A 72,089-nucleotide genomic window follows, 5' to 3' on the forward strand; every position below is an offset into this window, starting at 1 on the left:
TGGGAGGTCTGAGGTCTTCTGCCAGCCTTCAGTAGGAGTTCTGTAGGAGTTGTTCCATGTGTGGATGTATTTCTGGTGTATCCGTGGGGAGGAAGGCGATCTCCGCGTCTTACTCTTCCGCCATCTTCAAGGTCCCCCCTCTGTATGTTTTTAAATCATTTGCTTCTTTGCTTACCTGAACTATGCACATAGAAAAATCTAGTACTTTCTTTATGAAGCCGACCACCTCAGAATATTCCAAGGATGCTGGGGCCTATTTATTTGATAGGGATTTCATGTTTTTTACAGTGTCAAAGAGAGTAGGAGGCAGAGGAGGAGGAGGAGGAAAAAGAAGAGGAGAGGAAGAGAACATGAGAAGCGGATCTGTTGTTTCTTGGAGCCCCAGAGTGTTCCCTTTAAAGACTAGTCATGAACATCCACGGTAAGGCTTCCCTGCTGCAGCTGTTGACTCTCTCTGTCCTTTCCCAGGACACAGCAGTGACCCAATTTGGGTAAAGGTTTGGAGCTCCTTAGCTCATACTTCATTGCTCAGCTCTTGTGTCCCAAAGCCCACCACTGTGTCAGCCTGACACCCTCTCTTCCCTGACCCTGACTCCTGAGTACTACCCTGGTCCATCCCAACACATCTTTTTTATGTCACATCACTGTGAGTAGGGGTTGTGGGTCTTGGATTATCCTTTCCCAAAGACCCTAGAATCCTTATGCAAGTTGTTCTGCTTCTCCACAATGACCAGCTTTTCATATCAGAAGTCTCCAGAAAATGCAGTCATGACAGAGTCAAGATTTTGTTACACTTTTTGGTCTTAGTAGGAATCTATTCACCCTACATTTGTATAACTACAAATCAGACATTTAGGAAACTGTTCCTTGAATAAACAAGGTCTGTTCCAAGGTGATTTGGTCACTATCCCTGGACATAAGAGAAGCTGGTATAGTTTTCCAATCTCTCTCTCAGTTGGTGCCCACGTCCTGTTACATAACGCATCGAGGTAGCTGGTATTATTTACGTCCACCTCATTGATACAGAAACTGAGATTCAGGAAGTTTAATGAGTTGTTCAAGGTCACACGCTGATATATCTGACATCTCAACATAGTCGTGTTAGCTAAAGGGCAGAGGCCTCAGCAGGGCAAGGAACTGTAAAGTACATTAGTAGTGGTATTGAGTTAGAGAGACTGTATCCTGGTATACTTTTGTATTAATGGAATTTTTAATGAATATGCATATGGATATGTTTTTACAGAATGTAGTTTTACAATAGTAGAATATAAAAAGAGAATGGAAGATTTGATCTGGAAACATTCTCTAAACTCTGAGAAATTATGACAATAAAGCAGTGGACTTGTCTAGAGTCTTTGAGTCAGCCTTTGCAGACAGAAAGATTAAGAGAAGGATCTCAGAGACTTTCTGAGAAAGTGAAACATTGAGTTCATGTGACATGAACTATAGCAAATGTTTAAAAGTGATCGGAGGATGCCACAAATATAGAGGGCACAGACTCACTGGAGAGTGCCGTCAACTGCCAGAATCAGTCTCCTTCCCAATCCCTCTAATATTGATGGTTTATTACTCAGATTTTACAGCAGAATTAGGTTTTTCTGTGAATCATTGAAACCAAAAGCCTTATATAAGTAAGGAGGAATTCTGCAGGCATTGATTACATCACCTTTTGAGATTGAGAGAGGGAAGGCAAGGCTTGGTCAAACCAAAACAAATCAAGGCTGCCCACAAAAGCAACCTACTAGGATGTGATGGGAGGGAGGCAGGGAAGGGTGGAGAGAGGCAGAGAAGGTGACAAAGTAGGCTGTGTATCCTTTCATTAGGTTAAAAATGAACCACATATGAAATACAAAAGAGCAAGGTCTATATCCAAGCCAATCAATAAAACTGTTCAGGAAGCCAAAAAAGTCAAGGACAGAAGTCCAGCCTGGAATGGGATGGCCAGAGATGTAACAAAAGACAGTTGGATTTGAAGGCTTGAGTTAAGAACTCACCAGGTGTTCAGCACATTATTCTTATCAGCTGCTTGGTGATACTCTTGGAGCTGGGAACATGATCTTTTTTTTGTTGCTGTTGTTGTATGCGGGCCTCTCACTGTTGTGGCCTCTCCCGTTGCGGAGCACAGGCTCCGGACGTGCAGGCTCAGCAGCCATGGCTCATGGGCCCAGCCGCTCGGCAGCATGTGGGATCTTCCCGGACCGGGGCACGAACCCGTGTCCCCTGCATCAGCAGGCGGACTCTCAACCACTGCACCACCAGGGAAGCCCTGGGAACATGATCTTAAAGGCACAAAACCATGGACACAGTCTGACTATACCCAGTTCGAATTCCTTTGTTCTGTCCTTTTTATCCTCCTAGACACCAGAGAAACTTCATCAACTCTCCAAACATGAGAACTGCCAAAAATTTAAAACAGATTAGAAAGGGCTTGACTTGAGTACCCAGATGAATCATCAAAGAGCATTCAACATCAAACTAGCCTCAGAGGAATTTCAAACTGTTGCTGAGACAAATGCCAGACGTTGCACTATGTTATGGAAGGAAATTATTCAATCAACAAATATTTATTGAGTACTTAGTGTGTGCCAGGCACTGTGTTTGACATTTTGTACAATGTGAAACAAAACAGACAAAATCCTTTACTAATAGTTTATAGTCTAGAAGTTCATACATTAAATGAATAAACCTATTAAGTTACAATAAATGTTATAAAAGAAAAGACAAGGATGTTCTGAATTTGTTTGGGATGATCTTATAAGGAGTGATTTTACAAGTTAAGACTTGGCATGGTGAAAAAAAGAGGAGTTACCCAATTCAAGGAATGGTATTCCAAGTAGAGGAAACAGACCAGGCAAAGACACTAGTCCAGAGAAGTGTTTGGTATATTTGAGGAACTCAAAGAAGTCCTCTTTGGCTGGAGGTCAGGAAGAATGGCATGAGATAAAGGTCTAGGAAGCCTGGAGCCAGATAATGTGGTGTTTATAGGCCATTTCTAATGGTTTTAAGAAGTGGAGTGAAGGAGATTTTATTTGTGTTTTATAAAGATCACTGTCTGCTGAATGGGAAAAAGCAAGACCAGAAGCCACCAGACCAATTATGGTTCCATGATGATGCATAAGTTGATGATGGCTTGGATTATGCTGAATGTAGTAGAGACAGAAAGAACTGAATTGATTTGAGATATGTCCTTAAGTTAAAATTGACATAATCCTTCCAGATTGCTGACAGGAAGAAAAAGAAGAGATAAAATAAAGGAGACTGAGAAATACCAACCAGAGAGATGAGAAAACTAATAGAGATTGATGTCATAGATATGAGAAAAATGCTTCAAAAACCAGGAATAGGGCTTCCCTGGTGGCGCAGTGGTTGAGAGTCCGCCTGCCAATGCAGGGGACACGGGTTCGTGCCCCGGTCCAGGAAGATCCCACATGCCGCGGAGCGGCTAGGCCCATGAGCCATGGCTGATGAGCCTGCACGTCCGGAGCCTGTGCTCCGCAATGGGAGAGGCAACAACAGTGAGAGGCCCGCGTACCAAAAAAAAACAAACCAGGAATAATCAGAAATTTAGAAAGATGAGACTTAAAAACCTTAATTGGGAGTTTGGGATTGACATATAAACACTGCTATATTTATTTATTTATTAAAATAAATTTATTTATTTAAATTTTTAGCTGTGTTGGGTCTTTGTTGCTGTGCACGGGCTTTCTCTAGTTGCAGGGAGCGGGGGCTACTCTTTGTTGTGGTGCACAGGCTTCTCATTGTGGTGGCTTCTCTTGTTGCAGAGCATGGGCTCTAGGCACATGGGCTTCAGTAGCTGTGGCTCATGGGCTTAGCTGCTATGGGGCATGTGGGATCTTCCCGGGCCAGGGATGGAACTCGTGTCCCCTGCGTTGGCAGGCGGATTCTTAACAACTGCGCCACCAGGGAAGCCCAACACTACTATATTTAAAATAGATAACCAGCAAGGACCTAATGTATAGCACTGCTCAATTTTCTGTGGTAACCTAAATGGGAAAAAAATTTGAAAAAGAATGGATATATGTATAACCGAATCACTTTGCTGTACACCTGAAACTAACACAACATTGTAAATCAACTATAATCCAACGTAAAGTAAAAATTAAAAAAAAAATCTATGGGATATGTCAAATGAGAGGTCATCCACGAATTTAGCCAGAGCAGGTTGTGGAGAGATAGTGGCAGAGGACAGCATCCCGACCAGAGTAACTGAAATGGCAAGAGAGCAAGTGAGGATAAGAGGAGAAATCAAAGCTTCTGAGAAGTTTGACTTCCTTTCCTAGATGAGTGTTCCTCATTTGATGTCTAGAGAGCTAAAGTGATGCGCTCTAGATTGCTGCATTGAGCAGAAGGGGATCAAACTGAACAGGCTTCAATCTCAGATTCTCTAGCCCATTGAAGAGGGCTCTCCTTGGAGTAACCACACAGTATTACACTGTCCAATACGGTAGTCACTAACTACATGTGGCTATTTACATTTAAGTTAATTAAAATAAAATAAAAGTTTAAAATTCAGTTGCTTAATTGTACTAGCTTGTATTTCAAGTGTTCAGTAGTTGTACATTTCTACATATTGAACAGCACAGATATAGAATATTTTCATCAGTATAGAAAGTTTAATTGAATAGCTCTGATATAATTTATCATTCAAATTTGGGCAATTTTGAAAGTGAATGGGGCGTTTATTCATAGTCACACCAGGACAACAGGCTTAAAATCATGACTATCTTGGGAAGACCAGGACAGTGGACACTTCCACATACGAACACCTCAGCCCGGTTGAACATTTTGAGAACTTTTCTTCTAATCTTTATCTCTTCATTGGCAAGAAAATGGTCTTAACATCTGCAGGCCTATAGGTAGGTGCGGCAGATAGCCTCTCAGATGTTCCCCAATAACCCTCACTCTCTAGTATTCATGACTCCTTGGGTGTGTGCTGGATCTATTGACTCTAACAAACAGAATGTGGCAAAAGTGATGGGATGTCATTTCCTAGGTCAGGTTACAAAAAGACCATGGCTTTCATCTTCAACATTCTCCCTTGCATTCTTGCTCTGAAGGAAGCCAGCTGCCACATTATAATATGGCTGTGGAGAAGCATATATGACAAGGAGCTGAGTGAGGTGGGTCTTTGGCCAACAAGAAACTGAGGCCCTCAGTCCAACAGCTAACAAAGAACTGAGGACTGTCAACACCAGGTGAGTGAGCTTGGAGCAGATCCTCCCCAATTCAAGCCTTAAGATAAGACTGCAACCTCTTGAGAGACCTTGAGACAGAGGCACCCATCTAAACCTCAACTGGATTCCTGACATGCAGGGACTGGGAGATAAATAAGTTGTGGGGTAATTTGTTATACAGCAATAGAGAACTAATATACCCGGGCTACTCAAAGTGTCATTTTAATAAAATTTTAAGGAGGTGGGTGTTGATGTGCAAGCATTTGATACGCAAGCATCTCCCCCAAACTCAATCCCTCTTTCTCTTCATTTGTATTTTTCTTCTACAATTTGAAAAGGCCAGAATGTAGCTTGATTGAACCACAATAAGCCTTCAGTTTATGCTTGCTAAGTGAAAACAATGAATAAAAGTAATACAAGGCAGGCAAGACTTTCCTCCTTCCACCCATATGTGGTCGATGGCCAATCTTTGAGGAGATTAGCTCTTTAGCATAAACCGCAAAAAAGGTCACAGGATTCTGTGGAAAGGTATTTAAAAAATTATGCCATTTGCAGCAACATGGATGGGACTAGAGATTATCATACTTAAGTGAAGTAAGCCCAACAGAGAAAGACAAATATCATATGATATCACTTATATGTAGAATCTGGAAAAAAAAAAGACACAAATGAACTTATTTAAAAAACAGAAATAGACCCACAGACATAGAAAACAAACTTATGGTTATCAAAGGGGAGGGGTGGGAAGGATAAATTAGGAGGATAGGATTAACATATACACAGTACTATTCATAAAGTAGATAACCAACAAGGACCTACTGTATAGCACAGGGAACTATACTCAATATTTTGTAATAACCTATAAGGGAATAGAATCTGAAAAAGAATAGATGTATATACATACATATGTATAACTGAATCACAGTGCTATGTACCTGAAACTAACATGACATTGTAAATCAACGATACTTCAATTAAAATTAATAATAGATAGACAACATAAAAAAGCAACCCGTTTTCTTGTGTTCTTTGTTTTCTTCTTTCTGTGACATCTATTTTGCTCTTGTTTCAGTTATTGTTCCATGCATATTGGAGGCCATGGGCAAATTGAATTATGAATATAGGTCTTTTACTCCAGTATCCTTCGGGTTCATTAAATGAGATTGTTAGTGAACAAGGCCACCTGTCTGAGTCTCAGAGCATCCATCACCAATATTAACACAGTAAACCTTGATGGAGTTCTGGTCTCATCTAAGAGCATCTCCGACAACTGTCATATATACATTTGCTCTGTGACCATGAGAGTAAGTCTGGGCTGTTTTTTAAGTGCTCCTTTGCTATTGTAACAAATTCCCAGAAAGTCTTAATTAAATCCATTAGAACAGAAGTTGCATAATTTCATTAACCCCAGGGGTAGTACTGGCAAAATTACTTCACGAAACCAATTTTTTAAAGGTAAAGCAATGTAAATAGTATGAAAATAAATTCTCAACCGAGATGTTGAGAAATCTGGAATTAATAGTAAGTAAGTCTACCCAGGGATCCCAAGCCCATTCAGTGTGACTAGCAGCAGGATTGAGGATAAAGGTAGACTTCAAGTACCATGAGTCTAAAGATAACCAGACATTCCAAGAGAGGAAAATAAAATGCCCCAAGAGAAGGAAAAACATTTATGATTCTACTGAGAAAAACAATCAGCCGTCATCTGATGCGATCAGGGCAATAAACACCTAGTCTAACAATGATGGCCTGAATCACCGTGGAAATTAACCACCTAGTTCTAATACTTCAGGGACAGCACAATTACCATAGCTGGCCTTATACAAATAACATTTCAAACAGAGGCTCACAAAATGATTTTGTTAAAAACCCCTTGGCATCTAAATTAAAGTCCCGGAGCTGCCTTCAATACTGTAAATGTAAGTGTCCCTTTGGAATACTCTTTTTCTGCTCCATGTGGATGAGGAAGCTCAGAGACTTAGAAAAGTCCTGGGGGAAGGAGGCATGGAAAGTCTCCAGGGATCCTAGAACCATTAAGGGGGAAATAATTTTTTAAAAATGGACAATTTAAGACATACATTCATGAACAGGAATAGAGAATTTATATAAAGTGTAGTAATATGACTCAAAAATAGTTTGATGGTTACGATCAATATATTAATTCAAGATGAGAGAGATTACCAAGAATGTTATGGGACCAGATGACACATCAAACTAATTTTCAGGTATAAAAGAAGAAGATGGGAAATTCACTCCAGAAGTGAGAAATGGGGACCTCCATGGATTTCTCTGGTTCACTGAAAGCTCCATATATTGAAAAAAGTTTTCTCTAGCACACACTAAAACACTCCTATTCCATCCTATTGTAGCTTATCCTGTATTACTTGGCTAAACTCTCTCTCCTCTCCGATTCAAATTTTACTCTTCCTTTAACTATCTTTTCAAGAACCAACATTTTCTGTAAATTCTAACCTTCCTCTTTCCTGCTTATGCTAGACTAATGGTCATTGAGTCCTTGAGTTCAAACAGCCGTGTTGGTTAGTGTACTCAAATGTGTAACTAACTTACTAATGGTGTGGGTGTACACATGTCTGCTTTTGTCCATTGCTTCTCAACTAAATCATAAGTTCCCAAGAGGGCAGGAAGTATGCTTTACACTTCTCTATGCCTGAGTTCTTCTCCATTATCTTATTCAAATGCTACAAACACACTTGGAATCCTGACCAGGATGGTTTGTCAATTGATGAAGCACCCCAGGGCAAAATGAGTTCCTTCTGAGAGAATCTCAATAATATAAAGGTTTGAGATGAATGTGATTTATAGTTGTGGCTTAAGTTCTAAAACCCAGTAAAGGTAACCCTATTCTGAGCTGCCAGTTTAGAATACTTAGGATATCGAGTTGCTCTTTAGAGCATAAAGTAGCTATGGGAAGAAATTGTGATGATTGGTAGCTTATAACCATTGGATGCAATTCTGAAAAAAGATAAACGTAGCTTTAATAAACATTGAGTGCTTACTATCTGCTGGGTTCTACTGCATTTCACCCGCAGAGACATCCTGCCAGGGTATTACTAGCCCTAATTCACTAATGAGGGAGATGGGCTCAGAGCAGTAATGGGAGTACAGAGTTCAGACAGAGTAGGTGGTAGAACACGGGTTGGAAAGCAGGACTCTTAACTTCAGCTGCATCAGATCAAAGCTCCCTCCTGGGTACTAATTTTTCCAAGAGCAATATTTTTTCATGTTTCCAAGTTGCAATAATGAAAAGAGGTATAAATTGAACTCTTGAGACTCTTTCTCATATCACACTGATCACTTGTAATATTGGTAGAAAAACAAGTATTTGATTGATATATTTAAAACAAAGAAAAAACAAACAAACTTAGAGACTCGGGAATTAAAGAAAGCACTATTCATTTCCCTATGTTGTCACTCAAATACATATAAATGAATATAATTTATGGTGAATAGAACCATTTGGAAGAGTCTTTCAAGGTCTTTCAAGGCTACTTGTAGTGGATACTTGTTTTGGCTTTTTTTTTGCCTGGTTTGCAGAAGAACCCCCTTTCTGGTTTTGGTGAGTCTCTGCTACATGACTCTGGGTGGGAGGTTGGGTCACTACTTTACTACAGAATGTATCCAGTTGCTCCCCATCCCATGGAGGCCAGATGGAAGGAAGGGCAGGTGACTAGGCTCAGCCAGTCTGATCCCCTCACCCAGAACTCTGAATGTCAAGTGGGTGATCTTGCTTAGAGAGAGCGTAGCCAGCAGAGTGGTGGGCACCTTGCGGTCTGCACTCGGTGGTGGCAGAGCTGTGCAGTGGCAGTGGTGACAAGGCTCTTCCCACATTATTTCCTATCTCCAGCCTCCCTCTCCTCCTTTCTCTTTCCCGATCCTGATTCTTTAGCTTCTCTTTTGAATTTGTTTAGCGGTACCCTTCCAAATCACAGTACTTAAATTAGCTCAAGTGGTTGTCTGTGGTTGTAACCAGTAGCATATTTATGAACTAGTCCAGTAGGAAATGATCTACCATACAAAACATAGTACTAATGGGCATGATTAAGTTACTCTTTGTATCTCTATTTTTTACTAGGGACATGTGAATAGTTTCCAAAACACACTGATTCACAACCCAAACACATTCCTTTAGGTGCTCAGGGTTAATGTCAAAATGGCTGAAATACTTGTTGTCTAGACTAACGTTTAGCCTGGAGTTGTTAGTTATGTCCAGGCTGGGGCGCAGCAGTGCAAGATGCACAAAATTGAGAGGTGGAGAGGTGTAGTAAAAAGAACACACAAGCCTTGAAGTCATTTCCATTGGCACTAAGAGCTGTGCAATCCCTACAATTACCCAGCTTCTCTAAGTTTTAGTATCCTTGTGTGGTCACAGAGGATGAGCGTATATACTCTTCTCGTTGTCATAAGAGTTCATGAGTCTAAAGCACCAGGTAGATATTGAATTAACATTGGCCAAGCCTTTTCATCGTCTATTACAACTGCTGTTAATTTCCTTATGTGGTGGGAAACGTCCATAAGCAAGAGATAATAAAAAATAGATGACTCAAAGAGATTTCTGTCAAAAGGAGAAAAATTATATATACATATGTATGTCTGTATGTGGCTACTGATTCATAGAGCTAATATTTATAATTTCGACTATTTAAGAGTACTCCCAGAAGTCCGTGACATAAAATATTTTATAGTGTTGAGAAAGCATATGTAAGTTTGAATTGTATTCTGCAAAGGTGGTGAAAAGGAGAAAATCACTTGGGTAGTGAGTAAACCCAGCTGACCTCTCAGCATCAGCATTTCAGTTCATCTTTGTTTTTTCCTACTAACTTTATAGTGTAACGCTCACAGGGTGATTCAACTACGGATTCTTAGTGGAAAAGACCTCTGAAAGAGAAGAGGTACGGGTAATGCAAGGCAAGAGAGAGCGAAGAGGTGCAAGAAAAAAGCGATCTGCTTTTTCTAAAAGAACAGATATCTGAAAGAGTTGAATCAGACTTCAGCAATGGCTTAGACCTGACGTGGTGAAGTCCCACGTATATTCTCCATCGGCAAACGCGCATAAGCCTCCATGTAACCATTTTAACACTTGCTTCAGCTAGCTCAACGTTGCTCCTCAAGTGAGAGAATATTAAAAGGCGGAGAGGTGATTTAACATTTTTATTCACATTTTACTGCTGTTTATGTTAGGAATCATTTGCTATGTAGTACTTGGGAACTTGTCAGTTGGTAAATTTCATGAATAGCAGATATTTTTCCCTCTGTGGGTGGAATTTAAAATCATGCTAAAGGGTCAGGGTTTTACAAGGAAAAAAAGAAGTCTAACTATATAATAATGAACTGATTATCTCCCACAGAATTTCAAGAACAGTGTTTTCAATGAGAATCATCAAATCACAGAGCCACAGAGGACTCCAACCTCTCTCTCTCGTTATTATTAGATGATAATTTTAAATTATTTTAAATTAGATGATAATTATTAGATGATAATTTTAAATTAACATTCCAAATTGTGTTTATAATTCCGTGGACCCTTATACACATACATTTTAGAAAGTTAGCTATTAACAGATCAGCAAATCACAATACAAATCATGAGCTGGGGGTAGGGGGTTGGGGATGGTGGAGGGGAGGCTGAAGGGTCATTCAGCTGATCACTGGAGGAAATTCTAGCATTTAGAATATATGGTTTGTTGGTAGCAAGAGAGTTAAGGCAGTGTGTTTCCTACCTGTGTCTTTTCACCATGGAAGGCTCAGGTCTATGAAGGAGTATTTGACAGAAAAATAAAACAAAAAGAGTTAGAAAACATCTCTAACTCTTACCTTACTGAATTTCAGTTCAAATTGACGGGAACCTCTTGAAAGTATAACTTTAGTTCTTAATGTAGGATTTCGTGTGATACTGTGTTTAGGGAATGTGCAACCATTATGCTGTCTCTTTTGATGAACAAAAACTGTTTCCTCCGTAGTCTCCACAATTAACATTATACTGCTTTATTTCCTCTCTCTGAAGGACACATTATTTTTAAAGGTTATTTATTGTGCAGATAGGTTTTTCTCTGTGATTCCTTCCTCTGGTGAGGTTACCCGGAATATCATCCTGCAGACATGCAGTAAAGCTCAGTAGCAGAGAAAATAATAGTGTCATTAACCTCCTTAACACCGGAGATAAATTAACACTAATAGGAGAGGTACCAGGGTAGCAATTGACTTGACAGAATGAAATTCACCAGCCTAAGGAGGTGGTAGTCGTGTCACTCTGCTGTACTCCACAGTGCTGCGCGGATTCAGTGGCTAGCCAGCTTCTTATTTCTGTTTTCTTGATGTTCAGGGCGGCACGCTGCACTGAATTAAAGTCTGGCTGACTGTGGTCTCCTCTTACACTCTGCTGCTGGCCTTGCTGATGGAAACCAGTGCCACCATTATTAAGTCTCCACGGATCAAATAACTTTTCTCGACTCATTTCGTGACAGGGTATCATGATAGCTTCATAGTAGATATACATGCCAGGACAAGAGTGAGCTCTGCCTCACTGGAAAACATTTTGTCAACATATCTAAATGATGTGCTGAGAGAGGAAACAGGCCAGAGTGGGCTTCTTAAGGGAAGCAAGCTAGGGAAAAAAAAAAAAAAGCGACAATCTAAAGATAGAAATAGGACTTCCCTGGTGGCACAGTGGTTAAGAATCCGCCTGCCAGTGCAGGGAACACGGGTGCCAGCCCTGGTCCTGGAAGATCCCACATGCTGCGGAACAACTAAGCCTGTGCGCCACAACTACTGAAGCCCGCGCCTAGGGCCCGTGCTCCGCAACAAGAGAAGCCACCGCAGTGAGAAGCCCACGCACCGCCACGAAGAGAAGCCCCGGCTCGCTGCAGCTAGAGAAATGCCTGCGCGCAGGAACAAAGACCCAACGCAGCCAAAAATAAAAGAAGTAAATTAAAAAAAAAAAAAAAAGAAATAAAAATTAAAATGATATTGGTTCTTTAGGGGTCCCTCGGGTCACCCTTGGCCAGCCATGCAAATGCATTTTAAGTTTTCGTTCGTTAACTGAACACTAAATGAATATGGCAATAATTAATATTTTTACTGCCTATTAATTCGGAAATTGTATCCTGTGTAAGCTACCTAGAAAGATGATGTATGAGGCGTGACTAAGTTGGAGCGCCACTGTGAACTGATTGTGGCCTCACAGGTGGAAATATAAATGTGTTCGCGTTTGGCTTCATTATTAGAGGTGCTTTTAATAAATTGACGGTTCTTGCAATTGTCTGTTTGTGCCTCTGGTGGACTGCAGTTACGCACGAGGGATGCCTTTTTTGCTGTTATCTAACATTGCCGGCAGGCTGAGACGGTGTGCAGTTCACGGTTCACAGAAGGGCTGCTTCTGAAGAGCCTTTGTCCGTGGCATGTGGAGTTTTTCAGGTTTGAGCATTCATCCCGTTGCCAAAACATCTGGTTCTGTTTTGGGGAAATATGTAGTTATTTTTCCATCCGGATTTAATTACTGCCCCTGGGGCATTAATGGGTGTCCTGCTGGCCTAATAGATTTTATCTGTGCGCCCTCATATCTATGAAGTGTAACTGACAAATCGGAACTCTGTTTTTTGCTGTGACTTTCGTAAAATGGCCACAACCTGAAGAAACGAGGATTAGCGGAATTCAGAGGACGAACAGATACCAGATTTGTGAGACAGGGATTCTAATTCGCAAAGAAGATAACTTTTGCTACTTAGTTTACCATTCATCGAGAAGGTCATCTCCTGTATTTCACAATTAATACCCTAAATAAGATAGATCTATTAATATCAACTTTAGAAGGATATATTTCAATGTTAAAACTACTGTAAACTCTAGGCTATTAAATGGGCAAGTTTGCTTTTTGTTTTTAAATCTTTCAAACAACAGGTGATGTAGGAAATAAGATGAAACAGGAGTTACTGTTTATTATCTTCTATACAGCAGGCACCGTACTTAATGCTTTAAGTGTCTAATCTCTTTTTAATCATTCCAGTAATGTGAGGTAGATATTATGATGGCCCATGTTATGGACAAGGGAATTGAGGCTCACTGAGACTCTAACTTGACCAAGGTCATACATTGAATAAGTGAGAGGTAGAACCAAGGTTTGAACACAAGTATGTTTGACTTTGAGTTCATTCTCATCTGTAATGCTAATAATATACCTTTATCATTCCTTAATCAAGCATCTGTTAAACACTTTCTAAGTTCTAGGCAGCCCCAGTACTTGGTGCTGGGGGCACAAAAGGGGAACAAATTGGGGCTGCCAGAGTTGTTGGCCTTGCCAGCAAGTCTCTAATGCATCAAATAAAGGCTAGACTAGCCTGGAACCACCACGCAACCCTGCCATGCTTTCCTCACGCTTAAAGCTTCATTGACGAAAGGGGCCATTCCATATGAACTATGGCCAATAATGCTGCTGAAATGCATGAAACAGGTATTTTAAAAAGTGCAAGAGAGTAGTAATTTATCACCACCTAATATCTAGTAGCAAGGCAGCATGTTATAGCGGTTGCGATCACCAATTTTGGAATCATTTGCATTTGAGTCTCTGCTCATACTTACCATCAGAAAGTCGTGTAAGCTTTTGGAGTCACACTTTTCTCATCTGTAAAATGGAGATAATGCTGTCTTTTTCATTGGGTTTCTTTGACCGCTAGAGGAGATAATATATCATACTTTGGCAGAGTGCTTAGCCCACAGCCATATATTTCAACCTGTACATTGACTCATCTTGGAAGCATAATAAAAGCTCCAGGGATGAGGCAGCCTAGCTCAGCATCTCACAATAGTTCCGTGTATCTTCCTACTGATCTGAGTTCTGTCTTCATCTTTATCTCTGTTTATTTCTGGATGTTCATCTCATGCTGTGGGTGTATCTCTTGGTTCCTGGGTTTTTTTTTTTTTTTGCCTGTCTTCTGGATATTACTGCTCATTTCTTTACTCAGTTCTCTCTTTGAAAGTATGCTACCATTTTGGATCCCCAACAGAGATCTTTGACTTGTTTTAATCTTGACCGTATCTTGTGCCCATGATAGCTGTGGCCTGCTGCTGCTGCTGCCCTAAAAGAACGAAATGTGGGTTATGTTGGATTGGAGCAGGGGATGTTTGGAAGTTGTCAAGTTGGCATTTGGATGTATTACCAACAAACAAGCCAGTCAGGAGAGTGCTAATTTTTGAAGAAGACATGTAAATATCTTGCTGGAAAAATGTTTTGAGTACATTGTACCAATGTCAAATATCACACACCAAAAATCGGGGGTTAGAGCTAAAGGGAATTCTCACAGAGTTGAGAAAAATGTTGCACAATGGAAAGAGTCCAAGGAGAGGTATGCAATCAGTCAGAGTTTGAAACTTGACCCAGGATAATTTACTATGTAACTTTGAGGAAATCACATTCTCTCTCTGAAGTTTTTTTTTTTTTTTTTTTCTGTGAGAGGATATATTACACCCCAACTCACAGATTATTGTGAAGATTAAATAATGAAAAATGGTTGATGTTTTTCCTAGTATGTAGTGGCTATGATACTCTTGCAGCATTCACCCAGGTTTCTTGCACGACAGCTGTATATGCAGTCCGGGTCCAGAACTTGTCAAGACTGAAGTCTGGGATTCACTTAAGGTAATTTTCACATTTTTTTTTTTTTTTTGCTATAAAAAATTTGACAAGTTCAGTAGCCTGCATAGAGTGATGGCTTCTGTGAAAAATTATGGGGGAAGATTCTGAGCCTTCCGTTCCCCTGTCCTGTAGAGCAGTGCTGTGTTATTTTATTTTTTTAATGAGTAGACTTTATATTTTAGAGCTGTTTTGGGTTTATAAAAAATTGGGCAGAAAATACAGAGAGTCTCCATATACTCTCTTTCCTCCTATACATAATTTCTCCTATTATTAACATCTCTATATTATTAACATCTTCCTCTATTATTAGCATTAGTGTGGTACGTTTGTTATAAACTGATGAACCAATATTGATACATATTAACTGAGATGCATAGTTTACAGTAGGGTTCACTCTTCCTGTTGTATAGTTCTAAGAATTTTGACAAATGTATAATATCATTTTTCAGGGTGGATGCAAATGCACCCACCATTACAGTATCATATAGAATAGTAGTACTGCTCTAAAAATTCCTGTGTTCCACCTATCTATCCCTCCCGTCTTTCCCTTAAACCTCTGGCAACCAATAATCTTTCACCGAGCAGTAAAACCTTTTCCAGACGATCAACTAGTTAGAATCATATAGTATACAGCCTTTTCACATTGGCTTCTTTCACTTAGCAATATGCATTTAAGGTTTCTCCATGGTTTTTGTATGGCTTGGTAGCTCATTTCTTTTTAACACTGAATAGTATACCATTGTATAGATATACCACAGTTTACCCATTTACTTATTGAAGGACATCTTAATGGTTTCCAGCTTTTGGTGATTATGAATAATGCTGCTGTGAATATTCATGTGTAAGTTTTTGTGTGAACATAAGTTTTCAACTCATTTTAATAAATACCTGGGAGAGCTGTTATTGGATTGTATCGTAAGACTATGGTTAGCTTTGAAAGAGATTGTCAAATTTTCTTCCAGAGTGACTGTACCATTTGCATTTCCACCAGCGGGGAATGAGACTTCCTGTTGCTCTACATCTTAGTCAGCACTTGGTGTTGCCAGTGTTTTGGGTTTTAGTCACTCTAATAGGTATATAGTTGTATCTAATTGCTGTTCTAATTTGCAATTCCCTAATGACATATGATGTTAAGCATATTTTTCACATACTTATTTGCCATCTGTTTACCTTCTTCAGGGAGGTGTCTGTTGAGACGTTTTGCTCATTTTTAAATTAGATTGTTTATTATCTTATTGTTGAGTTTTGAGTTCTTTGTGTATTTCATATAGCAATTCTTTATCAGAGATGCGTTTTTCAAATATTTTCTCCCTGTTCATGACTTATCTTTTCATTTTTTTAACAGTGTCTTTTACAGAGCAGACATTTTAAATTTTAATGAAGTCTAACTTATCAACTTATTCTTTCCTAGTACATGCTTTTGGTGTTGTATCTAAAGACCCGTCATTGAATCCAGAGTCACCTAGATTCACTCCTATTCTATCTTCTACATGTTTTATAGCTTTGTGTTTTACATTTAGGTCTATAACCTATTTCGAGTTAATTTCTGTTTACTTTTTAATGTTTAAATTTTAAAAGAATTTCACCACTAAAAGTGTTTGAGAGTCATTAAGATAGAGGAACTTTAGAAGAGCTGTCCCAAATACTGGTGATAAATTCCATCCTACTGAGTGGCTATTTTTTCTCTCAGATGTGAAGCTATATTTCAACACAAATGCAGTGGTTTTTTTCCATTGTGTTTATGAATGTTATTGGAGAAATAGTGTGAAAATGCTTAGATCTATTATATAACCCTAGTCCATTCTAAGGCCAGTTGGGAATGGGTGCCTCAATTAGTACACAAATCTATAATCACCAGTGTTACCATGCAATAATGTCCATAATCATCAGTAATATGAGCAAATCATTTCAGGATTTCAGGTGGTTTCTGTGAACTATTTTGGACAGTCAGAAATACTGAGAGGCTGTTAGAACCTCATACTTCTGTGGTTTCTCAGTGATTTTTTTTTTTTTTCTCAGTGATTTTAAAGGATAAGAACCTTGATATGATTCCCTTCACATCCTTTGTGTCTACCCTGATACAGAGCTCTGCATAATTTTAGACAGCACAGCCCCGAGGCTGATGGGAATCCTGGAGATGCACAGCTGACTGTGGTGGCACAGAGCACATGGTAGCATATTTTTAGGATTCAGAAAATACAGAAAAATCAGAATTACTTTTCCTTTGTTTGTTTGTTAACCTTGGTGAACTTTACAAACAATGCTTCTCAAGCTTTAATGTGTTATTGAGTCACTCGGGGATTTTGTTACAATGTGGATTCTGATTTGGTAACTCTGGGTTAGAGCCCTTCTGTGTTTCTCACCAGGGCTGACCAATCCACTAGGTACATTCCTAGGGGCTCAAGACAGTGTCTTAATTTCTTTAAAAATCTGAAGAAAACATTGAACTTTTAGGTTGAAGAAACATTTTCATATATAGTATTAATATATCCGTCTTTATATTAGCATAATCATAAAAATATATTTTTCAATTTTCATTATGGAGGAAGAGGTCCATGAAGACAAGGGTACCTATGGCCCACTGAAGCCATAACAAAGCCTTGTTTTTAACCAGCTCCTTAGATGATAGCCATGTAGCTGATCCAAGGACCACACTTTGAGAAACACAATTTTATCAGGTTCTCTTACAGGGGACGATGAGAGAAGTATCTGAAACTTATCATTTCTGGGCTTCTTTTCTTGTTAAATGAAGTCTGCATGTGCATGTAAGACTCTCACACCTGAACATTTCAAACGAGAATGCATTTTTGCCAGTATTCGTGGCATTGACTTTCTTGAAGATTGGTATATTTTCTCTTTTGGTTCTCTTTTGGTTGGGATCCCCACAATACTGCACCCGAGGGTATATGATCAACTAAATTGATTGCTATTGTTGGCTTTCCAGGTTTCCTTTCAACTGCAATTGTAGGCATTCTCTATGTTATTGGGAGATATGTTCAAAGCAGGTTGGAAGTGTTATTGCCGTTCACTCAGGATTTCTTCTTTCTCCATTAAGAGAGCAAAGCTGTTTCCCTCTCCTATTCCTATTAGCCCTTTCCTTGTCCTAAATGAAACAAATATTTATTAAGAATTTATTCTGCACCTTCCCATGGTCCCTGCCTCCAAATTGCTCGCTTACCTTTCTTTTACTCGAGCCCTAGAAACTTGAGGAAAAACAAAACAAGACAAAACAAACAAAAATACCCACTAACTGCCCAATCAACAAAGCAAACCAAAAAAGTCCCACCTATAGGAAAGCTTTCACCTGGATCACTTTTCCATTCTCTATGACAATGGTTCTCAAAATGTAGACCCCAGACCAGAAACATCAGGATCACCTGGGAAATCATTAGAAAAAAACACACCCTAGGACCCCACCCCAGACCTACCTAATCAGAAACTCTCGGGGTGGAGTACCAACCTGAGTTTTACCAGGCACAGTTGACTAATGTAAGGTAATGCTTGAGAATCACAACTCTAAAGCACTGGTTCTTAACCAAGCTGCAAAGTAGAATCACCTGAACTACAGATGCCTGGGCTCCCATCCAGACATTCTGACATTCTGACATTCTGATTCAACTTGTTTGTAGTGGGGCCTGAGCCTGGGTGTTTTTAAAGAGCTTCTCAGATGATTCTAATGTGTAGTCAAGGCTAAGAACCACTGTGCCATCTGTTTCTTCACGTTGAATTCTTCTATGGCAGGTGTGTGAGTGTGTACCTGTGTGTGTATATGTGTGTGTGTGTAACTCTATGTGAGCATGTCTAAGTCCTGAATCTGTGCCTAAGTAAGCCTTACTCTTAGAAAACTGTCACAGAAATTGTTCTAGAGAATGTTCTAGAATAATCTAGACGGTGGTCAATAAACGATGGCCGTGGGTCAAATCCAGTCCATGGGTTGTTTTTTGTGTGAGCTGTGAGCTAAGAATAATCTTTTTTTACATCTTTAAAGGGCTGTTAAAAAAGGAAAAAAGAGGGAAAAAAAGGAGCAGAGATTATATGTGGCCTGCTAAACCTAAATGTTTGCTATTTGGTCCTTCACCAAATATTTTGCTGATCCTGCTAGGAGGTGCAGCAGGCACATCTATAGAAGGGTTTATAAACTGGCTTTGAAAGAAAGGGCAAACTACAGTGTAAGACTAACTGAGCCTTAAATTACACAGCACACATTATAAACGCAACAGAAAATTTAAAAATCATAAGGGAGTTGGGGACTTCCCTGGTGGTGCGGTGGTTAAGAATCTACCTGCCAATGCAGGGGACATGGGTTCGAGCGCTGGTCCAGAAAGATCCCACATGCTGTGGAGAAGCAACTAAGCCCGTGTGCCACAACTACTGATCCTGTGCTCCAGAGCCTGCGAAAAACAACTACTGAGCCTGCGTGCCACAACTACGGAAGCCCACACGCCTAGAGCCTGTGCTCCACAACAAGAGAAGCTACCGCAATGAGAAGTCCGTGCACCACAACGAAGAGTAGACCCCGCTTGCCGCAACTAGAGAAAACCCACGCGCAGCAGTGAAGACCCAATGCAGCCAAAAAAAAAAAGAAAATAAATAAATAAGGCAGTTGGAACTCATCTAAGCTTTAAAGCATTTGGGTGGGTGGAGGAAGGAGGAAAGCCATTTCACATAGGGCCTTCAGGCAAGGGGGCATATAAGACTCCAGGAAACTCAAGTTTGAACACTGCCCTTTAATGCAGAACACAGTATTCCTAACATTATTGGACTCCTCCTGGTATATTCTTCATATAGAACGTTCTCTATCTTCCAGTGAATTACAGGGGTTTGCAGCCAGGTTTATACTTTATTTTAAAAGATGCATCTGGAACATTTCCTTAGGTGGTGCCAACTAAAGGTTCGCACTGGCCATCTACCTCTGCAAGGATTAAATCACAAGCTGCTGCAACTGCTGACCTTCGACACCCCCTGAAAGGAGTTCAGGGTAGAGACCAGGAATGAGGCACTCTGTGCTCTAGGAAAACTGGCAAGGACGGGTCTTCAGACAGTTAGATATTTTCAGGAGAAGATTTTATGAGCCCAATTCTTGCATCTCCTCGGATCTAGAAAAGCACTAAAATCCTTCACGGTGACGTCTGCTCCTTGTGACTAGCAGTAAACTTCTGCAAAAAATATGTGCCTGATTGCATGCGCTCCCCCTTCACCAAAAGCACATGTATATTGACCTCCCCACCTCCCACCTCTTCAGAGCAATTTCTCAGAGCTGTCTGAAATGCTGTCTCCTAGACTGTAGTCCTCATTTTGCTCCCAGTAAAACTTAACACACAACTCGCACGTTGTGCTTTTGTTTTTTCAGTTCAACAGTAGGTTGTCAGGAAATCTATGCCAAAGTCTGTTCGATGGCAAGTGGCTTCCTGAGAGAGTCCTTTTCTAAGGTAGACATATGTCTTCACTGTCCCACTCCCCCTTCACTCTTTCTCATTATTTCACTCTGGGTAGCATTGAGAACTTCTTTAACAGGACTTGCTTGTGTTCTTATCGTCTGGCTCTCCCTGCTGGAGTGTAAGACCTTGTCAGAACCTTGTCTATCTTATGCAATCCCATGTCACCAGCACAGAGTTACAGAGCTTGGTATAGAATAGGCATCGCACAAAATTTCCTTCATAACTGCTATTTTTTTAAAAAGGTAAAAAAAGTAAGCAAAAGGTTTCTAAGTTGAATATACTTGAGGATTAAGTTACCTAGGAAAACAGTTTTCTTAATTGCAGGACTTATCAGAACGCTTAGTATGCTAAAGTTCTAGCTTGATAGGAAAGACGTTATATGTATTATAATGTCAAGATTCCAAAATGTTTATGACTGCTTGTATTAGATGCAGATACTATAGGGCAGAATCATAAATGAAAGTCTGTGAGAAAATGGAACTGGCAAATTTCTGATCGACGCAGGCAGCTGTATGTTTATAGGACGTTACTTGGTATTCTCTTCACTGATATCCTTGGAGTTTATACAATTGATTGTGCATAATATAATCACGGAGATTTGTTACCACTGTAGTCGCCTGAATATTTTTACATTGTTTAAAGTGAGGAGTCAAACGATCTTCTAAGAATAATTCTTATCCCTGATTAAAAGGCCTCCCCGAATAGAACCTAGTTTATAGAGCCAAACACAGAGGACGAGTCCTCAGTTTATCCTAATACATATAAATATAATAAGCCATTGTAATTTGGGGTACCTTAATGTCTTGTGCTCTATTCTGATGGGAAATGTGAGGTCTCTGGTGTTATTTCATTTGAGCAAAGCTATTCATCCCAGATAATCCTATAGTCACTCAATTAGCCAAGCATCATTCTTACTTTTTAAATTAGTTGGAACTCTCTGGTGAAAATCAGACCAGGTTTTAAATCCATCCAATCATCCAACAAAAATTGGATTGTCCTCTGAGTTCAAGGTGCTGTGTCAGGCTCTCTGATAAATAGGAGGCACGTGAGAAATGGTTCTGGTTCCCTTAACTCCTATACTCTAGCAGACGAACTGGCCATACCCCAAGTTTACAAAGGGATCATGAAGCAAGAGACTCGAAACTTGGAAACCAGAAAAATAATTAATAACGCAGACGCTTATTACTCAAAAATTAGGAAAAGTGCAAGAAATTTTATCATCTTTGTTCTACTAATAGAATGTTTTCTATATCATGAAAAGAGAACTGGATACCGCCCTGGGCAGGCTCTGAGAAATTTTGTTGGAAAGCTTGATGAAAGGGCACTCTTAATATGCCTCCAGCAATGGAAAGTCATGTTATATGCCTCACATTTTACAGAAAGCAGGTACAGAAAAATTGAACTTGCTGTATATGATAATTTGGAAGCAACCATTCTATGAGGATTTCAGTTTTCTTTCAGCTGTGATAATTGACAATTGCTCCACAGTGGAGGAGTCACGTGGTTGATGAAATGACCAAAATAACTATGGATTGCTCATGTTTCGTTCCTGTTATATCAGCTATCAAAACAGAACAAGGTAATCTATTTCATAGTTGGCAGCTACGACTAGGGCCAAAATGCATTTTGATTGGGAAATATTAAACACAGTCTAAGTATTGAGCTCAATGGATCTAGTCCATTAACGATGTATTGAAATAGGATAACACAGCCTACGTTAAAGCATCCCCACATTTTAGTTTGCATATAGCTTCCAATCTCCAATGGGAATGGCAAGTGAGTTGCCCTTACCTTTTCTGTGCCTGTTTTTTTTTTTTTTTTCTCCCCAGTTTCCATGACTTTTAATAACAGAAATCTTTGCAAAGTGAACTTGAACTTCAAGAAGCACTATAGCGGGGGCTTCCCTGGTGGCGCAGTGGTTGAGAGTCCGCCTGCCGATGCAGGGGACACGGGTTCATGCCCCGGTCTGGGAAAATCCCACATGCCGCGGGGCGGCTGGGCCCGTGAGCCATGGCCGCTGAGCCTGCGCGTCCGGAGCCTGTGCTCCGCAACGGAAGAGGCCACAACAGCGAGAGGCCCGCGTACCGCAAAAAAAAAAAAAAAAAAGAAGCACTATAGCTTTTCTTCTGCTTATATTTCCTAAATGATTTTCCCCGTGATTAGTTCTATAGTCTTATAAACTTGTTATAATTGAATTTAGAAAAAAAAAGTACTGGAGAACACGAATGCCCTGGCAATAGGACTCCTGACGGTACAGGATTCTACCTAGGAAACTCTATCTGTACTTGATTTGCACTACTAGAGTGCCTTGGAAATGTTGAATCCTTAACTGAGCCGAAAGTTGATCTTAGCCAATGGTCTAGTTGTGACAAACAATAGAAAGAATTCACCACCTGAAAATAATTTTAACAGGATGCAAAATGAGCACTGTTTTTCTTTATCTAAGGTGGGAGTCACATCACCGTCCTGTTCTTTGCTTTGCTCTGGGGGATTTAATGTTTTACAGAAATTCTAGGGATGGATTGATTTGCTTAGGTGTTGCTTTTGCTTTGATGGTTCAATAGACAGATGCTCGACGTTGGGGAAGACAAGCCTGCCTCGTTTGTCTCCCAGGGAGCCTCGGAATTCATTTCACAAGTCATTCATTAGAAAACCAAGCCTGTCTCAAAAGAGGCCAACAACGGTATTCCAGAGCCCTCCATCGCAGAGGAGAGCAACCCTGTATCCCTGGGGGCAGATAAAACTCAACCTCTGTACCTCAAAGAAAGCTTTTGTGCTCAGAGGGAGCAAATTTATGACAGCTGGTGAACCAAAGGGGCTGTGGGCCACCTGAAGGAACAAGGTTAACCGAACATTGTCTTTTTGTTGGTGGGGATGTATTTGTTCTTTTTGTTCTTCTCCTTTTGAAGTATTTCTAAAAGGAAGAAAGTCCCCAGCTCAACCACATTTTAAAAATTATATACAGCATATTCCAAAAAGCACATTGAAAATCTCACATTCATCAAGTAGAAGTTCCAGGGCTGTACTTGAGAAAGGAACTATACTAGTTCAGCAGTAGCTGGTCTTAGCTTGAGCCATGGTCAGTAGTTCAAGATACATGCTGATCCTTTGAAGGCTCCGGAAGTCTTCTATAGCCAAGATCACAGCTTGATCTTAGGCAACATTAAGCCTCCCCATGGAGACAGCAAGTAGCCTATTTCCTTCTCAGTCAAGAAGGTGATCAGAGATTCGCAGTTAATCTGAACCCTAGGATTATTATCCAGAATCATCAGGGCCACAAAAACACATTAATGGAAACAACAGTCCTGCAGGGGTGGTAGGTCAGATGAACAACTGCTGGTGTATGCTGTTATTCAAAGAACAACCTGGTAAAGGACAGTTATTCTCCTTACAGTTAAAGTCTATCAACAGAAATTCAAAGCATCTAAAAAATAACAGTAACATAAGAAAAAGACAAAACTGAAGTTTATCTGAAAATCTGCACAGTTAATATTACTCACCCTTCATTTCGAGTACCTGGATTTCTGAATCCCTCTATGGAGTATGGGCTTCTTAACCCTAATCTTACCTACTTTTAACCTTGACTTTATTTATGCTCCTACCTCTTCTAATAGCTGCCCCATTATTGAAAAGCGATTCTTATCTCAGCTCCTCCTGGTAGCTTACGTTTCACTGCCATCCATGGTGAGTCTATTATGACAAACAGGATGGCATTTTAGAATGATAAATAAAAAGGTTCAAAATCCACATTACCCTGGCTTCTTTTCTGCTTGTGGGAGTAGTAAAAGGCCTGTCAAAAATTCAGGAATGGAATGTAGGAACTACGTGCAAGACTTAATACACAGGGTGAAATTTTTATTTATGGGAAATCCAAGGGAGTCAAGCCTGGGGCTAGAGTTTTTTATTACAATTAGAACAAAACTCATATGTAGTTAAGGTAAGCAGGTGCCTGCGTGGGGTAATATGAACAGTGCCAGGATTTCAAGTCCACAGAACATTTTTGCCACCCGGACAGTATTGCCCTGGTAACTCCGTGTTCTAAGTTCATCAATGCCCTGGAGAGTTGTGATTCCCAGAGGCACTTGAGTGGGATTGGGCAGATGCAGTGTCAAGAAATTCAGGACCCCAGGTTTGGGGTTAAAATCCAGATGTCCAGTGGTCCATTCAAGAGAAGATAATTGAGCACTTACAAAGTGGAGCCATCCAGATCCTTCAAGTTTAATATCTAAATGAGAGTCCCCCCCAAAATTACCATATTGCATAGTTAAAGCCATCCAAGGCAGAGAATCTAAAAAGTTAGGTCAGGATCTAGGTAGAAAGGTTGAGATGTAAAGACTCACAGAAAACAGTGATTATAGAATCAAAGACAGCATCATCTGGATTAGAAATTGCTCTGCCAGATGCTGGGTTTCTTCTGCCTTTTTTGTGAAATCTTCCAGACCTACCTGTTCTTGCAGACCGCATGAGCTAGGGCAAAGAATATGTGATTTGGAGCATGCACCGTTCAAATATTCACCACACTTTTGGAGCATTTATTATGTGATACTTTATATTATGCTCTCTAACTTTCACAATCAGCATCCATGCCAGGGATTATTATCTTTATTATACACCATGGAAGTTGAATCTAGGAGAGATTAAGTCAGTTGTCCAAAATCACGTGGCTCGAACGGGGTATTTGAATCCATCAATAATCAGTGGAACCTTAAATTGTAAAATGGGAATTATAAAATGCGGGGTTGCTGTGAGGATCAAGAGAAATACGTACAGCAAGTCGAAGCTCAACAGAGCGTGGTACAGATGGTCATCTTTGCTTTTGAAACCCGTTTCACCTTCATTTGAACTAGAATTCCAGCCTGTGTCAGAGGAGCTCAACCTCCCCTTGGGGTGGATAGAAAAACTACTTGTGGCTCTGGCTGATTGGGGAATGCATAGAATGTCATGAGATGTCTAGAGTGTGCTATCCAACATGTAGTCCCCAGCCTCAACTGGCTGTTCAGGACTTGAGAGGTGGCTCGTCCAAACTGAGATATGCTGAAGATGTAAAATACACACCAGATTTCAAGGACTTGGTCCAAAGAAAAAGAATGTAAAATATCTCAATAATAATGTTTACGTTGATCACACATTAAAATGACAATATTTTGGATATACTGTGTTAACTAAATATAATTCAAAATGAATTTGATCTTTTTCTTCTTTTTTTAATGTGGCTGTTGGAACATGTAAATTTCGGTACATGGTTTGCATTTTTGGCTTGTGTTATATTTCTGTTGCACAGCACTGGTCCACGATCTGGGTGACTTTGTTTCCCTACTTTTAAGACTATGTTCTTATCATCTATGGTCAAGGATCCTGATGACCTTTGGGTTAAACCCTTAATATTTCCCAGAAATAAATTACTGTGTTCCTAGCAGCCATATACATTAAGATCTGTAATCTTTGTAAATGTCAATTTTTCTCTAAGTTGTCTCGGAAGATTCAAGAAAGTCTTGATGGGAAGGGGAAGAGGAGCTGGGAAGCATGAGAGGCTGACAAGCTTGTGGGATGGGAGAGGGGACACAGGACACTGGATGGAGCAAGATGTAACCAACAGAGGAGTAGGGATCAGAGAAGGGACGGCACAGGCTTGCGTTAATCTTGGACTTTCCTCTGAGAAGCTCTATATCACCAATAACCTTGAGGTTTTTTGTTTTTTTTTAAAGTAAATTTATTTATTTTTGGCTGTATTGGGTCTTCGTTGCTGCGCACGGGCTTTCTCTAGTTGCGGCGAGAGGGGGCTACTCTTCGTTGCGGTGCGTGGGTTCTCATTGCAGTGGCTTCTCTTGTTGTGGAGCATGGGCTCTAGGTGCATGGGCTCAGTAGTTGTGGTGCTGGGCTTAGTTGCTCTGCGGCGTGTGGGATCTTCCCGGACCAGGGCTTGAACCCATGTCCCCTGCATTGGCAGGCAGATTCTTAACCACTGTGCCCCCAGGGAAGTCCCTATTTTTTTTAATTACCTTTATTTTTTAGAGTTCACGGCAAAATTGAGTTGAAGGTACAGAGAGTTCCCTATAGTCCCTGTCCCCACACGTGAGCAATCTCTCCCACTGTCAACATCCAGCACCAGAGAGATATATTTGTTACAATCAATGAACCTGCATAGACACGTTATCTCTGCACACAGGTTATCACCCAAAGTCCACAGGAAACTGTTTTTGTCCTTTAGGTACTTTTAGTTTTCTATATGTGTAGGTGGATACATTTATACATATACACACGTATATACCCACTTTCTTATATTCAGCAGCAAGAAAAAGGAAACTGTTTTTTATTTAGGAGGGTGAAAGGGAACTTAGTATTTTGGTAGGTGAAGGAGTTGGGATTTGCCCCCAGGTCTGTTGAAGTCCAACGGCAAGTTTTCCTCCAGGCGTCAGGAAATGAATGGAAAAATTCAGAGCATGGGATCCAGGGTCAGAGTATTTGTCTGGGTGTGGAAAATTGCATAATCTCTGCCATTCGGTTTCCTCATCTGTAAAGTGGGGATGATAATATTAACATGAGAGGGTTGATGTTCGTATGAAAATGAGAGAATACTGCATGGTAGGTGCTTATGTGGTGTTTCATCCACAGCAAGCACTCCATAAATGAGAATGATTAGTAATTTACTAAATAATGCATGTTTCAAATAACCTCTCCTTTGGACGATGGATGAGTCCGATCTGAACCACTTGCCAGCTTCCACCCCAGGGCTTTGAATCATATTCTCACTTGATGAGCTTCCAATATGCTTGTCTGGTTTTTAAACGCAGCAACTGTCTTAACACTGCCTTAGTATTTCTTATGCTCCTTAGGTCTTAGAAAGGTCCAGCCTTAATCTTTAGTAAATCTAGCTTGAAAATGCTGTGGTCTTGGAATGTTTTACAAACCTTTACCATTCTCTTAACTGCTCTAATGAAGAGAAAAATGGTAATTGAAATGAGACTAATTAGATTGTCAATTACCTGCCTCCTCACATAGGTAATTGAAATCTCCCTAATTACCATGCCTGTGCGTCTAGATGCTTTGTACTGAGGAATTATTAATGGAAAGCAGCTTTAGATGAGGTAACAGAAAATCTTGAAAAATGATTTAGAGAAAATTTGTTCTAAAGCGTTCATTCTTTCAAAGCAAAGATGTTATATATCCAGTCCAGTAATTAAGTCAGCAAGGAGGAAGGAAAATCAGCCCAGTATTTTGCCTTGACTATAAAGTTCAGGTTTAAAGGCAGTAAGATGATATTAAACCTTGACCCTGACCTTGATTTTTATTTACTATTTATCCCTTGTTTTGAAAATACTTCCTTGGGCTTCACAGGTTCTTTATGTTTGGAAGAAATAGGTTTACATCAGCAGGCAATTACAGGATATCAAGATAAATACAGAAAGCGAGATTTGCAGATGAGGCACAAAATGTACACGGAATTAAATATATACATCAAACAAATGACTTCCTCTGAGTGCCCACTACGGAGAGCCTTTATTGAAGTAGCTTCAGGGGTGAGTAGGAAAGGCAGTTTTGATTCTGGATAAAAAAGTTTATAATGATAAAATCCTTAGAGTTTCCTCTTGAAACAAAGTATGTTCTTAGAAACAAGGCCTTTTCCACTCCTGTTTCAAGTTTTTAGTGGAAGAGTGTCCTTGGAGAAAGCTCTAAGGTCACGTCGATAATCAAATTATATTTGTATTAGGATCATTTCAAGAACTTTTTCCAGCACTGCAACATCTGATCTCTCATCAGTTTTACAATAAACTTGAAGTTAGGTGGGAAAGATATGATGACCTTTGTCTGAGATGTGGAGCCAGAGTGATGCAGAAAGATGAAGAGACTTGACCAACATGAATTATTAAAGATACTTTAACAATTATGTTATCAAATAGAGTCTTACAAGAATGGAGTCTTGGTCCTTCCCCTCTTAGTTCTTTGCAGTGAAGCGGGGAACCTAGTTAGGTGAGATATCGTTACTCATATTTTAATCTAGCGAGGTCGCAATGCAAAATAATCCTGTCTCTTTTTCTGTCTAGGTAAAGACTATAAATGGGGCAGATAGTCATTCTGAGATTTTTGAGTGATTTTTTTTAAAGTTATGTAAATATAAAGAGCATTGGAACTCATTGAAGCTTCAATATTATATATTCTGGCTTTACAGTCATCATGAAAGGGCTCCTACAGGCCCCTTGAGGCGGGACTGACCTTGAGAGAAGGGCAAGTCTGGAAAGCGATTGAGATCTAACCCCAGCGTCTGGGGTATCTTGAGGGAACTGCCGGTATTTTGCCCAGTGCCTGACTAAGGCTAGGCTCTTACTGTGGTGCCCACCAATGCCTGTACCCCCTCCCTGCCAGCGTCTTGTTCATGTTTCAAAGATAATGTGCTCAAAGGGCTCTAACTGTGGGAGTCCAGGGGTGGAGCAGCCCCATGGTCTGTGCATGTCTACAAAGTGGTAGATGGTGTCACTGCACCAGCTGGTAAGGAGTTGGGTTTGTTTTCAACAGCAACACCGTGTGACAGCAATGTTGAAAATTGCACCCACCCCCCGAGTGCAATGCGTGGTATGGTAAAATTTTAGTGGGTTTAATCAGCATGTTTTTGGAATGAAGTAGAATTATAATAGAAGATTTCAAGGTGCAAAGCACAAATACAATAAATTTCATTAAAAAGAAAATGTCTAGAGCCTCTGACTTGAAGATTTATGGGACAGTCCTGGCCCCTCTCCAGGAAGTATTTAGAGATAGGTCTCTGTGTTAGATTAAGAAAGTAATCTTCCGATTCTCGGTTATTCGAATAGTGAGTGGAGACCCAGAATGAAGTACTAGACTTATGGGGGAAGGGAAACGGTAGGGTCGGAACAAGTAAATTTGGACAAAAACACGAAGGATGGATGGTCTTTGTTTCTCAAGCTGGAGACGTTGCTCATGTTTATTACATTGCTGGTGAAATAGCTTTGTTTTAGGAATTCTGAAAACTGCTTGGTGGCTTCAAGGATCGTATTCTAAAGTATGAGAAGGAATCTCTAGTATCCTAATCTTCTTTGTGATAGGCTCAATCAATGAGGTGGGGAAATTTAGTCAATAATTCTCCTTCCTCTATCTGTTCACTCTCCCCAAATGACAAAGACCCACTTAAGCACATTTTTATATAGTCAGAATAAAAATAAATGAGATATTTTAAAAGTGCATACTTAGGATCACTGGGTACTTGAGGGCTGGAAAGAGGAAAGAGGAGGAACAATAATGTGCAAAATGTGTCTTTGGGTTTTTCTAGAAACTGCAAACTGGTTCAACAGATCTGGAGAGAGGGAAGACGATAAACAATGATATGCAAAGAGTGTCTTCACACTTTCTAGAAACTGCTAATTGGTTCATCCAATGAGAACAATTCAGACTTCAAAGGGAGAGGGATCTAAGAACAGAACATGTTTTTCGATGCTAATACTTGACTTCTTTCTTGTTGCTTCTGGTGTAGGCCAGAGATTGCTTCTGATGGCATAGGAAATTTGGTGGCATAGCAAAACTGTATCATAATGGAGTTTGACTGAGGAGCTTTTCACTCTTCTTATCAATTTCAAGTACCTCCTATTAGTCGTGTCAGCCCTCAGCCTAGTTCTATTACTATAAGCCGATTTTTTCTCAAGCGTCTATGTCGCACTTACCCTGGCAAGTACAACCTAGATGCTCTATTCATTCATCCAATCACTGATACGTGATCTCGTATCAAACTCTTGCCGAGTCCTGAAGACACATATCTGGCCTGGATTTGCTTTTAGGAGCCGGTCTCAGACACTGCTTGTTGGCTAACCCCACAGCTATTCCTAATGTCCTTTTCACCCTCCATCTCCCACAGTCAAATAGTCATCTTTTCTGCTTCCCATGCAGCCAGGGATGATCATGTGACATTGTCCTGACCAGTGAGTTAGAAGAAGAACCTAATGAGGAGGTGGTCCAAAAATTTGTATTCTTCTGATAAAAGACATCAAAGTGGCTGGCACTTCCCCTCACACTTTCCTTCTGTCTTAAGCTAGTTGAGACGCCTGGTGAGGGAGAGATGAACATGAGGGAAAAGCCAGGAGAATCACAAAGACGCAGGCTGTCTGCATTAACACTATTTCCAATCACGTTGAGATTCCCTGTTATTTATTTAAGGCACCGTAAACCAGGTGAAGTTCAAGGGGCTGTATCTCATGGTCCACCTGGCTGTACCTGACATTTTGATGGGTTTCCCATCTCCATCTATCCCAGCTCCATCGTCTTTCACCTAATCCTCTAGCAGATTATCAGGTAATTATCACTTCTGTTGGCTACCAGGAGACCTTGGGTTTCCCAAACCGTTTGGTATCATTCTATTTTTCCCCTTTGCAACCATTTAAAAAGAGTTTCATCAGGAAAGATGAAAGCAAAACAAATCATAACAGAGTTCAACAGAAACCTGGCTTTAAATGAGATAGTATATGATAAGTTCCTGGTACATAGCAGGTACTCAACAAATATTGATTGCTATTCCCTTTCTATGCCATTGGAGTCGAGGCTGCCCATCTTTAACAGCTGAAGACTAGTCATGGGATCATGTGGGTGGCATAGGCTCTGTGGCAAAAGTGCCCATTCATTATCACTAATTTGACCTAAAGAAAACTGTTTAAAAGATTCCCTTTTCAATTTATAAGCCTTTCTCTTCTCACACACTCCTTTATGTGGTGTTGTGGAAAGAGCCCAAGACCACGAGTTAGGAGAACTGTGTCTTAGACTTGGATCTGCTGTATAAACTCGAGCAGGTCACAGCAGTTCATAGGCACTGTAGGAGCCTGCCATGTATCAGTCCCTGCTGTAGCCTGAGATACAGAGAGGAGCAAAGAGATGTGGTTTCTGCCATTGAAAAACTTCAGTGTCATCAGGAAAGAGATTCATGAGCAAATAATGTCAATCTAATATTCTCTATGCTCTGATGGAGATACACATAGAACCAAAGGGCCCTGGAATTAGCCTTGGAGTTGGAGGAGGTGATGCTGGGGACAATACTGCCCGATGACAAGGATTTAGATGAAGGAGGGGGGAGGAAGACAGCACAAGCAAAGACCTTTTTCTCCTATGTAAGTTGAAACGTTTGGATTGATGATTCACAAGATCTCTTATAGCTTCAAGATGTTATTCTATGCCTGCTTGTCTTGTTTCTTGGGAAAGCACATGAATATTTGTCTTCCTGAGAGATATCAGCCAAGCAAGAAAGAAAGAATTGTAAGAAAGAATCTCTTCTGGTTGAACCTGAACACAATAATTCCTGCACCTCTTCTCTTGGATCTCAGATTTTATTACAGTCTAATGACACTTGCACAATTTCATTCTCTTTCATGAATAAAACTTTATGAAATACTTAGAGTAATATAATGGTTTTGTAGTGGCCATTGCTATATGCCAGGAAAATAAAAAAGCTTTGAACATATTGGAATATGAATGGTCTATAAACTTAATTTTAAAAAAGCCTTCTCTAAAACAAGGGACGTTGGGAATTACAAGATTGAAACTTTCCTCATTCTACTTCTGGCTAAGGCAGGGTCAATGCCCTGTAAATTATATCAATGAGTCAGAAAGGGGGACTGGAGTACAATCTTCAGGAGAATAATGCCTTGTTCCACGTAGTATCCCTGATATTTAGAACCATGTTTAGTGTATATAAGGTGTTTGGTAAATATCATTTAAATGAAGAGGTGGCTGAGGTGATCTGCTTCTGGACCACAAGCAGGTATCACACATCCAGATGGCAACAGCAGATCAAAATCTAAGCTTTACCACACAATATAAGGTAGTCGGGGTGAGCTTTTCAACCTATGGAGACCCAAAACTTCCTTAAATCCCCTTGCTGAGTAAGAAGCATTGACTATAATTCTTTCTTTAATTTATAACCCCTTGAAGTCTTCTCCCCAAATATATACCGTTGGCATATAGGTTAGCACATTCAGGCTCAGCACAGCCAGACAAAAGCAGCCTTGGTCAATGTTCAAAGGCATAAATCTAAAGATAGATCACCCTGCCAAAGTTGGCTGCTAACAGAAAGCCCGTAATACATTTCTTATCGAACGTAAGTTGGATTTAAGTTTGTGTTCAAATGCTACCTTGTTGATTGGCTGCCCTCTGGTTGAGGCAGGTATTTTTATGCATGAGCTTTGTGTGAACCTGGAGAGAGAAAAGAATAATGTGTTACTGAGTGAGCGTTAAGAAAGTGACTTGGCCTGGGTCATTCTGGGATTCCCCAGGGACATTGGAGAAGGCCCGGCCATACATTGTCTAATAAACTCCAATAAAAGGGAGAATTAGTCCTGGTGTGGTGTCAGCACAGCTATAAATTCCTGTGCAATAATAAAATAATAGGATGTTATGAATTCAACCATTCCAGTTGCTTCTGAAATAGTATTAAAGTAATATCATTGATACATATATTTGACTACTAATACATTATTTTCTAGAACTGTTAACTGCTTTGAAACTGGTGTGCCATAATACAGCGGAAAGAGATAGTGAAATATTTCGACTGATTCCAGCAATTAATTTAAGGCTATTCTGCACATTTTAGAATTAAGGATTATACTTCAGAATAACTTACAGAAACAAATTAAAATGAGACAATGAGTATTTTTGGACTTAACCACTCAGTCTTACAGGTGAAACTTGGGTCACATTTTTCAAGAATAGAAATTTTAGTCAACATTTAAAATGTCAATCTTTCATAATTTTTTTTTACCTTTGAATCAGAGGAACAAAAAAGTAGAAGCATTTATTGAATTCCTACTTTGAGCAGTACATTGTACTAAATACTTTGACGTGTATGGGTTCATCGAACCATGATCTAAATGAATTGAAACAGGTTTGCTATCTTCCAGTCCAGACCTACAATCTTGGAGAAAACTATATCTAAACCAAGTTCTAAGAATAGGAAAGTGTGGTGGAATTTGGGAGACGGGTAAATTATCCTTCTCAAATGCTCTGGAGCAGAGAATACTGCTAGTATCTTGTGTTAAAAGACAATAGCTTGGGCTTCCCTGGTGGCGCAGTGGTTGGGAGTCTGCCTGCCAATGCAGGGGACATGGGTTCGGGCCCTGGTCTGGGAGGATCCCACATGCCGTGGAGCAACGGCCCGTGAGCCACGACTACTGAGCCTGCGCGTCTGGAGCCTGTGCTCCGCAACGGGAGAGGCCATGATAGTGGGAGGCCCGTGCGCCGTGATGAGGAGTGGCCCCTGCTCGTCACAACTGGAGAAGGCCCTCGCGCAGAGATGGGGACCCAACACAGCCAAAAATAAATAAATAAAGTAATCAAATTTAAAAAAAAAAAAAAAAAGACAATAGCTTAAGCTGTTAAATGTAAAAACAATATCATGGCAAACAAAATACATCATTATCTGGACAATTAAAAGGGAATAAGGAAAGAGAAAAATGTTTTCACTCAGTAAAAACTAGAGAACAGAAAATTCCAGAATCCTGTTTTTGGTGCAATGTTCAGAGTGGTTTGGTTTATCGAAGGGTTGAAAACAAACCAGATTAAGAAAACAAAACAACAACAACAAAAACACGTAAGAGGGAGAAACTGTTGTAAGAAAAGATCCTGCTAATGTAGCTGGAGAGAATTTGTCCAGACCAAGAGGTCTTAATGAGCCCATCCTCTCCAGAGTTTACTCTGTCAACCTCCTGGCAGCCAGGGGACTGTATCAAGTCACCATGAAGTGCTTTTGGACATTTTTCTGAGAAGCCAGCAGATTAATGATGGGCAAAACCTACCTTTATATCCATAATTTTGTATCCTTTTTCTTAAAGAGGGCTCCCATTATCGTATAAGCTTCAGGACTCACAAAGCTTGGATCTTCCACTGGGAGGGGCAGAAAACAATCTCATCTGCCAAAAGGCTGTGCCTTAAAAGACAATAGGAAGCAGGACCAGTAGGGTAATTTGCCAAGCCCAGTGCAAAACGCAAACATGGGGCTCCTTTTTCCAAGTCTATGAAGAATTTCAAGATGGTGGCAACAGCACTGAAGCATGTGTTGGGCCCTTCCTGGCACAGGGCCAATGAGCCTGCACAGGTCCCACACCCAGGAAACTGGCCTGGCAGGAGGATAGTGCATGGTTACACTGTATTTCTGGTCTTCTGGTCCCTGGCTCAGCCATAAGGATCTGAGGCTTCCACTCCCAAAGTCAGCCATCTGGGTGGCAGGTTTATGGCTCTGGCTTCTACCAACAAATGGCCTCAGCTCTGCCCTCTCTTCCTTGCCTCTACCTCCTGGCTCTATTATGCATCTTATACTTCTGTTTCCTACTGTTTCTCACGTTCAAATGCTCTGAGAATGGGAGGGAGGGAAGGAGGGAGAGAAAGAAAAAGAGAGAGAGAGAGGAGGGTTGGTCAGGTTCATTAATGGTTATCCAGCATGAAGCACCCTGTTAAATGGAATTCTCATGTACAGCTGATTCATGGATCACTAGGCAGAGTATAAATGGCTGCTTAGAGTCAGGTGACAATCTCCGTCTAATTAACTTGTGCCAAGGGCTGTGGTGTCATATAGTGAAAAGCATAATTTATCTGTTTCCATTTCCGTCACCTAGAGCTGTGCGCTGGCAGCAATGGAAAGCCTCTTGGGTGGGCAGGATGGTCGGACGACATTGGACCCATTCTGTCCCACTCAAGATGCACAAGGTCCAATGCTATGCTCCTGGAAAAGTATTTAAGTGTATTGTATATTGCAGCACAAAAGTCGACCCGTGCAAGTTAAAACGTATTGTGTTCCCAAATTGGGGTGATTTGAACATTGGAAAAGTAGAAGGTGAGACTGGCTCCCTCTGAGAATCTCACTCTGCTTCCTTATCAGATTTCAGCTTTCTGCAAAGGCATTTTCAAGTGGGCTGTAATTGCTTGCTGTAGATACTTTGTAAGCTCATAAATCTTCACTAGCACAGAAAAGTAAATTGTGCTGTGTTTGAGAATTCTTTGGATGGTGAGAGGGATACAGGGTGAGGGGAGGGGCTGGGTCCTCAAGGTGAAAGTCTCCAGTCAGAGCACAAGGGTCCTAGGAGAGGGCAGTGCAGGCAAAACCCAGCTAAGGAGGCTTTGAGCAGCGATGAGATGCCTGCAGCCAGCTGTCCCATAGAAGCCATTGAGAAGCTGTCATGGGGCGACAGCATGCTATGCGTCATTGCGTCTCAAACTGGTTGAGCCTCAAAATTCCCAGGGTAGACTTCTGCGAATACAGACGTTAAAAATAAAATTTCAACCACAGCAACATAGGGGTAGTTAGGAGCCTGGGTCTGGAGTCAGTTAGTTCAAATCCCAGTTTTAGGACTTACTGTGTGTCTGATCTTTATGTTTTCATGTTCTCATCTACGAAATGTAGGCAATAATCTTACCTTTACTGTAAGCTCTTGTGAGATTGAATGAGAAGATAAGCATGCCAGCACAGTACCAAAAACTTTGGGAGTACCCAGAAAATCCTGTTTGTTATTTAACATACTCATATCACATGCAATATGTACTTATGGATGGAGGTATTTATACACGTATATATACAGAAGCACAGTAAATTACATTAAGGTTTAATGCACCATTGGCAAGGGGATACTTTACTATAAAGTTTCTTTTGAAATCTGCTCTTGAAAGATGAGTGGAGTATATACTCCAACATGTGTTAAAAATTAAGTTAGAATCCTAATGAAGGCATAGTTCTATAGGGAAGGACTTGAGATTTGACAAACAATCAAAAGGTAAATCTAATTAATTTTAGGGGAAAAATATTCAGAAGCTGCAGAGATCAAGTCCCATATTCCCAAGCACAGGGAGGAAAAGAAGCCCAGCAAACATAAGGACTGTTTCGCAGGCAAAAGCAACACTAATTGAGTGAGCTACCAGGCAAGAGGGGAGAAGTAAGACCCAATCTTTTCTTTCCGATTTGTAACTACAGCTCTCTGGGACTGTCATTCCTGCAGGGCATGGACCATGTCTGTTTCACTCCCTGGAGCTAAATCCTTACACATCACCATGTGCGGATTAGCATTTAATAAGTGTTTGTGGAGATGACTGATTATACGGCCAGTGCACTTGGTAATGTAGAGCAGGCTGTGTCAGTAGTAAGAAGTTTTATTTTCCTTCCTGTGGGAACCCCTTCTCTGCTTGACTTTTCTTGTTGATTGTAAGTTCCCTTGGGCAGGAAATTTGTTTGTCTGTATGTTTATTAAGAGGCATTGAACAAATTGCAACAAACTACACAGTGATAACAGTGAGTAAAAATTTCATGAGATGCTATCAAATGATTCATTAAAAGAAAGATCCAGGATATTACCACCAACTGCTACATTAACTAGTCATGTCATAACACCATCAAAATGCTAATTAGGTTGTCTGGCATGATTTGTTATTTAAAAAAATCAAGCCAACTTTCTGCAGTTCTTGAATTTGGATAGTTTTTCCTCTCCTTATATTTGCTTCAGGATTTATGGGGTACCATTTAGTTCTCTTCCTTTGGAGATAAACAAAGCTTTTGTGCATTCCTCTTGTTACTACTCTTATAAACCCCCAAGCACTCTAACCTTTCAGACGGAGGTCCAAATCTGCAGAATAGTGAATTGAAATCACCAAAAGAGGATAAAGCATGGTGTTAGGAAGCTGCCAGGCTGAAGAGACTGTTCATGTTGTCCTCGCTTGGGGTCCAGCCAGGGCTGACTGGACGGTTGCTTGCAGCTGGACAAGGCAGGTGGAAAGGACTAAGACCTGTAGCTCAAGCCATTCGTCGGCATAGTCTAGGAGCTGGCAGAGGAACAATAAGGACAGGCTTACACAGAGAAGGTTCTACCCATCAGGCCAAGTCTAGTGTTTTGGGAGGCAGAGGTTTCAGAAGCAGTCAGGGATGGACAAAAGTTCAAGATGAGGGCTTCCCTGGTGACGCAGTGGTTGAGAGTCCGCCTGCCAATGCAGGGGACACGGATTCGTGCCCCGGTCCAGGAAGATCCCACATGCCGTGGAGCGGCTGGGCCCATGAGCCATGGCTGCTGAGCCTGTGCGTCCGGAGCCTGTGCTCCGCAACGGGAGAGGCCACAACAGTGAGAGGCCCGCGTATCGCAAAAAAAATAAAAATAAAAATAAATCAATAAATAAAAATAAAAAGTTCAAGATGAAAAAAGGGGGTGCCTAATAAGGAAGACAGCCTTGGAAGGGGCAGATGCACTAAATGGCCACTCGAAACAAGGTCTAGGCTGAAGTCCAGCTATCGAGATGTTGGGGCCCACAGTGGGCTGATGAGGAAAGAAAAATAGACCACTTTTCAGATCTAGGGCACTATGGCTGAATTGACTGCAAGATGACATACTGAACCCTAAAATGTTGATGCCAGCAGGGCTGACACGATAGGAACTGGAAGCAGGGCTGAGCCTGAGATAGCCCAAGTGGTCCCACTGTGGAGAGGAAGAGACAGAGGCCGACAGCAAGCATGGCCCTGCTTTGGGCAGGTTACGTAATCTTCTGCTTTGACTTCTGTTCCTAAATCTCCAGAATGATGGAAGGAAGAGACAGCAAAGCATGATGCTGGGAGCACATGACCTGGAATGAGAAGTTTTGGCTTTGGCTCCTAACTAGAGTTGCCAGATTAGCAAATCAGTATAGGGCACCAAATTAAATTAGCATTTCAGCTAAACTATGACCAGTTTTTCAGTATAACTATGTCCCCAATATTACATGGGACATATTATACTAAAAAATTATGGTCCCATGTACCGTTTGAGACATAGTTATACTAAAAAAATTAGTCATTATTTATCTGAAGTTCTAATTAAACTAGGTGTTGTCTATTTTTTCTGGCGACCCTAGTCCTAACTCTCCTACTTTCTAGTTCTAGGAACTTGGCAAGTTATTTAAAAAATGATCTAGCTCATAAGGTTGTTGTGAGGACTGAATGGGTTAATATATGCAAATTACTCCAAATAGTGTCTGGCACACAGTAAGTGCTCAAAATTGATTAATTTTGCTTTTTTTATTAGTACTATTACTATTTATACCACTATCTGAGAGCCAGTCTGAGTTACTGACAATCAATAGGATATTTTTATGTTTGTGAAGTAATGCAAGGCAAGGTTTCAGCAAAACTGAGAAATATTTTATTCATTTGTTTATTCCCAACTCTCTTCCCCACAAAATCGTAAAGGTCTTAGAATAAAGGAACAGGTAAAATAAACCCAAGGACAATTGCCATAAGAAAAAAGACAATCACTAAAAAGTTAACAAAGAGTCAAAGGGAAAACTACGAAGAGATTCTGGTTGAGGATACAGTTCTCTATGGTGGTCAAATACAAAGTTAAGTTCTGAGTTTGCTAATAGCTCTGGAGGATAAAAGAGATGGTGGGAAATTGGGAAATTGGTTCAACGCACATTCCCCGTCCCCTCCACATGTCCCATTGTATTTTCTTCTCTCAAAACTTGGTCCAGAGAGACTCTTGTATCCTAATATCCATGTAAGTTAGTAACTCCTTGCAAGAGAGTTTCCACTTAAATTCATTGTAGAACACAAGGGCTTACTTTTCTGTTAGAAAGGTCTTCTGATGTTAGTACTTTGTGGGGTCGAGAGAGAGTTTTGTGTTTTTTGGTGTCAGTCTTTGTTTGAGGAAGTTTCCAGCCAGAACAGACAAGGTCCTTGACCTTGTCTACCCAGTCGAATCAACTGGGAAGGTTTTAAAAATCCATTCCAGGCTGCAATTTATACCAATTTTTTTCAGAATCTTTGGGTGAAGTACCCAGACACAAGTCCTTTTTAAGCACCTTGGTTACCCACCTTGGGTAGCCAAGGTTGACAGCCATCGAGCTAGAAGAATATACATACCTCTGTGCAAACCATTTATAGGGAAGACTAATGAGAAAACCATATCATCCAGGGTATAATAACAACTATGATTTAAAAATTCTTACTATATGCCTGCTCCTACATACATGTACTTCTAACCTTTACAGCATTGAGGAGTATGTATTTTTATCCACATTTTACAGTGAGGAAACAGAAAATTGTAAATAACACAGTAAGTAAATGAGTCCAAAATCAACTGGATGCATGACTCCTAAGCCAGAGCCCTTTCTAATACGCCACATTGCAGAGAAAGGTGGAACCTGCACTTTATGTCCTTTTCTCAGGCCTTATTTTCATCAGTGCCTGATTGTTCTACTAGATATCAGTGCCTGGTGGTCATTCAGGTCTTGGGACCCTGCAGCGTGAGAGCTCTGTGTCTGGCCTTCACTCTAACATTTCCACTTCCCCATGAGGCCTTTGCCCATTCCACCGCAGACGAATCAGCCAGCATAGAAGAGCAAACATACCTGGGCTTTGTTGGACAAACCTGTCTGAAGACAGACTTGTGAATGGTGCACTGGGTTCTCTGACTGTACTTAAATAGGGCTTTTGCCTGACAGGTTTGGCCGGTCAAGCAGGACTTGTTTGTGCCTGTGGCAATGAAAAGCTTGAATGAAGAGTAGAAGCAAAATCAGGGACCCACAGATCACTTCAGCTCTCATCAGGCACTGGTTAACTCTTTTTCCAGGAAAGCCCTTTACCAAAACAGACTACAAACACCGTGGTATTTTATTATTAGCTTACACATGGAAGGAACTGCCAAGAGGATCCAGTTTTCCTATTAAAACTGCGACCTTCAAGCCTGTATGTGTGTACATGTGTATGCATTCATGTCTTCATTCATTCATTGTTCATTTACTCGTTCATTTACCTACTCATTAATTTGATCACACAACCAATATTTACTGAGTGCTTTCTATGTGGCAGGTACTGTGTAGCTTGTGGATATTCATTAGTAAGCAAGACAAAAATGGTCCTGTGGACACGGAACTAGTAGGATAGGGAAGGTGGGGAGAGCTCTCAGTAAACAAAATAAATTATATGTTTTCCCCATATAATTATGGTAGACACCACTAAAGAAAAAGAAAATGGGTGTTATGTGCAAGGAGAGATTAAAGTTTTGGTGGTTAGGGGGGTAACAGGTAGGGAGGGCTATGTCTGGGAAATCTTCTCTGAGAAAGTTATATTTGAGCTAAAATATAATTTTGCAATTCAAAAACGTTTTTTTGCATCATATTATCATTGAATATTTACCTAAATTCTTTTTTTCCCCTCTTATCAAGAATGCCAACTGCACACACATTTTTCTTAGCCTTCCTACTTATTTTCATATGTAGGTTATGGAGCTAAGAGTCATAGATTGCTATATTCAGAAAAATACAGCCCAGCATCCCACAGAGGATTGGTGAAGACTTAATCTTACTATTTGTTTGTATACATTACCCTTTCGGCACCATGATTGTTTTATTTTGGGATGCGTTTTATTGTTTCAGGGCGCGTCCACATTTATCACCCACTTGATCTTCACCAACAGACCTGCAGGATACAAAGAGCATCATCTTTCTGTTAAACAGTGAGAAATGATGATTCTGCAAAGTCAGTGTCTTGTCCAAGGTCACACGCCTGTGACTACCAGAGGGAAGAGAAGAACTCAGGGGTTTTTTTGATCAGAGGCCAGGATTTTGCATGCATAGTGGGGAATTCCAAAATTCTCTCTTTCTCAACCCCTGCCCTTCTCCTGATGCTGCTTCCCCAAAGCACACACATCTCTATCTCTGATTCAGAGTATTTGGGGGAAGGATTGGTTTAGAGGCTTCATTTCTCTTGCGTATTGCCATGGATCCAGGAGAATCTACCTGGCCCGTGTTCTGGCTTCGGCTCTCCAACCTACAGTTAATAAGTAGATAAACAAGTAAATATTTAAATTCAACATGTATGTTTTGGTTGCCTACTGTCTATGAGATGCTGCTCTAGTCTCTGGGCATATATTACCAAGCAAATAGACAAGAATCCCTCATCCAGTTTACATTCTCCGAGGGGAGGCAATCAATAAGTAAATCAGTATGTCAATATAGATAGCATGTTGCATGGTATGCTTTTGAGAAAAATAAAACAGGGAAGAGAATTAGGGAGCGCTGAGGGGAGGATGTCGAAATTTGAAGTAAGGTGGTCAGGAATGGCCTCTCTGAGAATGTCCTATTTGTGTAGCCATGAGGTCATCTGGGGGAGAATGTTCTAGACAGCGGGGACAGAGGCTGAGGGGTTGGCCGAAGCTCAGGACTCATTCAATGCACCCCACCCTTGAACTTGAACTCTGTTTTTCCAAAGGCACAGTATTAAAAATGCTGGTTAGATCCAGTTGAAATCATGTTTTTAGGGATTAAGTTCTATATTCAATTTCATTTTGGGTTCAATACCCTATTGTGGGCTGTCCAGAAAGCCAAACCACGATGAATAATGTTTCCATGGGAAAATGTTCTCTGGGTTTCAACCCGCTGACTTACAAATGAACTTAGGAGCAGAGCTGGTTAGTACGTTGAGAGCTGGTTGTATCAATTAAGGGGCAATTTTCCTACAGCGGCTCCCTCTCTCGGCTAGGAGGGAATGACATTGACTGAACTTCTGCCACACCTACATTCTTTTTTCTGTCCTTATCCTCTCTACAGTCTCTTTGGTTCCAACCTGTATTTTCCATTTTCCCTGCAGGGCTTCTCTTTTTGCCCTTAGATCTTTGACTAATCCTTCATGAAGCCATATTGAAAGCCCTTGATTCCCCTTATTCTTCTCCTTTAGAAAAGCTGCTATCTCACCTTAATTGTAGTGGATCGGAGATTTCCCAAGGCTTTTTCTCCATGCACATGGATTTATTTGTATTATTCACTGTCTGCTTCTGGCAATTGCAGTGCATTTAATGCGAGTCATGAGCATTGCACCTGGAAAATTCTGAGCACCTCACAAATAGGTTAATGAGTATACATTGTATGTTTTTATGAAATTAATGACTACCCGCTCTCCATTAAATGGCGAATTCATGAAGATTCTTTTCTCTAGAGGAATGCTACACTGTCTGTTTGAAATTGACTGTAGGTGTTCATGAAAATAATCAGCTAGGCTGATTTTTCTTTTCTTCGTCAACTCTGCCTTCCGTTCCTTGAAGGGGGGATGAATAACCGTTTCACGTCTACGGAGAGGCACATTGGGAATTCATAAATCTGTAGCATCAGAATAATAACTGAAAGGGAAGTAGTATGTGGGGTACTTGTATACTGGAAAGACTATTTGGGATTTTTCTGTGAATTTGCCTTTGGGACTTGCCTGGGTCTACATGGAAGAACCTTAGGTATACACCGAAACCATGGATAGTCTTTTCTTTATTCTCATTTTATTTACACAGTTCGGGAGGCAGTTAGGTCAAATATACAATTGTAGGCTGGTTAGAAAGCAAAACCTAGAGAATAATAATAGTTAACAGGTTGTTAGCACTTGGTGTGTTCCAGGCACTGTGTTTAATATGGATAAGCTCTTTTACTTCACAATATCCTAAGTGAGCCCCCAAGACACAGATTTTAGGTAACTTGCCAGAAACTACCCAAATAGTAGAGTCAAGATTTGACCCAAGCCAGTCTGATCGTAGGACACAAACTTTTAACTACTACCTACCACTATTGCCCATGGAAGATGAAAGAAAATAGATTTGCCATTTTCTCTTTTTCCCTTTATTATGGCTTGAGACCCTTTTATGACCCTTAATGGAAAAATCAAACCCCAAACCACTTTATCAGATCACAGACACAAGCCGGATACTGGTCCTCCAAATGGAGTGCATCAGTATTACCTGGAGGATTTGTGAAAACACAGAGTGCTGGGCCTACCCCAGAGTTTCAAATTCACTGAGAACCAATAAATTTTCCAGTTGAGGCTGGTGCTGCTGAGTAGGGGTGCACACTCTTAGAACCATTGGCTAGGCACTCCCCCCAGACCCAGACCCTACAGATTAATAGCATTAATAATTATAACTGCATTTGACAGCATTTTCCTGCTTTCAAAGCACTGAGTCTATAGCATCACGGTTCCTCACAACAGGGCCGGGCTTTATCCTGGGCAGATGTTACCTTCATTCTATGGATGGGATAATAGGAGTTCTGTGACAACAAGTGATACATTCCTTGTTGTAGAGCACGTGAGTGGCAGACTTAGGACTGAGGCATTTCATTTTTCCCTCTACCCCGTTGTTCATGCTCTAAGGAGAGACAAGCAACTGTCCATCCCCAGCACAGAGCTCACAAACTGGTTTGTTCACTTTTCTTTTCAACTCAAGCTTATAGGAATGAATGAGCTCCAGCGGAGGGGAAGGTGGAGGTGGAAATCATCTCTTGCTCAAAAGGAGAAACTGCGTCCCCAGAGGCGAATATCTGGGCACAAGGGAGGGTGGGCCAGTTTGTCTCCGCAAACAAGATCTCGACACTTACATCCAAATTAGAGGTCTCTGAGCTTGACTTGGGCTGGCTAAGATTTCTCTTCCCTTCCAGGTTTGCTGAGCTTATAAATATCAATTATAAGGCTGAGTAAATTACAGGGATGTTGAACTTTGAATTGTTGTAGCACTTTAATGTGTCTATATAGGGATAATAAGGAGATTGTGAAAATCTGCCGAAGGAAATCTCACACATCTTTATAGATAATTAATATAGTGAGCGGAAACTGAAAATCAACACTGTAGTTTTTAAAGCAGTAATTTAAAAATGCATTATGGTGGGCTTCCCTGGTGGCGCAGTGGTTGAGAGTCCGCCTGCCGATGCAGGGGACACGGGTTCGTGCCCCGGTCTGGGAAGATCCCACATGCCGCGGAGCGGCTGGGCCCGTGAGCCAGGGACGCTGGGCCTGCGCGTCCAGAGCCTGTGCTCCGCAACGGGAGAGGCCACAGCAGTGAGAGGCCCGCGTACGGCAAAAAAAAAAAAAAAAAAAAAAAAAAAAAAAAAAAATGCATTATGGCAACACATTAAGTTAGCAGTTATTCAACAAGGAAATGTGAACGTTATTAAGCTGATTAAAGGTAATAAAAACAAGCGAAGGTATTGGGCATATAACTTTGAGATGAAAAAGAAAGAAAATCCTTTGTTTATTCCTACTGCTTCTAGGCAAGACACAGATGGCGGTTAATATATTGATAAGTTACTGGATTTTTATGTGATAAGAAAAGAGGGCTGTATAAAAATATATTCCCTGGAGAAGCACCAAAAAAGTACAAGAAGATCTTCCTGTGTAACTCTAGACACTTTAGCAGGCATCCGTAAGCCCACGTGTGTTTTCTCTGTCTCACCAAGGGATGAGTGATTGCCCTTTCTGGAACTTGATCTTGGAAAACTTTCTCCAATATAACTGATCCCACTCAACTTTCAGATTCTGCGGCCTTTTTTCTGATCTTTGGGCTTTCTTCCACTTCAACCTTCTATGACAGAGATTCGGGGGATGGTTTTTTATGCTACTCCTCACTTGGAGATCTTGTTCTCTGTGTGGAGCTACTACTGATATAAAATGGAACTACACACTGCAAGTGGGAAGCTGGAATTGCTGGCGAGAGCAGAAATAGACCCCTCTCTCCGGCAAATGCTTCAGGTAAGTGTGTGCAGCTCTGCAGGGTTTATAATTTTCTTTGGGGAAAGATTAAAGGAGGAGAAGGGCAGGAACACATAGAAGATAAGTTTAATTGGAGAATTAAAAAAAATAACATTCGCACATGCAACAGAAGAATGTATTTCTGTCCAGACATTTGTTGGTTGGTTTGTTTACCAGTTACTGAGGAGGAAAGGGTTGGCCACAGGAGGGAACGGCCAGACACAAAATGAACCATACCTGTGACCGCCAGCCTGATGCAATGGATTATTAAGTGCTTCCGGAAGAAGCCTTGGGTGTGTTTATGGCAGCACAGGACTTGGCAACTTCAGATTAAAGCTGGTTCATGATTATAAATTCTGGTAAAGGACCCCTGTAAAATTTACTGCTGAGCAAATTGGGGTTTGCACAGATAAATGGGGGCAAAGCTCATCACGGGGAGAACTGTTCAGCTTATCAGAAAGACGGGGCTCAAGTAGGATAAAAACTAGCAAATCACTAGTCTATCAAAAAAGTTCCAGTTTGTCTGTAATTCTACACATTTATGGGAAGAATAGGTTAGAGGTGTATACGCGAGCTCTGGATCTTACACCCTAAAAGAGTATGATTATCTTAGTGTATTAGGTTCTGTAAAACTCTTTATGAACTCAATCTTTCCTAAAAATAAGGGGAAAAGTCATCCTAAAGAGCAATTGGATCCAGCACTTAAATTAAGAGAAGGATTTAACGTTGCAAGTTACTTGGTTGACGATTATGCAAATTATAAGTAAGATTTCTATAAAACTTTGTTCTAAGATTCTAAATAGGAGAGAATTTCTTTGGAAAGCTAGCACACTTTTATCAGCAAGGTCACACTAGGAATTTTAGGAGGACAAGTAAAAGATGACTTCCTCAGGCAGAAGGGATCCTTTTAGGTCATCAGGATGAATTGTTTGAAAGCTTCAAAGCAACCTTGGTTCTCATTACTGGAGCCTGCCTTTACAAGAAATGCCTTTTTTCGATTATTTTCACTTTTCATTAGAAGTCTTTGCAATTGTAGCTCACCTCATTTAGTTCACTGAGATGTGATGCCTTTAATTTCCATGTTAAAATTTGTGGCCAATTGTTTGACATTAAACCTGGCTTTTTTTTTTTGCGGTACGCGGGCCTCTCACTGTTGTGGCCTCTCCCGTTGCGGAGCACAGGCTCCGGACGCGCAGGCTCAGCGGCCATGGCCCACGGGCCCAGCCGCTCCGCGGCATGTGGGATCTTCCCGGACCGGGGCACGAACCCGTGTTCCCTGCATCGGCAGGCGGACTCTCAACCACTGCGCCACCAGGGAAGCCCAAAACCTGGCTTTTTGAGTCTCTGATTTCTGAAGGTTTTTGCTGCCCTTCCTCCACGGTAACCAGTTACTTTGTGAAGACTGAATACATTAATATCATTAATATAATTTGTAATTTAACTAGTCTCGATTATAGGAATTTTGTTCTGATAGGTTGTCCAGGTCAGTGTGCCTTCCAAGTGTGGAAGCATTCACCATCAGATGCCTCCTGGAAACAGATTCAGCCTGCTTGTAAAAAGCCCCACATGATCCAGCCTCCACGTTCATTATTGAGTGATCGGTGGGCTAATGGAACACTTTCTCTCATAAGATTTTTCTAATTCTCAGCCCAAATTCTCCTCTGCTAATTTATCTCATTTATTTGGTGTGTGCACATTCTAGGTATTTGTAGCTTTTTATCATTTTGCCCTTCAGCTATTGCTTAGTCAGTTTCCTTGACGTAGCTCCTTTCATCTTTTCTCATCAGTCAATCACTTCCTATTGCCTCTTTCCTTTAATCATCTCCTTTGAACTCAGTCCAAGCTTTTGAGTACTCAGGTACCCAAGACACAGCACAGTGGTCCGGGTGTGGTCTCCCCACCATCACGTAGAGCCCTAAGAGAAGGAAAGAGGGATAGAATCTCAAAGGTGTCTTAAACTTGTTCTAATTTCCATTTTAAAAATAGTTCCATGTTTCCACCCTCTGCTAGTGAGCCTCTCTGTTTTCCTTCTTCCCAAGCTTTTCTCGTGCGATGTAAAGCATTAGAAGATAGAGTTTTCCTGTCACCACATGCCCCATCGCAGACAGACTGCTCCCACCTTTCAGAATTGGTGACGTCCTGGGACCTCAAACAAGGTCGTGTTTCTGTGAAGTCGCTCCACAGGTGTATATACCACTAGCATGTACAGACGATGACTTTTCAGATAAATTGCACTTGACTTTACCTGCCACCCCATCAGCTCTACAGAGCCTGGAAGGATACATATGGTGGACTGATCACCAACAGTCTGGCAAACATCAAAACACTGGTGAACATTGTTGTTAGATGCTGGTGTCTTCTGAGAAGCGTTAGTAGATGTTCCACATACAATCTCAGTCTCAATTGAAGTAAACCCCAGGGATTTCAGCAGAGCTGGGCAGCGCAAATGTGGGCATTGCTGTGATTGGGAGGAAGAGGAAGCTGGTCATTCTCATGTCACCTTTAATCCTCCCATCATCAGTGGGCCTGAGGTTAGGGAACGGCAAAAATGTCCTTCCAGCAAAAGACAAGGTTCCCTGCAATTGTCATTTAGGTTGAAGCATGAGAACTTTGCCACTCGTTAGCATTGAAAATTGGCCTTGCACTACATACAGTAGGAATGGACCCGTCAGCTGTATATCATGGGATTCTATTAAATCCACTGCACTTTCCCAGTGAAGGAATACTATAGCTTTAGACCCTTCATTTGCTAAGGGATGGAGTTTTTCCTTATCACAGCTCAACGTCTCTCCTGGTAATAAATCGCCCGGAATTGGAGCCTTAAGACTGTCAATTTGCACTTTCTGTTTGTATCTCCCCAACCCTCCTGCTGTGGCAGTGTAGAACCGTGACAGGAGATTGATATTGAAAGAGAACTCCCCCTGCCCCAATACATTTCACCTGCCCCCACTTCTGCCTTTTGTTTATTTATTTTCTCCAAGACTTATTTTTGTTTGGCAAAAACCTCCAGGTTAATTTAACAAAGGATTCCTCTCTGAGCTTACCTGAGTTTCCTGCCCATGGGGGACCTGTTCTTCTACCAACTGAAATTTGTCACCGAGTGATTCTGAAAGTTGAACTTGTTTCTCTTAGTTACAAGGGAACAATGTGCCTTCAGGTCAATATGCATCCTAACCACAACAGAATATAAACCTCATTCTCAGACAGAAAGAAATGCATTTGTTCAAAGATGAAGAAGACATAAAAGAGGATGAGGCTAAGGTTGGAGACAGTTTCTGGGCGTTCACAGGTAAGCTGATACTTTGAGATTCTCGGAGATTAGTGTTCTATCAAACGACAGAACATCTTTGGCAAGAAGAAACCTAAGGGATTAATGGTGAGGTTGGGGTGGGTAGCTAACCACGAGGGTATGGGGGACAGATGTGTACAGAGGGTGTAAAAGTCATTCTTCCTGGAGCTGGGAGAAATTTAGACGTTCTGGGGACTGAGCCAGCTACATTTTATTTTAAGCCTCTCAAATCACAAGATTACAACAAGCATGGACAGGTTTAATTATAGTAGATGGAAGGTTAAAAAGCACACACATTTCCAACGAGTGGGCACACACACACACACACACACACACACAAACGTAGAAGTTCTGTTTTTTTGTTTTGTGTTTCTTTTTCCTGGGGAATTCATGTTACTGCTAATTGCTTAGGGGTAAAGATTTGTTGGAGCAATAGCAGAATTCACTGGCATAATCTATAAACAATTTGAAAATAATCAAAAGAGAAGTAAACTTTGACACTAAACTGACACCTTGAAGAGAGCAAATGAGAGAATAAAAACGGCATTGGAGAGCACAAATGGATCCTGGCCGATTCTAAACACTGTGTGTGTGTGTGTGTGTGTGTGTGTGTGTGTGTGTGTGTGTGTGTGAGAGAGAGAGAGAGAGAGAGAGCATGTATGTGTGCACAAGCACTCGTGTACATGAGTGTGAATTGAGAAATTCAGTCATGAAGTAGAAAAATAAATGAAGCTTCAACAAAATGCATTTGGGGTAAGACAGCAGATTGGTTTTAGGGATAATATAAAGGCAGCCACCAATATGTGAGCTGCAATGTTGAAATTGGGTGGTGTTTTTTTTTCTGTTCTTTATTGCAGTGTAACAGACCATGCCACAACTTACTGATGATTTTTTGATATTCCCCACAATTCTCTGCGTTGTCTGGACTCAGTTGGGCAGCTCTGCTGCAACTCATGGCAACAGCTGAGGTCACCCACTTGGCTGCATTCAATAGGGCACATCTGGGACCGGAAAGTCTAACACAGCCTCCCTGGAGTACCTGGAGCTCTGGTGAGGACAGCTGGAAGCCTGGGACCTCTCCTCCTTGGTGATGTCTCTGGCAGGTTAACTGTGTCCCTTTACAGAGTGGTTCAGAGTTCACAGAGAGTAACAGCAGAAGCTTCCAGGCCTCCTAAGGGCTAGGCTGGCGTTGTGTCATTTCCTTCTCATTCTGTTGGAGAAAGCAAGTCACCAGACCAGCCCAGATTCAAGGGGAGGGGAAATACGGCTCACCCCTGTTGGGAGGAGTGCCAGCAGGTACAGGCACGGCTGGAGTTGGTGACCGCCATTTTGTAGACAGTTTCCCTCAGTCTTGTAAACATATGGGGTCAAAAGGGAGGGGTCAGAAATCTGAACTCTGCTCTGGTTTAAAAATATGTAGTGTCTTCATGCATGAGACAGAGTTATAGTTTCAGTTCAACTCGTGGGCAATCACAAAATCCTTCACTTCAGGTTTGCGCTGAGAAGTGAAATTCGTTGCCTTCATGAGTTAACACTTCCATGCAACCTGGAAGCTTCTTTTAGCTCCAGAGCGTCAGTGGACTGGGGTCATGGAATTGCTACTGTGTGGACAGCCTGGCCTTGAGCTTTGCTTCCAACTGACAAGTGGTCAGAGAGATTTAAATAATTTTAATTCTTTTTTCCACTTTTACAGAATTTGTGGCAGTTGGATTAGCCAATCAATTTAGAAAGACTAAATAGTTTAATGACTACTGTTCCATTCTTCAGTTGTTTATTATCACAATTACATTGAAATAGGAAAATCTTATACTATTGTTTGGTTTACTGATATCTTTAGTCTTTATCTTCTTTCTTGTATACTTATATCTTTTGTTGAATAATATAAACTTAATAAAACTACTTAATTGTGTGATGAAGTTATTAGGACTTTGGTTTGGCTGTGACCTGGTCAGGATTAATTTTATAACACTTTTGGGAAATTCATCTTCCATTAAATCAATGCATATTTATTGAGTGTCTATGTGCACTATAGTATATTTTTAAGGGCACAAATGTTCTGTCAAGAAGTTGTATCATTTAGACAGGTCTTATTGTTACCAATCCATGTAGAAATCATGATTTTACATAATCATCGAAACAGATTGAAAAATAAATATGTTGAAAAGATGAACTGGTTGATAAGAAATGAATCGACAAAAAGATAATATATTCTATGGCAAATACAAATGCTGTCTTTGTGTCTTTTCAGCAGTTAAAAATGAATTTTATACCATGGGAGGTCATAGATTTTCCTAGAGACCAAAGAAAATACAGAAAATAAAAGATTGTCAAGGGACATGTTAAACATAATGAAACTATTTATAACTTACAATTCTATGGCAGCAAATACTTGTAGAGTTGATATTGTGATACATTAAGGTGAGCTGTTTACTAGCAGGTTATTATTGAAAGGTGAAACAACCATGAATTTAAAAAAGTATATGTAACAATCAACATTATTTTAATCCATCCCAGAGTTTCTTTTTTTTCTTTAAGTGTGCTATGGGAAATGAAAGTAAGAATGAGCATAGAGGATAAAATAATTTAAAATTTTTTACTTATTAACTTTTAAGAAAAAAAAAATACAATTATAAAACAATCTTTCCTATAGCCATTTAAAAAAAATTCTAAAATCTTCATTATATTTCTAAATAATTTTCCCTAACAAGCAAACATACCTCAACATTTTAAAAGGTGAATTCTTTCATCTCTATCAGCGGTCAGCAAACTACAGCCCAAGGGTCACATTCTTCCCGCCACGCCCATTGGTTTAGGTATTGTCAATGGCTGCTTTCACGCAACAACAGCATTCTAGCTTTGACAAAAACCCAAGGCTGTAGACCTGCAGAGCTGAAAATGTTTAGTATTTGGCTCTTTACAGAAAAAAGTTTGCCAATCCTAGATGCAGAATATACAATTTAAAACTTTTTGTAGTGTGGTAAAGATAGAGGACCTTGTCTCTGAAAGAAGATTGTGATATGAATGATTCCTATACTATATTATAGTATACTATTCTATTCTACTCGATTTTATTCTATTCCATAGTACAAGGTTTTCAAAGAGAATTGTTAGCATTGGAACTGTCCCCACCCCACTCCAAATAAATCTTACCTGGGATCTCTGTATATGAAATAAAGATGGAGGTTGAGATGCAATGGAAGTTGTGATGTTTAAGATGGGGGTGGAGGCCTTGGAACTGTGGCAATTACACTGTTCTGTAAGCCCTCCTCTCTCCAATGAAACCCATGAAGCTTCCTGAAGAGAGTTCTGGACTACAAGATTGCTTCTGGGTCAAATGGATGAAATTAACAAAATGTCAGAGCACAAAGGAATTAGAGCAATTGTTTTTTCTTTAAAGAAGAAGAAATCAAAACCCAAGGAACATAAATGCTTTACGCCAGGGCCTGCACCTGTTATTAACAGAACTAAGATCTAAGACCAGAACTGAGCAACCTGCTTTACAATCCACATGTGCTCTGTCCTTTCCTGCAGAGAATGATACAGAAGTTGGTATCACTTGGTGGCATGGTAACCCCAAGACCAGCAATATCTTCTTATAATACACTCAGACAGGTTAAATAGATTTCTAAGCAGTGACCTAGAAAGAGAGAGAGAAGACTCAGTTGAGAACAGAACCACACTTGAAAATAAAAGAAATTAAAGACGGCTCACTGAAAGTGAATTTTAAAGGAAAAATTTAAAATAAACCAATGACTCTGTCAAGTATTTCTCTCCTACAAATGATGTTTTGAGATTTCATATAGCCAGGGCTATGTTAGATTATTTGAAGTTCTATTTATGATTTTCTAATTTCAGATTAAGAAATGGTATAGAGATGGTATAGAATTGAGAAGATATAGAGCAGTAATCATTAACTCTTGAGAGAGAAAGAGAGATAGAGGGGGAGAGAAAATGCTGAGAAAAAACTATAAAGCTATAAAATTAATTTAGAAGAGGAAGTGGAGAATCATTTACTTACCCTATAAGGAGATTTAGGTAGAGAGAATTGAATGACTACAGCAGGAATTTGTCAGGGCATTGAGGTTAAGAGCTTGAGCCTTATGACAAAGCTTATGGGATCTCAAATGAGCACAATGGCCATGAGCACCTAATTAATATCCTTTTCAATTTATGAAAGAGGTTAGAAAATCTATTTTGGCCCGGGATTTCCTCAGCCTTGCAGAATAGAGTTTAGTTTATTACATTTCTAATAATATTATTACTACTCCTTGATAAAAGTTAGAAGCAAATTAGAGCATTAACCATTACTACCTGTTATATCTTTTGAGAGAAAGATGTTTTTCAAGTACCATCAAAGATCTAATAGTAATTACTGAACCCTTGATTCCTGTTTCCCCTTATTTTAATGACTCTATCAATTTTACAGATGAAAATTTGAATGAAAACTTTAGGAAACTTTACTGGTGGGCATCCAGCCAAAATGGAATTACCATGCTTAGGAGTCAAAGAAGATAATTCACTGGAACTCACATATATTTCTGTTTCTGGAGATACTTGTGTTTGTGTTCTATAATGATCTGTCATTGAAAAAAATCCCATTGATATTAGAGGTAAAATTGAGTCAAAATACTTATAGATAATGATTGGCTTCTGCTTCTAGCCAATTCCAAATCCAAACGTATTGGAACAGGGGTAGTAATAGCCTGTAAAGAGGAGAGCACCTTAAACCAGGAATCAGGATTCCTGGATATTAGTTCTGGCTTCTCCAGTCTTTTGTTTTGCAACCTTGGATCAAAGTGTTGAATCTACCTTGAACTGGTTGTATTTGTCTATACAGTATAGGTGTTTAAATAATAAAAATTGGCACAGAGCTGTCTCTCCTAATGATTACGTGATAGCTTCTACTTTATTTGGGTAACCCCAAAAAAACTTTGATTTTTTTTTTAATTGGAAAACTTTACCATTTCTATTTTTTGTTTGCTACCCCTTAGAAGTTTTTGGGTCCTGTAGATTTCAGGTTGGAAAAGACCTGAGATTACCTTGTTCAGTGGTTCTCAAATGTATGCATGTATCAAAATGAACTAGATCACCTATTAAAATAGTGAGTCCTGAACCATCTCCCCATCCCACCCCTCTACCGCCCCAGTTTCTGATTCAGTAGGTCTAGAGTAATATCCCCGATTTGCATTTCTAATAAGTTACCAAGTGATATTAATGCACTGGTCCAGGGACCACACTTTGAGAACTACTGGTCTCGCTCAGACTCTTTATTTACCAGATTGGAAAACAGGCCGTTCAAAGTTAATTGAATTATCCATGCTTACTCATCAAGTTAGTGGCTGAAACAGACCAGCAAAACCCTAGACTTCCAGATGCTGAGGTCAGAGACTTTCCCAGGACACCACAATTCCCCACTTTGATTTTGGGTTATATGATACAGACTGAAAAATCCAAATGAATTTATTCCAATCCACACTGCCACTCAGATTAGGATTTTTAAAAAGTAAGAAATCTTTACACTCCTGTGGAGAGGAATTTTTTCATTCAGCAACAAAAAATCCAAATACCCAGTAATTTTTTTTTTTTTTTAATTTGTGGCCTACACTTGGGCCACGTTTGCATGACAGAGAATTAAGGCTGAAATGGTGCAAAGAAGGCAAGATGCATTGCGAGTGAAAGATTTCTGTCACAACAAAGACAGACTAAAAGAAAACAACCCAGCTTGTTTCTACTAACACATTTTAAAAAATATTTTCAGGCTTGATTTTTAGTTTTTATTAATAACAGAAACTGAGCAGGTTTTGGTTTCATGAAAGATTTTGGAATCATATTTGTTTTTTAAAAAAATCCCCTAGACCTTGATTTTGCAGAGGTGAGATTTTTTTCCTGAATCCCTAGGAATAAGCACAAACAATATGCTTCTGAACCCAATGAGGACCTTTAACAGACAAATATGTTTCCCTAAATGCACTGAACTCTGGGCTTTTATAGCACATTCTTCATCCTTTGGACTGGTCCTTTGCCTCTCCTTTTCTTCCCAGCTTGTCCAACTACTACTCATCCTTCGGGGCTGAGCTTACATGCTCTTTTCTGAAACTCCAGAGGTAAAGGAGGTAAAGGACTTGAGGTGGCCCCCCTCTAAGATGGCTCTCAATCATCCTCACACTCTGGCGTTCTTGCCCTTGTGGAGTCTCTCCCCTTGAGTGTGAGCTGAACCTAGTGATCAGTGGAACAGCATTTCTAACATTAGGTTATACAAAGACTCTGGCTTCTGTCTTGCTTGCCCTCTCTTGCTTGCCCACAGTTGTCATGTCATGAGCTGCCCTCTATGTGGCAAGAAACTAAGGGGCTGGGCATCTGGCCAACAGCCAGGAAGCAACTGAGGCCCTCGGTCCTACAACTCATGAGGCACTGAACCCCCAACAAAGGTGCGAGTGCGCTTGGAAGCTGATCTTTCTGCCAAACCTGTGGATGAGACTGCATCCCAGCAGTCCTGCAGCAACCTTGAGGCAGAGGCACCAAGGTAAACTGTGCCCAGATTTCTGACCCATAGAAACCGTGAGATAATAAATATTTTTTGTTTTAAGATGTAAAATTTGGGGGTAACTTGGTAAACTACCACAGGGCCCATCACATTTATGGAATCTCCCTTTAGGCCAGTGGATCAAACATTTTAGATGGCAACCTCTTATAAATAGAGATTCCCAAACCCAGTCTTCAGATAATCTGACTCAATAGGTCTGGAATAAGGCCCAGAAATGTGTGTTTTAAACAAGCATTCTAAGTAATTTTCAAGCATTATAGTCTCTGGACTATACTTTTGAAAACACTCTTTAGTTTGGAAGCCATAAGCAACCATATTTGCCTTATTCATGGCTATATACCCATGTCTGAAACATGGTAGATTCAAAAGAAATATAATTGAATTAGTGAATGCCTACCGATACACAATATAGAGAAATTTTGGATGACTTTACAAAAATTTAGTTATAAGTATAATATAAATAAGCAAATTAAGTTCTCTGTCCTCAGAACGCTTATGTGGTTATCTTAACTTTTCTTAACTGTAGCTGTTTATGCATTTACACATGTAAAGTCCTTAAGTTCTTAAGTCCTTTTCCTTAAGAACTAAGACTGTATCTGATCCTTTTTATCCATCTACCATGACCCCATGGCACCTAGCAAAGTGTCTTGGCATATTTTTAATTCTCAACTGTACCTGTTTATTTCTTCCTCTTTTTTTGTTGTAAGTTAACAATATATATTTTTTAAAAGCAGATAACTCTATCATAACTTTTCACAAGTTCATCAACCTGATAGTCAATCTATCATCATAGAAAGGAATAGGAGTTTTCAAATTATACATGCCTGGCTTTAAATTCCTGTTTCTATATCTAATAACTGAGGGTCCTTTGGCAAATCATTTAAATTCTTGAGTCTTTGTTTTCTTCTGCTTAAATGGTGGCTGGTGTTCTTGTGACATTTGAAAGAATTAATATGCAAGAAGTCTTATACCTGGTGGATGCTTGAGTTCTCATCATTTTAACTTATTTTTAATATACTCCTTTTTGTTTGTTTTTGCTTGTGCTATGGGTTGAATTACGTCCCCCCCAAATTCATACGCTGAAGCGCTAACCCACAGTACCTCAGAATGTAACTGTATCAGAAATGGGCCCTTTGAAGAGGTAATTCATTTAAAATGAAGTTGTTAAGGTGGCCTTAGTCCAATCTGTCATCCTTATAAGAAGAGAAAATCTGTACACACAAAGAGACACAAGGTATATGTGTGCAGAGAGGAAAGACCGTGTGAGGACACAGCAAGAAGGTGGATGTCTGCAACCGAGGAGAAGAGGCCTCAGGAGAAACCAACCCTGTCAACACCTTGATCTTGGACCTCTAGCTTCCAGAACTGTGAGGAAATAAATTTCTACAGTTCAAACCCCTAAGTCTGTGTTATTTTGTTATGGGAGCCCTAGCAAATGAATATATTTAATATCATAATATGTTTTCATGCTGCTGTTTGATCGTAGTCATGATTTTGACCTACTACATAAATACCATTGAATTGCCGTAGTTTATACGACAGTCCAATTAGATATTTAATGTTTTTGTTACTTTGTAAATAGAAATAGTTCTGTCAGGTCTGGCCTGTTTTCTAGACTAGCCCTCCCCTCCCCATCCATAGGATAGTGATGGCATTCATACGAAGAGCTTGTTCCCTTTGGTCTGAGCACCAACCCTGATCTGAAGCAAGAGACAGTATTTAAGCAGCTCTAGTGCCTTCATCTTAGGCACTGGCTAAATTCACCTTGGCCACGGTCTGCTTCTGCCTTCCGGCAGCTTGGAGGACTGGGTTCTGTCTCCGTGCTCCCTGGGCCTCTGTCCTTATTGCTGCGTTCCTGACTTGGCCCCTGACCCTGACACTTTACCAGCTGGTGGTCCCTTAGATAGGTCAAAGAGACAGCGCTGTTAACTACCCAATTTTAGTTCAACTTTTACTAGTCTTTTTTTCTAACCCAGGAATCAAAAAGATATCATTCAGTTGTGTTCGGGGTATAAACTCAGGTAGGCAAACCCAGGAAAAAACTGAGGAAGAAGTGATGTGCTTGCTTGTGTGTCGTGGGAGAGGGAGGATGGCTGTGATGGTGAAGGTGGATGAACGACCAGGGCTGAGCCTTCTAACCCTTTGATGCTTCAGAAGCTGGAGTTCCAGGCCATGAAAAACAAGCCCAGAAAACATTCCATCTCCTCAAAAAGTAGAAAAATCACAGACCTAGCTCAAGTTTCAACAGCAACCAGAGGGCTTTTGATTACAAATAAGGAAAAATATTCTGAAAAGAAGGGTGGTGAAACGTCATAATACATTCCTAGAGGGGGCAGTTGAATTACTGTAATGGTCGATCTTTAAAATACAGAATGTCTCCTCTATTTAAGGTTATTTAAGTATAGTTGACTCAAGCCTGAAGTGGAGGAAAAAATGCGAGGACTTATTAAAAGCACATCAGCCCCTGTAATTCCACGGTCTTCATGAATCAGCAGCCATTTCTCAGTGGGTTTACCAATTTCTAATAGTTGATATTATTTTAGGCTTACCAGTAGCTGATTCTTAAACATGCTTCAGGCTTCCAAGGCTGTGCATACCAAGATTTCTGGTAACAGCTGGAAATCCATAATTATAGTTCACGGGGTACAATGCTCATCTGGCAAACTGTAAATAAAGCTTAAAAAGCAAATATCTCATTTATATAAACAGGTTCTCAATACTAGGAGATCCATTGCCAAGGGACTGGAGAACTAGCTTTTCTCAATTATTCCTTTTGATAGATCAGAAGGTAATAATTTATTACTTCCTGTGAGAGTAAAGAAATATATATATATATATTTAATATTTAAAGAATTGATGTAAACAGTGAAATTTATCTAAAAATATTTCATGTTTTTGCTCTTTATATAACATGAAAAAGTGGTCGACTGTACATTGTTGAAACATCATCAGAAAGAAAATTATTGCTTGAAAGCAATTTCCTACAGGGATGTATTCCCCACAGTTTTGTTTTAAGGAAGTTTCGGGATTAGCTGCCAAAGACTGTGAGGTCTTTCTGTCTTAATGCCTTTTTTAAATCGTTTGAAGTACCATAAACCAACATGAATAAAATGATATGGGACTGAGGAATAAATAATTTTGTATTCCTAAGTGAAAAACAATCAGGTGTATGAGTTGCATTTGAAATAGGCACAATTTATAATTTAAGGTATGAAACAGTTAAAGTTTGCCTTTAGATGCCATGCTTGAAAACCTCCTGACTTGCCATTTTATTCCAAGAATTTATTTGAAAGTGGATTTTGGTGGAGAATATTTTAAACTGAATGAACTCTTAAGCAATTAATGATTACAATTCTAGTAGAAATGACAAGATATAAACCCACAAATACACCACAAGAGACATTCCAGTGACTGCTTAGTATTTGTGGTGGCAGAGGAATGACAGCATGGTCCTCGCTCATTCCAGAACAAACAATTAAAATGGTCAATCGTGCTCAATTCCATGCACTATACTACTGGTTTAAGAGTAAAGGCAAACACATTTTCTCTTTTCCTTTGTGATATTTTTACTTTTGTTTGATTCTGTGCATGCTTAAACTAATTATTTAAGTACTTAGCACAATTTAAACAAAATAAACGAACCAGAAAAAATGCAATTTGCCTATATTCGTCACACGTTAGGCTTACTGACATCTGTCACTGTCAGAATGGCCTGGGGCACAAGCAGATGCAAAATCTGATTTTAAAATCTCTCAAACTGGATGATTGCATGTTTCAGCCTATATAAGATCTGATTATTGTGCATACTTCTTTTGCGGAGTAGCTGACATTACTACGCAAGCAACCCTGAGTCCATCTTTAAGCCTCTCTTCCATCTTACCAGGTCTTTGGACTCGCTGAGCTCCTTTGCTTATTACTTCACTTACTTGAACAAGTGAGAAAGCCAAGGGATCAATAAAAGAAGCAACTGTTTTCTCCTCCTTCTTCTCCTTTTTAAAAATTGAGATGAGGCTTCCCTGGTGGCGCAGTGGTTGAGAGTCCGCCTGCCGACGCAGGGGACACGGGTTCGTGCCCCGGTCCGGGAGGATCCCACATGCCGCGGAGCGGCTGGGCCTGTGAGCTGTGGCCGCTGAGCCCGCGCGTCCGGAGCCTGTGCTCCGCAACGGGAGAGGCCACAGAAGTGAGAGGCCCGTGTACCGCCAAAAAAAAAATTGAGGTGTAACATATGTACAATAAAATGTGAAACTTCAGTAATCTCAAGTGGTACATTTCTGCATATATACACCTGTGTAATCACCATGCACATCAAATATCTATCATGTCTAACAATCCAGAAGGTTCCTTATGCCCTTTCCAGATTAATATACCTCTCCCTCTCTGGGGAGTAGCCACTATTCTGACTTTTATTGCCATCAGTTAGTTCCAAGTGTTCTTGAAATTTATATCAATGGAATTATAATGTTCCCTTTTGTGTCTGGATTCATGTATAAAATTATTAATATTTTTAATGCCAATCTAATGTTAGTTTAGGAGAATGACAAGCACAGTAATTTCTCTATGTTTTGTTTTAGTTATTCTGCTGTTAAAGAAATCTGATATGTGGTAAGTTCTTAATTTTCTAAAAAAGATTTTATTCTAAGCAAATCATACCAGGGCTAGCAAAGAGCCACAAAGATTTTAAAAGTTCAAAAACAAGGCACTTCTTTTATTTTTTTCTAAAATTAAGGTTCATTTTATCAGAGAGAGGAGACAATATTAGCCAGACTCTGAGTATCTTTAAGTATGTGAGTTGTTTTTAGAGGAAAGATTTGGAGCCATAGTTCTCTATACTCATGGAGGAATAAAAGGGAAATAGACTAATTAAAGTGGAAAAGATTTGTTTGGGGCCCGCCAAATGGTATGATGTCCTGAGAAAGTATTATCATATACTCAGGTTTTAGTTTTAGCTCTGTCACCATCTATAGATGGAATAACAAATTACTTCTCTGGTGGTTAATCTAGATTAGGAGTTGTAAACTCAGATCACTGTAGGGGCCAGGCGGGTAATATCAATGAGTGAAATGGTCTGTAAATCAGTGTGACAAACAGGACAGGAGCAGCCAGATTGATCATACGTTGCCCAATGGGAATACAGGCTAGTATTGCCCAAACAATCCCGTTTTCAAGAACATCTAGAAATATGGAATTGTTCATGTGAAGTCCATTACTTTAACTTTTTAATCTATAGAACAAGGCAACAGTAATTCTCCCAAATAAACAAACAGCTCCTTGAAGGGATATGAAGCCACCACGTCAAGATCTTTGATTTAAATATTTACTGTGCAGTAGGGCAACCGCTGGCAGCATGCAGCGACTGAGCACTTGGAATGTGGCTAGTCCACATTAAGAAATACTACAAGTGTATGGGACTTCCCTGGCGGTCCAGTGGTTACGACTTTGCCTTCCAAAGCAGGGGGCGTGGATTTGATCCCTAGTCGAGGAGCTAAGATCCCACATACCTCTTGGCCCCCCAAAATTCAAAACATAAAACAGAATCAATATTGTAACAAATTCAATAAAGACTTTAAAAATGGTTCACATTAAAAAAAATCTTTGGGGCTTCCCTGGTGGTGCACTGGTTGAGAGTTCGCCTGCTGTTGCAGGGGACACGGGTTCGTGCCCCGGTCCGGGAAGATCCTACATGCTGCGGAGCAGCTAGGCCCGTGAGCCATGGCCGCTGAGCCTGTGCGTCGGGAGCCTGTGCTCCGCAACGGGAGAGGCCACAGCATTGAGAGGCCTGTGTACCGCAAAAAAAAAAAAAAAAAAAAAAAATCTTTATAAAACATTAAAAAATAAGAAATGCTACAAGTGTAAAATACAGTTAGCACAAAAAGAACTTATTATCTTTTAAATAATTTATATGTTGATTACATGTTGAAATGACAATATTTGAGATATATTTGGTTTAATACCTGCAAGGTATATAATCCCACATACCCCTCTTTCTTCCTCTTCAACAAGGAAAAGGAACAAAAGAAAGGATAAAATATACTTGAGTCAGATCAAATCAGCCCTCTTGTGTCTCCCTCCCACCCTCCTTATCCCACCTCTCTATGTGGTCACAAAGCACTGAGCTAATCTCCCTGTGCTGTGTGGCTGCTTTCCCCTATCTACCTATTTAACATTTGGTAGTATATATAAGTCCATGCCACTCTCTCACTTTGTCCCAGCTTACCCTTCCCCCTCCCCGTGTCCTAAAGTCCATTCTCTATGTCTGTGTCTTTATTCCTTTTCTGCCCCTAGGTTCTTCAGAACCAATTTTTTTTTATAGATTCCATATATATGTGTTAACATATCGTATTTGTTTTTCTCTTTCTTACTTCACTCTGTATGACAGAGTCTAGGTCCATCCACCTCACTACAAATAACTCAATTTTGTTTCTTTTCATGGTTGAGTAATATTCCATTTTATATATGAGCCACATCTTCTTTATCCATTCATCTGTCGACGGACACTTAGGCTGCTTCCATGTCCTGGTTATTGTAAATAGTGCTGCAATGAACATTGTGGTACGTGACTCTTTTTGAATTATGGTTTTCTCAGGGTATATGCCCAGTAGTAGGATTGCTGGGTCATAGCGTAGTTCTATTTTTAGTTTTTTCACCTTTTTTTTTTGTTGTTGTTGTTGTTTTTTTTTTTTGTGGTACGCGGGCCTCTCACTGCTGCGGCCTCTCCCGTTGCGGAGCACAGGCTCCGGACGCGCAGGCCCAGCGGCCATGGGTCACGGGCCCAGCCGCTCCGCGGCATGTGGGATCCTCCCGGACCGGGGCACGAACCCGCGTCCCCCGCATCGGCAGGCGGACTCCCAACCACTGCGCCACCAGGGAAGCCCTATTTTTAGTTTTTTAAGGAGCCTCCATACTGTTCTCCATAGTGGCTGTTATCAATTTAAATTCCCACCAACAGTGCAAGAGGGTTACCTTTTCTCCACACCCTCTCCAGCATTTATTGTTTGTAGATTTTTTGAAGATGGCCATTCTGACCAGTGTGAGGAAGTAACTCATTGTAGTTTTGATTTGCATTTCTCTAATGATTAATGATGTTGAGCGTTCTTTCATGTGTTTGTTGGCAGTCTGTATATCTTCTTTGGAGAAATGTCTATTTAGGTCTTCTGCCCATTTTTGGATTGGGTTGTTTGTTTTTTTTGATATTGAACTACATGAGCTGCTTGTAAATTTTGGAGATTAGTCCTTGGTCAGTTGCTTCATTTGCAAATATTTTCTCCCATTCTGAGTGTTGTCTTTTTGTCTTGTTTATGGTTTCCTTTGCTGTGCAAAAGCTTTTAAGTTTCATTAGGTCCCATTTGTATATTTTTGTTTCTATTTCCATTTCTCTAGGAGGTGGGTCAAAAAGGATCTTGCTGTGATTTATTTCATAGAGTGTTCTGCCTATGTTTTCCTCTTAGAGTTTTATAGTGTCTGGCTTTACATTTAGGTCTTTAATCCATTTTGAGTTTATTTTTGTGTATGGTGTTAGAGAGTGTTCTAATTTCATTCTTTTACATGTAGCTGTCCAATTTTCCCAGCACCACTTATTGAAGAGGCTGTCTTTTCTCCATTGTATATTCTTGACTCCTTTATTAAAAATAAGGTGACCATTTGTGTGTGGATTTATCTCTGGGCTTTCTATCCTGCTCCATTGATCTGTATTTCTGTTTTTGTGCCAGTACCATACTGTCTTGATTACTATAGCTTTGTAGTATAGCGAAGTCAGGGAGTCTGATTCCTCCAGCTCTGTTTTTCTTTCTCAGGATTGCTTGGCTATTCAGGGTCTTTGTGTTTCCATACAAATTTTGAATTTTTTTTTTCTAGTTCTGTAAAAAATGCCATTGGTAGTTTGATAGGGATTGCATTGAATCTGTAGATTGCTTTGGGTAGTATAGTAATTTTCAAAATGTTGATTCTTCCAATCCAAGAACATGGTATATCTCTCCATCTATTGGTGTCATCTTTAATTTCTTTCATCAGCGTCTTATAGTTTTCTGCGTATGGGTGTTTTGTCTCCTTAGGTAGGTTTATTCCTAGGTATGTTATTCTTTTTGTTGCAGTGGTAAATGGGAGTGTTTCCTTAGTTTCTCTTTCATAGTTTTCATCATTAGTGTGTAGGAATGCAAGAGATTTCTGTGCATTAATTTTGTATCCTTCTACTTTGCCAAATTCATTGATTAGCTCTAGTAGTTTTCTGGTAGCATCTTTAGGATTCTCCATATATAGTATCATGTCATCTGCAAACAGTGACAGCTTTACTTCTTCTTTTCCAATTTGGATTCCTTTTGTTTCTTTTTCTTCTCTGATTGTTGCGGCTAGAACTTCCAAAACTATGTTGAATAATAGTGGTGAGAGTGGGCAACCTTGTCTTCTTCCTGATCTTAGTGGAAATGGTTTCAGTTTTTCACCATTGAGAATGATATTGGCTGTGGGTTTGTCATATATGGCCTTTAGTATGTTGACGTAAGTTCCCCCTATGCTTACTTTCTGGAGGTTTTTTTTTATCATAAATTGGTGATGAATTTTGTCAAACTTTTTCTGCGTGTATTGAAATGATCATATGGTTTTTCTCCTTCAATTTGTTAATATGGTGTATCACATAGACTGATTTGCATATATTGAAGAATCCTTGCATTCCTGGGATAAACCCTACTTGATCATGGTGTATGATCCTTTTAATGTGCTGTTGGATTCTGTTTGCTAGTATTTTGTTGAGGATTTATACATCTCTGTTCATCAGTGATTTTGGCCTGTAGTTTTCTTTCTTTGAGACATTGTTGTCTGGTTTTGATATCAGGGTGATGGTGGCCTCATAGAATGAGTTTGGGAGTGTTCCTCCCTCTGCTATATTTTAGAAGAGTTTGAGAAGGGTAGGTGTTAGCTCTTCTCTAAATGTTTGATAGAATTCGCCTGTGAAGCAATTTCATCCTGGGCTTTTGTTTGTTGGAAGATTTTTAATCACAGTTTCAATTTCAGTGCTTGTGATTGGTCTGTTTATATTTTCTATCTCTTCCTGGTTCAGTCTTGGAAGGTTGTGCTTTTCTAAGAATTTGTCCATTTCTTCCAGGTTTTCCATTATATTGGCATATAGTTGCTTGTAGTAATCTCTATGATCCTTTGTATTTCTGCTATGTCAATTGTTACTTCTTTTTCATTTTTTTCTGTTGATTTGAGTTTTCTCCCTTTTTTTCTTGATGAATGTGGCTAATGGTTTATAAATTTTGTTTATCTTCTCAAAGAACCAGCTTTTAGTTTTATTGAAATTTGCTATTGTTTCCTTCATTTCTTTTTCATTTATTTCTGATCTGATTTTTATGATTTCTTTCCTTCTGCTAACTTTGGGGTTTTTTGGTTCTTCTTTCTCTAATTGCTTTAGGTGTAAGGTTAAATTGTTTATGTGAGATTTTTCTTTTTTCTTAAGATAGGATTGTATTGCTATAAACTTCCCTCTTAGAACTGCTTTTGCTGCATCCCATAGGTTTTGAGTTTCCGTGTTTTCATTGTCATTTGTTTCTAGGTATTTTTTGATTTCCTCTTTGATTTCTTCAGTGATCTCTTGGTTATTAAGTGGTGTATTGTTTAGCCTCCATGTGTTTGTACTTTTTACAGATTTTTTCCTGTAATTGATATCTAGTTTCATAGCACTGTGGTCAGAAATTATACTTGGTACGATTTCAATTTTCTTAAATTTACCAAGGCTTGATTTGTGACCCAAGATATGATCTATCCTAGAGAATATTCCATGAGCACTTGAGAGGAAAGTGTATTCTGTAGTTTTTGGATGGAATGTCCTACAAATATCGATAATTCCATCATGTTTAATATATCATTTAAAGCTTGTGTTTCCTTATTTATTTTCATTTTTGATGATCTGTCCATTGGTGAAAGTAGGGTGTTAAAGTCACCTATTATGATTGTGTTACTGTCAATTTCCCCTTTTATGGCTGTTAGCATTTTCCTTATGTATTGACTGGTCCTATACTGGGTGCATAAATATTTACAATTGATGTATCTTCTTCTTGGATTGATCCCTTGATCATTACATAGTGTCCTTCTTTGTCTCTTGTAATAGTCTTTATTTAAAGTCTATTTTGTCTGATATGAGAATTGCTACTCCAGCTCTCTTTTGATTTCCATTTGCATGGGATATCTTTTTCCATCCCCTCACTTTCAATTGTATGTTTCCCTAGGTTTGAAGTGGGTCTTTTGTAGACAGCATATATATGAGTCTTGTTTTTGTATCCATTCAGCCTGTCTTTGTCTTTTGGTTGTAGCATTTAATCCATTTACATTTAAGGTAATTATCGATATGTATGTTCCTATTACCATTTTCTTAATTTCATTGTGTTTGTTATTGTAGGTCTTTTCCTTCTCTTGTGTTTCCTGCCTAGAGAAGTTCCTTTAGCATTTGTTGTAAAGCTGGTTTGGTGGTGCTGAATTCTCTTAGCTTTTACTTGTCTGTAAAGCTTTTGATTTCTCCATGGAATCTGAATGAGATCCTTGCTGGGTAGAGTAATCTTGGTTGTAGGTTTTTGCCTTTCATCACTTTAAATATGTCCTGCCAGTCCCTTCTGGCTTGCAGAGTTTCTGCTGAAAGATCAGCTGTTAACCTTATGGGGATACCCTTGTATGTTCTTTGTTGTTTTTCCCTTGCTGCTTTTAATATTTTTTCATTGTATTTAATTTTTGAGAGTTTGAGTAATATGTGTCTTGGCGTGTTTCTCCTTGGATTTATCCTGTATGGGATTCTCTGTGCTTCCTGGACTTGATTAACTATTTCCTTTCCCATTTTAGGGAACTTTTCAACTATCATCTCTTCAAATATTTTCTCAGTCCCTTCCTTTTTCTTTTCTTCTTCTGGGACCCCTATAATTCGAATGTTGGTGCATTTAATATTGTCCCAGTGATCTCTGAGACTGCCCTCAATTCTTTTCATTCTTTTTTCTTTATTCTGCTCTGCAGTAGTTATTTTCACTATTTTTTCTTCCAGGTCAAGTATCCATTCTTCTGCCTCAGTTATTCTGCTATTGATTCCTTCTAGAGAATTTTTAATTTCATTTATTGTGCTGTTCATCATTGTTTATTTGCTCCTTAGTTCTTCTAGGTCCTTGTTCAACATTTCTTGTATTTTCTCCATTCTATTTCCAAGATTTTGGATCATCTTACTATCATTACTCTGCATTCTTTTTCAGGTAGACTCCCTAGTTCCACTTCATTTTTTTGGTCTGCTGGGTTTTTGCCTTGCTCCTTCAATTGCTGTGTGTTTCTCTGTCTTCACATTTTGCTTAAATTACTGTGTTTTGGGTCTCCTTTTCACAGGTTGCAAGTGCGTAGTTCCCGTTGTTTTTGGTGTCTGACCCCAGTGGCTAAGGTTGGTTCAGTTGGTTGTGTATGCTTCCTGGTGGTGGGGACTGTTGCCTGTGTTCTGGTGGATGAGGTTGGATCTTGTCTTTCTGGTGGGCAGGACTGCATCCGGTGGTGTGTTTTGGGGTGTCTGTGACCTTATTATGATTTTAGGCAGCCTCTCTGCTAATGGGTGGGGTTGTTTTCCTGTCTTGTTAGTTGTTTGGCATAGTGTATCCAGCACTGTAGCTTGCTGGTTGTTGAGTGGAGCTGGATCTTACTGTTGAGATGGAAATCTCTGGGAGAGCTTTCACCATTTGAGATTATGTGGAGCCGGGAGGTCTCTGGTGGACCATTGTCCTGAACTTGGCTCTCCCACCTCAGAGGCACAGTCCTGGCACCCGGCCGGAGCACGAAGACCCTGTCAGTCACACGGCTTTTGGGAAGTCTGAGGTCTTTTGCCAGGATTCAGTAGGTGTTCTGTAGGAGTTGTCCCAATGTAGATGTATTTCTGATGTATTTGTGGGGAGGAAGGTGATCTCCACGTCTTACTCCTCTGCCATCTTGAAGGTCTCCCCCCTGGAGCTCATTTAATCCAAGATCTCCATTTTAGAGATGAGGAAATGAAGACTCCAAGAGGTCAGCTTACTTGACCCAGGTCAAAGAGATTAAGTGACAAAGCTAGCACAAGCCTAATGCATTTTCATTATTCTATATAGCATCTTGTTATACTATACCTTATTTAAATATAAATGCTCATTTTTTGTGAGTATACCCTAACTCATACATCATTTTTTATATGTTCTTTATATTTCATGTACATAATCATACTTTCTGCAAGCATTTGCAAATCAGACCAAGTTATTTCTATTGAAATTTTTGATAATTAGATAATCAGCTCTGGATATGAAAATGGGTGGCCTTGAGCCATCTGGTCTTGATTGTATATTAATCTTAAAAAGGTGAAGATAAATAGGATTCCAGATGAAAAGAGATTAGAAGAAACTCATCATCTTCTGGTGTTAAAAAATAACACATACTCATTCAATTGGCTGTACAGAAATTTTGTGCATATTCATATTCTTTGTGTTTGGAGAATTTTATCTCTTATAAGAATCATAGAATATTAGACATCACAGAGTACAATTGCTTTATTTTTCAGATAACAAGACTGAGGCTTGTTAAATGAGTTTCCTATGATCATTTTACCGGTTAGTAGAAAGGAAGGTAATTATCAAGTGGTGGACACTTTAAAAATCTTTTGCCAAGTATTTTCATAGATATTTATTTTTCATTATCTATAATATCAATATTATTTTCCACATCTAATCTCTGAAGAAACAGGTCTTCAGAAATATTTCTCGTTGTTGGGTCTCAAAAATACATCTGTTAATTCTAAGATGAAATCCTTTTTACCACCACATATACTTGAGAAGAGGTGGAGTTTAGATTCAAATTCATGTCTATTGATGCCCAATTTTTGGACATTAGTTTAAATGTAGATATTGCCTAATGTATTTTACTTTTCAGTTAAACCTACTGATGTGATATACTTCTAAAGAGGTAATGTGGCAAACTGAATATGAACATGTAGCATATTATTCCATCTGTATTATTGGTGGAGGTAAGAACTGAGTTTGGTCTAATGTCTTTAAAAGCTCTGGTCAAACAACAGAAAATTCCTACATCAACAGATTATACTTAAAAGTAAAGGTCTGAAATCCACTTTTAAACTTAATATCAAATACAACGTCTTTATAAATAATCTTTGTACTGGAGCAAAATTTTCACTTGTATTCTGTGTTATATTTACTATGTGAACTTTTTCTTTGGAGGACATAATTTAATCTATTATATATCCAGATCTATGTACTAAACATGTGTCACAGGCTGCTGTACTAGCAATTATTTTAAAATAGAGTGCACATCTGTTTTTTCAAAGTCATCTGCTCTGCCAACTTGTGTTCAGTCAACATAAAATGAATTGGACTCCGTGACCTTTCAATGAACCATATGATTTTGTTACACATATTAGTTTCAAAAGGATTTACTTTTACAAAGTCATTCACTATGTGTAATACTATACAGGTAGGGGAATTTTAATGGACATTAAACATTTAGAGAAAGGCATTATGCATAATATTCAAAATAAAATATATTGATTATCTATGATATATTTTTCAACCAGATGCACAGCAGTTTTATACAGGAGAAACGATTTATATCAAGTGATGACTGGAACACGGCATGAGCCAAATCTCTCATCTAATTCTATATACATAAGAATGCTCTAGACATTAAATATTTGTGACAAAAAACCCTGAATTTTCTTATGTGATTTGAAAAATGACTAGTTAAGTAGTAAAATTATTTTATTTTTAGAAAAAAATATATACACATGCATATGATACACTTGCATACACGTATCTCAAGGATTACAACTGAGTGAAAATATTATGTAAGAAGGTCTATGGTCATTTCAGGGAAACATCGCTCGCTTGTCGGTTTTTTGTGGGTGACCTCAACTCAGAATGACCCCTAATTATAAGTCCTCAGTAAACAGATATCATTCATTTAGTCTAAGACATGGACAAGTTAGGATATAAACCAAGAATTCCAGCCCTCTCCCATCATAATTAATTACATAAAGATTTTCCATGCCTATTCAGCAAAGAAACAAAGAGGTCTAAAATGTTTTCATAGATTGAAGTGTAAGAATTCCCTCTTAGGTATGGGATACTTGCCATTGGCAAATAATTTTTTTTAAAGTTAATAGAGGGTAAGGCTGGGTTTGAATCTGTTTCATCAAACAGTGAAGTGGTTTTCACTCCATGGCCATTATCAATAGCCTGAGAAGTCAGGAAGTGACATTAAGAGGGAAAAATTATCATAAATTAAATAATAAGAAATTATAACTAATATTTACTGGGAACTTCCTATGTACTAAGAATTTTGTTTCTAGTATGTCTTCAAGAGCTTAGAAATGACATTTATAGGAAGGAGAGGAAACTTTAGAGAGTGTAGTTTCCAAATGTTCCAAAGAGCCATTTTCCAAAAAAATGTTAAAGACTCTCCAGTGTGATAGGACTCATATTTTATTACTGGTGGAATCATAAAACAGCATGGCAAAAAGCTACTTTGAATTTTAGTAATGCTTTTAAATGAATTTGTGTTGTGTAATCACAATAACATCTGTATAAATTTTTTAAAAATTACATATATTTCTGTATGATATAAGGAGTTTTATATATCTGATATGCAGACATAGGGTGCAGATGCATATATTTATAGTACATATAGATAACTATGTAATAATATACATATATTTTTATGATATAATACATAACAAATACATATAATGCATAACCATGTATTTAAATGAAGCATTATTTATCCAGTTATTCTGCATTCAGTCTTAAAAAGTATATGAATAACTATGCCTTGAAATAACCTTGAGGCCATCCAAGGTGAGAACCACTGTTTTTGTTTTTGTTTTTTTCTCAATTGAATGCTTTTCTATTTATTTTATTTATTTTTTACATCTCCATGACATTTTATTAATTCAATTTTTTATTTTCATACAATTTTAAAGGTTACTTTCCATTTATAGTTATTACAAAATATTGGCTGTATTCCCAGTGTTGTACAATACATCCTGAGCCTATCTTACACCTAATAGCTTGTACCTCCTACTCTGCCACTTCTATATTGCCTCTCCCCGCCTCCCCACAGTTAACCACTAATTTGTTTTCTATATCTGTGAGTCTGCTTCTTTTATGTCATATTTACTAGTTTGTTGTATTTTTTAGATCCCACATATAAATGATCTCATACAGTATTTATCTTTCTCTCTGTGACTTAGCATAATGCCCTCCAAGTCCATTCATGCTACTGCAATGGGCAAAATTTTGTTCTTTTTTTTTTTTACAGCTGAGTAGTATTCCACTACATATACACTACAGCTTCTTTATCCATTCATCTGTTGATGGACACTTAGGTTGTTTCCATGTCTTGGCAATTGTAAATAGTGCTGCTATGAACATTGGGCTACATGTATCTTTTCAAATTAGTGTTTTTGTTTTTTTCAGATGTATATCCAGGAGTGGAATTGCTGGGTCATATGGTAGTTCTATTTTTAGTTTTTTGAGAAACTTCCATAGTGTTTTTCACAGTCGCTATATCAATTTACATTCCGATCAAGAGTGTATGAGAGTGGTTGGGAGTCCGCCTGCCAATGCATGGGACACGGTTTCGAGCCCTGGTCCGGGAGGATCCCACATGCCTTGGAGCAGCTAGGCCCGTAAGCCACAATTACTGAGCCTGTGCTCTAGAGCCCACGAGCCACAGCTACTGAAGCCCGCGCACCTACAGCCTGTGCTCCACAACAAGAGAAACCACCACGATGAGAAGCCTGCGCACTGCAATGAAGAGTGGACCCCACTCACCACAGCTAGAGAGGGCCCATGTGCAGCAATGAAGACCCAACGCAGCCAAAAATAAATAAATAAGTAAATTTATAAAAAAAAAAAAAAAAGAGTGTACGAGAGTTCCCTTTTCTCCACATCCTTGCCAACATTTGTTATTTGTGAGAACCACTCTTTTTGAAGGTGGAATTTTACTATAACTTAGTGGCTTGTCTCATCAATTCATGTATAGCCCTGACAAGGTGCAAAACATGTTTTCTATTTTGCTAATTTCACAGCTATTTTATTGAAATTTTTTGCATTATTCTTCTTAGGAAATGTCAATGTCATTCATTAAAGGCTTCCATTCTCACATGAGATAGGCTTTCCCTTATATTAATTCAATTTCCATTATATCTTAATATCTCCATTTCTATATTTTAAAAGTATATTTTCTTTTTAATAATGACATTGAAAAAACAGGGATTTCTTAGAATCTTTCAGTATTTCTACTTTTTTTTTAAGCTTCTTTTGTTCAGCCAATCAGGATTTTCTAACCATATGTGTGACTATATGTATACAAAAGCATTACATTTATGCAGCAAATATAATTTCCACAAAGATTGTCTTTCTTGACCTTCTCATAATTTTCTCTTTGGAGAGTTTAGTTTTTTAAGGCTACTGAAATAGGCTTTCTTAAAATTATTTCTCCTATTTATTCTCCTACATTTCCTAAAAAAAAATCCTTACTTCTATCTATTTATGAGCACTTCTTTTTAGGTTGTACCTCTTACCTAAAGTTAAATACTGAATGTCAGTATATTCTGATTTTCCCTGAAGAGTAGCCCATAGCTCTTCTCCACCTCAGTAAAGAATGTAGACTTTAAATAAATAGGTAATCAATGTACATAAGTAAATGTTGTTCTATGGAGACCTTTTAAAGGAAAAAGGACTCTCATATACCTGGAGAGATTCAGTTATCACCTGGTTTGAAAGGCAAATGACATGATCAAAGTCATAGGATCCCAGAAATAGAAAGAACCTTGGAAGAAAATTTAGTGATGGATTTCAATTTATTACTTTTGGAGTCATGAAGAACAGATCTATTCTCCCTTTCTTGTGATAGTCTTAAAAGAATTTAAAACCCACAATCATGTCTCTTTTCTAGTCTAAACACCCAATCTTATATGGCATGGTTGCTAATTGCTCCCCTCAAACTCACTTTAGTTAATCACTGAGGACTGAATGAAGCAAATTTATCAGGAGTGGTTGGAGAGTAGCAGTATAGATAAGGACCATCACCTCCTTTATCTAGAAACTAGACCACCATTAAGGCAATCCAAGAAAACATTACGTTCTGTGGCAGACGAATCACATCATCCACTAATTATGATCTTGTTAGCCTCCCCCCTTTCACTCTGTACTTGTGCAGTTTCCCACCCATCCCCCCAAACTCTTGTTCCATAAAGCCCTTGGATTTTCTGTTACTAAGAAAAGAGACGTGTACTTTCCTGTCATCTGGGAGTTCTTCTGAGACTGGGGAAGGTAATTTTCTAGACCGCAAGAGGAAGGAAGGATTTCCATTCAATTCTTTTGAACTTGAAACTCAATTGATAGGATAAGAATGAGAATTACAGATACTTTGTCTGGTCATCCCTTCAGCTCACTACCTATTCGAATCAACATATCTTGGATTGTCTAAATTAGAATTCTGAAAAAG

General features: G+C 39.6%; 1 long non-coding RNA gene across 1 annotated transcript; it reads left to right on the top strand.

The window, feature by feature from the left end:
• Positions 1 to 290: 290 nt before the first annotated feature.
• On the top strand, positions 291 to 11,829 carry LOC116756283. The gene is made up of 3 exons (XR_004350612.1): positions 291 to 421; positions 5,079 to 5,216; positions 11,536 to 11,829. It is a non-coding gene; the product is annotated as an uncharacterized LOC116756283 (long non-coding RNA).
• The last annotated feature ends 60,260 nt before the right edge of the window (positions 11,830 to 72,089 follow it).

Source organism: Phocoena sinus, chromosome 7 (assembly GCF_008692025.1).
Source record: "Phocoena sinus isolate mPhoSin1 chromosome 7, mPhoSin1.pri, whole genome shotgun sequence".
NCBI classification, from domain to species: domain Eukaryota; kingdom Metazoa; phylum Chordata; class Mammalia; order Artiodactyla; family Phocoenidae; genus Phocoena; species Phocoena sinus.